This window comes from Orussus abietinus, unplaced genomic scaffold, assembly GCF_000612105.2.
Source record: "Orussus abietinus isolate OABI.00-Male unplaced genomic scaffold, Oabi_2.0 scaffold3, whole genome shotgun sequence".
Lineage (NCBI taxonomy): Eukaryota > Metazoa > Arthropoda > Insecta > Hymenoptera > Orussidae > Orussus > Orussus abietinus.
The window spans coordinates 1-67,819 of record NW_019395984.1 but is presented as its reverse complement, the minus strand read 5'-3'; the positions used below and the strand labels follow the sequence as shown (position 1 = coordinate 67,819).

The 67,819-nt window shown below is 39.8% G+C and overlaps 4 protein-coding genes and 2 long non-coding RNA genes across 10 annotated transcripts; 3 read left to right on the top strand and 3 right to left on the bottom strand.

The window, feature by feature from the left end:
* The first annotated feature begins 680 nt into the window (after positions 1–680).
* On the top strand, positions 681–2,819 carry LOC105699057. 2 transcript variants are annotated; one of them, XM_012423759.1, is made up of 6 exons: positions 681–703; positions 1,185–1,294; positions 1,407–1,519; positions 1,659–1,982; positions 2,079–2,349; positions 2,461–2,819. In XM_012423759.1, exons 2-6 carry the CDS (start codon positions 1,257–1,259, stop codon positions 2,540–2,542), a joined length of 828 nt encoding a protein of 275 aa, XP_012279182.1. In that variant the 5' UTR covers positions 681–703; positions 1,185–1,256; the 3' UTR covers positions 2,543–2,819. The 2 variants fall into 2 exon arrangements, with proteins under 2 accessions (XP_012279182.1, XP_012279181.1); XM_012423758.2 differs by having other exon boundaries at positions 687–950.
* Positions 2,820–3,556: 737 nt separating this feature from the next.
* On the top strand, positions 3,557–10,446 carry LOC105699133 (B-cell CLL/lymphoma 6 member B protein). Its single transcript, XM_012423892.2, has 7 exons — positions 3,557–3,631; positions 6,096–6,428; positions 6,734–6,874; positions 6,938–7,098; positions 7,795–8,082; positions 8,413–8,653; positions 9,210–10,446. Exons 1-7 carry the CDS (start codon positions 3,557–3,559, stop codon positions 9,450–9,452), a joined length of 1,482 nt encoding a protein of 493 aa, XP_012279315.2. The 3' UTR covers positions 9,453–10,446.
* Positions 10,447–21,798: 11,352 nt separating this feature from the next.
* Positions 21,799–37,797, top strand: LOC105699129. Its single transcript, XM_012423889.2, has 10 exons — positions 21,799–25,767; positions 27,459–27,648; positions 28,237–28,363; positions 30,389–30,628; positions 31,193–31,405; positions 33,779–34,200; positions 34,455–34,694; positions 36,095–36,297; positions 36,665–36,706; positions 37,035–37,797. The coding sequence occupies exons 1-10, from the start codon at positions 23,804–23,806 to the stop codon at positions 37,171–37,173; spliced, it is 3,780 nt and encodes a 1,259-aa protein (XP_012279312.1). The 5' UTR covers positions 21,799–23,803; the 3' UTR covers positions 37,174–37,797.
* On the bottom strand, positions 29,972–30,438 carry LOC105699132. The gene is made up of 2 exons (XR_001103993.1): positions 30,325–30,438; positions 29,972–30,258 (listed from the first exon to the last, which is right to left on the bottom strand). It is a non-coding gene; the product is annotated as an uncharacterized LOC105699132 (long non-coding RNA).
* Positions 30,635–35,551, bottom strand: LOC105699131. Of its 2 annotated transcripts, XR_001103992.1 has the most exons (3): positions 35,146–35,551; positions 31,135–31,369; positions 30,635–30,729 (listed from the first exon to the last, which is right to left on the bottom strand). It is a non-coding gene; the product is annotated as an uncharacterized LOC105699131 (long non-coding RNA). The 2 variants fall into 2 exon arrangements; XR_001103991.2 differs by lacking the exon at positions 30,635–30,729 and having other exon boundaries at positions 30,968–31,369.
* A 1,413-nt stretch (positions 37,798–39,210) lies between the features above and the next one.
* Positions 39,211–60,828, bottom strand: LOC105699130. Of its 3 annotated transcripts, none has more exons than XM_023433936.1 (7): positions 60,510–60,828; positions 53,790–54,010; positions 51,820–51,985; positions 50,220–50,426; positions 40,813–40,979; positions 40,309–40,404; positions 39,211–40,200 (listed from the first exon to the last, which is right to left on the bottom strand). In XM_023433936.1, the coding sequence occupies exons 2-7, from the start codon at positions 53,910–53,912 to the stop codon at positions 39,793–39,795; spliced, it is 1,167 nt and encodes a 388-aa protein (XP_023289704.1). In that variant the 5' UTR covers positions 53,913–54,010; positions 60,510–60,828; the 3' UTR covers positions 39,211–39,792. The 3 variants fall into 3 exon arrangements, with proteins under 3 accessions (XP_023289704.1, XP_023289706.1, XP_023289705.1); XM_023433938.1 differs by having other exon boundaries at positions 50,226–50,426; XM_023433937.1 differs by lacking the exon at positions 60,510–60,828 and adding an exon at positions 54,495–55,604.
* Positions 60,829–67,819: the final 6,991 nt, after the last annotated feature.

Sequence of the window (67,819 nt, the reverse complement as noted above, 5' to 3'; positions counted from 1 at the left end):
CGGGGTGTCTCACATTGTTCTTAATCGAAGGTCAGATTTGTAGAAGAAATATGAACGTGGTAAATTAATGTTTCATAATGTCAGACGTCCATGTGATTCCTTTCCTGAAATGCTAATTTTTTAAAATATTTAAAAATATTTTATGCATCATCGTGCATAAAATATTTTTTTCTTAATAGAGTAATATTATTAAAAGAATCGTAATAATAAAATATTCCTTTCAGGGTACATGTGAAACATTAGCTACCGCTGAAAATGATTAATAAAGAACAAGTCCTGGATGGTTCAGAACTGTCAAAGTCACCTGACCTAGGAGAGAAGGAAGAATCTATTCTAGCTCGACAATATTTTCAGACATTTTCATATATCCTCCTAATATTAATTAATATTCAATGCTGTCTGGGAACAAAGCAATATTATTAACAAAATTAAAATATTAAAATATTCCTTTAGGAACCTAGACGGGATATCTGCTATTGCTGGAAATGATTAATAAAGCAATCAATAAATATATAATAAATGTTATTACTCTCCCTGGTAAGGTAAGAATCTGTTTTACCACAAAATACTCTATAGATCTAATTCTCAGTTTCGCTTCTCAGACGGAGCCACTTTCAATATACTTTATAAATCAGAAAAAACCCTTGTGAGGAATCTCTAGAAAAATGTCTATTCATGGAATACTTTCTAACCTCTATCGGAGGTCTCTATTTATATTTATATTTGTTAAACCCGTGATTGGTTAATGAGTTAACAGCTGTTAATAAACTTCCCGCGAGAAATTTCCACGCGTGCGCAAAGTATTTGTTGGGTATTTGAATGTGTCATTCGACAAAAGGAATAAAGTAGATTTTCCGGTTATTAGAGAAGGAATATTAAGCAGATAATGATTTATGCGAATCAGTTAAATAATTTAAATATTTCGTTTAAGGAAAATTGCATATAAAAAGGTACTTTAGCAGTTTCTGTCGAATGCTAGTTTGATATCTTTTTTTTAAGGGTGAAACAGAATAACAATCTGTGTGTTATTTGAAACATTAAGTGGCTGTTCACATTTTTGTTGCATACATTGTTGAAGGAATATTCCGGCACATGAGTGGCATATTGCATGTGTTAGAAAAAATCATTATGATAATTACTGGAATTGGAATTTGTTTTCATACAATATATTCGTTTTTCTGCAGGGTCAGGATTGACAGTATTTGGTTCATGCCTGTTTTTTATATATTGTATTACTGAGAAGATCTGATGTTAACATGGAACAACCAAGGACGCCCAAACGAAAGACAAAACGGTTAAGATGAAAATATAAATATTATTATATTAGTATACCTCATGTTAGGTATTTAGCTCTTGAACAGTATTATTATTAAGTATAATTAATTAACGTTAACATTTATTTCTAGACTGGAAAGCAGTTCTACACCGGATCGAAAGGCAGATGTTACGCTGCCTAGCCGAAACATAGATATTCGAAAGAGAGCGACAATGGCACCATCTGATTTCATGCAAAACCAAAGTATTTTAATCTAATATATATCTACCTGTTTTCTATTCTATCTAGAATATCTATGACCAATACATTGGCAATATTAAGATTATTATTTATTAGTTTAATAGAAGCACATGGCATGTGATTTATGAATAAAAATGCAAAGCTTTCAGAAAACCAATTTCAAGTAAAAGTTCTCTGGCACCAGATTTCTTTGATAATGTGAAGAAAGTTGAGCTTGAGAAAGATACGGAGCTTGGATCAGTGTATGAAAAATATCTACAGGCATTAGCGACTGAGCTTATAATGAAAAGAAAAGTCGAAGAAGAGTCCAAATCTATGATAAGTCAGTTAGCGTCTATCACAAAGGAGCGAGATCTGGTTGAGGATAAGCTCTGTAAAATTAAATTAAGGCAAATGGATGTCAATTATCTGTCAAAAGCACAAAATGAACTTGACGCCCAGATCAGCGATTTATCTGAACTCACAGGTGAAACAAACTTCTTCAGAATTATTTCAATGTTTGTCTACTCTTGATAATGACAATAACATCAAATGAATACATAATCTTTCAACGTTGTTGTAGATGTTGTGAAGAATAAATATCCAGTCAAGAAGACCCTGCAAAAACTAAAAACTGTGCTGGAACCAATAGATGCATTGCGTTGCAAGAATATCGTTTTACCAGAATCACTTGAGAAATGGAAAGAAGCTAATGAAAAACTGAAAGAGACTCAAACTAAGTTAGAAACCATAAAGGAACTTATAGGAAAGAAAAATGAAAGTCTACAGGATGTGACGACGGGTGTTAACGAGCTTCTGGAAACCAGTTCGGAAATTGAAAAGACAAGGAAAACGTAAGTTACCGAATTTAATTTCTAGAAGATTTCACATATCACTTTAATTTTATAATCGTTATTAATGCGATAGTTTATTTTGTAATGATTTTATTTGTTCACATGATACAGGCTAGAAGATACCCTTACTGCTACACAAATCCTAGTTTTAAAGGATGCATCGAACGAACTACAAATGATAAATAATGACTGATCACAGATTAGATATCTATATACCATATTTCTTAAGTATTCAGAGATTAAGGTAATTCCCTTCCGGTGACTAGCTTATTATTTCCTTCTTCAATTTAATAAAATATATTTGAAACTCACTCTTTGTGAATTCCTAGCTGAACCTAATTTCTCTATTTGTATCATATTTAGGAAGTCATCGTGTTCTTCTAATAAACCTGATTATTTTGCACGGAACCTTTCCTTTATGTAAAAGTGAAACATTTTACATCTTACAAATAAAAGATATCTTAATAATCCACCAGTCATTTTTTAGTTACACCTCACTAAACTTCCTCGTAAATCTTAACGACCTGTACTCTATGAAATTCAGTGGAACAAAGACCCACGTTTTTTAATTCTTTTTATTTACAGTACCATTACAAGATAGAAAATGTGTTTGAAGCCTATTTCAGTTTCCTCTATATCCAAGTCATTGAAGATTTTTCCCTCAAAGGACAAATTTTCACGACCACCGGTACAGTAATTACAGGTATCCAGATTATTACAGACACCTTGTAGCTAAGCACGAATACAAAGAAACTATCCTTTACCAAAAATCCCGCCCCTTTACCCGCGACGACAAAAACTCGTCATAAATCTCAACCCCACATCCGCTCCCCGCTATCATGGATCGTCCTCGCATCTCTCCCGCCGCCATCTTGCCTGCGCAGCTGGCCGGCGCAGCGCCATCAGCGCCTCCTCCGGCGGCCGCCTCAATCCTCCGTCCCACGGCGCATGTCCGCGTCCTCGCCATATTTAATTTTTCGCAAATTTTCACGCTTTTCACCTAAGAAAAACCGACAAAATGCGGCCTCCGGCCATCCCGGCACAAGGGCCTCGTACCAGAAAAAAATCCCCGCATCCCTAACCCCCATACCCCGCGACCCCTCCCGCGATCCCCGGACACAGCTCCGATTTTTCCGGGCCGCGCGGAATTTTATTCTGCGCATGGAAAGCAATTTTGCCCAATCATAAATAGGGCTATTGTGGGGGGATGGTGTATGTTGGCGCATTTCATACATCCGTGTGTAATGGTAACCAGATAGAGGCGTCGCGAGGCTATCGGCCGGTTAGCACGTAAATACCCGTACTTCCCGCATCTCGAATCCGGCCTCGCCACCACCTCCCGTTATCTGTGCACCTCCCGCGTGTGTCAACGTGTGTTCACGCGCCGTGGCGAGTGATCTGTGACGTCAGTGGTCCAATCGGTTGTCACCTGTCAAGCCGACGGATCCCTCGGCTTTCTTGCCCCGCCCCCGCCCCCACCCCCGCGCGGCAACCCGGTTCCCCCCATCCCCCCGTTTCCCACCCTACCCCCTCCCCACCTCTCGCTGCCCTGGAACCCTGACCAGCACCCCTACCCCAACTCCCTCGGCGGCGCTGCCACCCCCGTACCCTTCGCCCACCCACTGGCGGCCTAAACTCGACGGCGAGCCCGCGATGCGCGCCTCCCCACCCCCCACCGCCCCCACGAGTCCGCCGAGACCGCAGACACAAAAACAATAACAAATCGATTCGCTAGGCTAACGGGAAGGACGGGGTGGGGGGGTCAGCGCGATGCAACCCACGGAAGGGCCGAGGTCCTGGGGGCGGGGTGGCTGGGCATAAAACGTTAAGGTTAAAAGTATGCACGGGTACGCGACCGCCGGGTCGCACGCCGCGGTTTGGGGAGACTAGCTCGGCCGGTAAGGTAGTGCGCCGAAGAGGGATCGGTAATAAGCGGGATGGGAGATCGGCGCAGTGGAGGGCAGCGGATCTTCCCGGGACGAGGGATGCAGGGATTGTTCTGGATGCGCGGAAAATGATCGCTTGTGGAACGTAGGTGGTGTGGATGGGATTGCGTGGTGGGATCATGCGTTCGGGGAGAGGGCTTTGCAGCATTGCGGATTTCTTCGCGGTTCAAGTGCCCTCGGGTTTTGAGTTTACGCGGGGCGAGGACGGGGCACGCTTTTTGGTTCGAGGGGTATCGTTGCGCTTACGCTCGGCTTGACCGCGCATGCGCGCCGCTACTCCGACGCCATGTTGGTACCGTGTTTCGGTACCTTCCGCGATCTCTGCTGATTATTTAGCTTTGCGTTGCTTTTTTTGCGACCGGGATGTGGCGAGTGGGGCTCGGAATAATTATTTTAAGGTTTGGGACGTTCTGCGGTAGAAGGTGGAGGGATTCGAGGTCGATTCTGGTTCTTAAACGGCAGTTTATGTGCCGCAACCTGATCGTTTGGTACCACTAGGCGTCCTTCACCGCCTCGGATGTTGTTGTTCGTTTGTTCTGTCCTTTCAATTGACAGATATCTTGAGTTAGTTAGAAATACTTTGAAATATTTCCGTGAATGGATTTAGGAGACATATTTTAAGGCGGGACGAAAGTGATATCTTGGGGTCAATCGTTTATCAGACTTTTCTTCTTGCCGGGTGTGCAAAATGTTTCAGATGTTATCACGTAAATGTGCAAGCTCTAAGGGAGGATTTGACACTCGTGAAGTTTAATTTTTTTTTTTTTTAATAAAACATAAATTGTAACAAATGTTTTTCTTTTAATGGAATTTCATTAGTGTCAGAACCTTTCTTAGGGCCTTAATACTCACGTGGGGACGGTTCAAACGATTCGGTGCACCCAGTTGGGAGAATGGTTTCATAAACCATAAATAGGACGCTTTTCGTATCATTTTAACCAGTTAGCTGAGTTTGACGAGTATACTGAAAACACACGTTTCAAATAGGTCGACGCAGTTAACTGGTCAAATGTCGGGGACAATAATCCTTGTCGAATCTATGAAACAGCGAGACCATCTTGGACAGGACGGTCTGCACCCCGCGCCGCCATTTTGGTTCCACCTGCTGCCCCCCTCGTATTCTCTCTTTTTGCGATTCTTTATTTCCCTGTACCGAACTGAGGCTTGAAATTGTATTCTCGAGTTCACATGAATAGATTAGCATGCAAAATTTTACGTTGTTCCACCCCGCGCCGCCATTTTGGTTCCACCTGCTGCCTCCCTCGTATTTTCCCTTTTTGCGATTCTTTATTTCCCTGTATCGAACTGAGGCCTGAGGTTGTATTCTCGAGTTCATACAATGTTTCTTCGCTTACAAGTAGATTCGCATTAAAAATGTTACATTGTTGAGAAGTCGCGTCACTAGCCAACATTTGAAAGTCTTATACGAAACTGTTAACCCTTTAACCACGGCGGAATTGAACGCGAAGAAGATACCACCTTTACGGAAAGCTCGGCCTCGTAGTGTTCAAATTTTACACTAATACGATATCCATTTGTCGCTTTGAATACATGGGAATGAAGGGAGCCACTATAGTGGTGCTTCGTAAAAAAAAAACGTCGGTCAAACAAAAGCCACTATAGTGGCGTTGTGTAATTAAAGGGTTAATTTCGCATGCGAAAGTTGATCGTATGAACTTCCCATCGGATGAAAATCGCACGAAGAAACGAGTCTCTAGAATGATGATGATGATAATGATGTAGGACTAGAGTTTATTAGACGTTGTTTAACTTTTATTTAACAAATGTGCTCGTTTTTAGATGGAATATGGGATCTGGAGTCTTCACGCCGCGGGTGGACTTTGGGGCGATCCGCGGCTCGCCCGAAGACACCCCATTCTGCCTCCTGGGGCACCTTCGATGCTGCCAAGGGCAGCTTTTGCCTTGAGTGCCCTTCAACGACCTCCGGAAATGGTACCTTTGCCTTTGGCTGCTACCGGCCCACCTTACGAGGCAATGGAGCTGGTAGCGAAGCCTTCGGCAACCCAGAAGGAGACCGACGACCTCGAGACGCCTCCTGACCAGAGATCCCAAAAATCAGACGACAACGAAATCAACATCGAAAAGGACAACGAGCATGACGATGATAACCAGGTACGTCCTCTTATTCCGAAGTTTTGCGAAACATCGAAGCCATTTCACATATTAAGGTGAAGCGAAACCCTCCTCAAATCAGTCGATTCGAATACAACACTTTCTTTTTAAGGGTATTGGACCAAACTGTCTAAAACTTTGACACATGACTCGTGAGCACCTAGGAATTGTCCTGACACTTTCAAAATTTGGATTTTTTAATGAAATTCTCTCACCTTAATTACTGGCTGTCATAACTGTTCTTTTTTTTTCTTTTTTTAATACGACCTGTTAGACGATAATTTTACGAAGTTATCATTTTGCAGACTTCCACCCCCAGTGCGAAGAACAACGAAGAAGCTCACGAGGAGAGTGATTCTGAAAGTACGAGCAGCTCGCATCGTTCGGCCAACAATAATTTGCCTACCAAGCCTCTCGACCCGATGTCCTGTTTAGTTTTGGACAAAGTGAGTCTTGATAAGTCAAGTCGAGTCTATGTCATGGTTTGACATTGGTTTCTATCTATTTAGGAAGAAACGGTTACCCCGGCTCTCAATGGTTGGGTTCTTGGAGCCTACACAGCTATGTTGGGAAGACTTTCTGCCGCAACAGCAGCTTTGGAAGCTACCGAAGTTTCCAACATGGCGTCCGACAGCGACTCCGATAGCGACCATTCTTCTTATACCGAAAAGTGCGCTTTCTCCAAATAGATATTACTAAGAAGACAGTGCACATTTAATGATATTTGGTTCCCGACTTAGAGCCAAACAGTGCTTGCCTAAATTTATCCGTAGGAGGCTAGATATTGTTTTTCTTTTTTCTTTTTTAACTAAAGGAAGCTCTTCCTCGCAGTTCTTGATGATTGATAGAAGGAACCGTTTTAATGTCTGACGTTCACAGTTTTAGATAATTCTTGGTACGGTTGAGAGTTTTATATAGTCAGGAATTAAAATGTCGAAAGGGTTTCTTTTAAGGAGACGTGAATGCCACATCTGAGAGTTCATTCATTTATGAAACTTATTGAATCGTTTAAAATTTGACCACATGAATATGCAGGCTCTAAGGAAAGTCCTGAGACCCGCAAAGTTCCAGTTTTTATGCAAATAACAATATCATTTATAGTGCAAGATTGAACAAAAAATGAAATTTCATGAGTGTCAAGACCTTTCTTACAGCCTGCATATTCACGAGGTAACATGTCAAATGATTCGATACACTCGATTCGGAGAAAAATTTCATAAACGAGACTTCTTTGACGTCCTTTTGGCATCAGCTTAAAAGTCAGTTTTGAGTTGACTTTAAAGCACAATATCGCATAGAACTCCCGTTGCGATTGAAATATGAGGCTTTGAAGCGACGTTATTAACGAAAATATTATCTTTTAAAGATCACGTGGCAGCAGTCCTAATGCCTCTTCCGTGCGTCGTGGATACTCTTGTGGTTCCTGCGACGCAATCGCTCCAACGAGACCAGCATTAAGGAAGCACATAGCGGACTGTCATCCCACTATTTTGGGAGCAGACACAGGAGAGGCGAGGAGATGTCCCTCTTCAGGGTGCGACTTCACCACGAAGAGTAGGTGCGAGCTGGAGAGCCACGTGGCTGCCCACGTGGCCCAGGGGATGACACCTACAGGGAAGAAGCGCACCCTGGCTCTTCAGCGCGTCAGGTATAGGTACTCGAAGACTTTAAACTGGACCCAGGTGACTCTTACGGGTTTCCGAGACCTTCAGGAACTTTTACACTGAGGGAAAAGTTTAGCTGGTAGGATATAATTACAAGAAACGTTTCATTGAGAAGAAAAATCCGAAGAATTCTGTTTCTTCAATCCGACTTTCCTTTGGACGTATCTCATCGCAGGACTTTGTCGTCGCTGTAAATATTTCTTTGAGACAGCTAACTTTTTTTCTTTCTTAATGTAAAAGGTCCAAGTTGTCCAGAGACTCGAAGAGTTTCGCGAAAAATTCTTGACGCGAGATGTGCTTAGTTTTTGGTACGTCTTTAGGTACGAAAGAGAAGAATATCGCTGTTCGTTGTGCTCTTATGCCTGCACGATCGAAAAGGCCTTCCAGAGACATCTGACGGATCATGCCAACGGGACCGCTCCTGAAACCAGGGTCAGCTGTGCCGTTTGCGGCGCCGATAGGTCCTCGGAGGTAGATCTCAATCGACATATGAGGAGGCATCGGGATGACAGATACTTCTGCTGCGATATCTGCATCTTCCGGACAGTTCAGTTGAAAAAGGTTCGACTTATTATCCTATCTATCGAATAGTTTTTTAACTCTTTCGCAACCACGGTTCTCCGCACTGAAAGTGCACACGTTGCAAACCTTCCCCTGGATTTAGTTGAATTTACCCGCCTAGAAGTGTTGCTTTAAGGTGAAGTGAAACACGTCGAGGAACTTGATCGACGTCGATAAAGAAAATTTGTCTAAATACCCACGTTGCCGACTTTCGTTTTTATATTGACAGCTGTGTCGAATTATATTGGGTGTTGTACCAAATGGCATCCTCCATCCGTCATTTTCGTACAATAATTATAAAGAAATCAATTCAATAATTGTACATTGCTCGACATATGAGAGCCCGACGCCATTTTGGTTCTGGTATGGGCTACGTTCAGAAATTTCTTCGAAAAATCCAAATTTTGAATGTGTCAGGACAATTCTTAGATGATCACGAGTCTTTTTTTGTTAAACAAATGGAGCAACTCGGCAGGAATGCAGTGATATATTAAGAAAAATGTAACTTTAAGAAAAATTACATTGTACTCTTTTGACACATTTTTTAAATTTGCAGTTGATACAACATCGACGAATGCATACCGGCGAGAAGCCTCATCTCTGTCCTCACTGTCCGTACAGAAGTGCGCGACGCGACAATCTTCGTAGCCACGTAAGGCGAGTTCACAAGAAAGAGAATCTTTACTGCGACACGTTTAGTCCTCGGGGTATGTTGATAGCCCCGACGATCAGGGACATGTCCTCGGTCGTCCCAAGTCCGGCCTCTTCACCGTCGTCGAACCCCGAGTCGGCTAACTAGCAAAGTAATTCCGATCTGTCAAAACAAAATGGCCCTAAGTAATAGGGAGACGAGACTAGAAAAAGAAAATTGAAGCGCCCCGACCTGGTTCCGAACTGTCAAAGCCGTGAAGACCTAGTGGGAAAGGTGGAAAAGAAGGAGAAAGATGGAAAGAACGAGTTGACAAACTCTGACTGATAGCAAACTGTCAAAACCATGTAGACTAGTAAAAGGGACGAATGAGACGAAGAAAGACGAAAGACAAGTTGCCAAACCCTAACTAGTTCCGAACTGTCAAAACCACGTGGCCTAGGTGAAAAGGAAAAGAAACGAAAGACGGAAAAGTCAACACACTTTGGATTGGTTCCGATCTATCAAAGTCACACGATTCGAAAGCATTTGCAAAGGGTAAAAAGAAGGAGGAACATAAGGGAGAAAAATTGATATACGTTATGTCGGTTCTTAACTCTCAAAGCCACGTGGTCAAGGTAGAGGAGTTAATAAGAATATTTAGCAAGAACGTGGAAGTGTTAATTCAAAATCGGAAGTCTCAAAAAGTTATTTGAGAGATGATAAATGTTTGATTAGGTCCTAAGAGTGGATTTGCCCGGAAACTTTCAAGATCAAGTGGTTTTGGTTGACTATCGGTTGAATAGAATGGATACCAATAAAAAGGTAGGGTAAGGACAATCCGGAAACCTTCAAGATTAAGCGGTTTTGATCGGCTGAATATAGGTACCAAGAAAAAGAGAGGGTAAAGACAATCTTTGGCAGGCGGAAACCATGAAAAACTGGGGTACGCAATTTTACGCACGTCCTAATCTGGTCAATAAGCTCGGTTCAGATGCTGGAACGTTTCGGGATGGTCAGAACTTCCATTTTGGTGCCGACTCGATTTTGAAAAACCGTCCTTGGGATCCGTTCTTGAGATCCCGAAAATTCAGAAGCCACATCCGGCGCAGCAGCTCAACGCGCCAGGAAGTTCTCCAGGCCTGAAGACGAAAGAAAAGACGTACTCAAGAGGGAAAAAAAAAATATGAAAGGAAAATGAACGGATCGATTCTTTGAATTCTTTCTAGTTATTTCTCGAAAACTATTATCCAAGCGATAAGTCGGACGACTGTCTCTAAACTCCAAATTGTTCTCCGAAAGTCTGAGTCCTGGAGGTCTGGTGATTTAAATCTACGGGGCTCCTTTTTCGCTTAAGTATTGCCGACGTGAGAAATGTCTGTCCAAAATCGACCTTATCGACTTTGCAATAAGTACATTACGTGTAATATTCTGCGGTCTTAATTAATAATTAATATATACTATGTACGACGTCCCGCGGAGGTGAAGGGGGAATCCGAGCTTAGGCTCGGGTTTGCAGTTAGCTGCAAAGTGGATGAACACTATTTTGACAGATTATTCTCATATGTCCGTAGGAATGATATGTAGTCGCCAATGATTTAATGGAAACGATAATTTTTGAAAATTAAACCCGGGTCCGTGGGGGACTCCTTGAGGATGTTAGTTGCGAATCGCGTTAACAAATCCGGCCATTGCTGAGGAGTATGGCGGAGGAATTATTTCGCGTAATGGTGCTAAGTTGGTAGACTTGAACGGAGAAAGACTGCGCGATGAAGGTCGACAACGAACTCGTCGTTTTGAGGTATTCATTTCGAGAGGGATTCCGAAACGAGTATTTCGTGGCGATCTTCACTAGCGGAAAGATTTAAAAGACTGCGTTTCTGAGCTGATGTGTCAGGGTCCTCTAAATTCGGTGTAAAAAATTAGTTAAGACGTCTTTATACTCGATGCGAATTGAAATGCTCGAAATTAAACAATTTGTAGCATTAAAAGAAAGGACAATTGAATTAGACAAATATTATTAAGGCACTGAATTGAATTAAATCATTATTTTAAGGCGCTGAATTTATGAAAATGCAACGAAAATTTCGACACACTGAGTCAACGAAACTGCTTAGAAAAGTTGACAAATTATGCCAAAAGAGTAAACTTCTATTAGTATAATTCGTAGAGTTAATTCAGTGGCATCTTAAAATATTTAAAACTCTCGGATTTATTATACACAGTAATAATTTTATATCCCTGGTCACTGAAATTCCGCCCATTGGCAAATTACTAATCAAATCGAATCGCCGTAATTAATTCAATAACAAAGCGCATCCTGCGCAAATGAAATAAATCCAAGAAAATTGAAGCGCGTCGAATAATTGATTTAGATTCGGTGAGAATTTCGGAATATTCGATTAGATCGGTGACATATTCGAGACTGGGATTGAAAGACTGAAAAAGTGAGACCTGACTAGTCGAATTCGAAAAAGGGCTTGTAAAAAAAAAAGAAAATAAGATATGAAAATTGGCAATAACGCGAAAATCGCCGGAGGACCCTGACAAGTAGGAACGGTGCTATTTTGCAAGAAAAAAGAAGCAGAACAAAAAAAAAATGCGAAAACGCGAGAAAAACCGAAAAGAGGGATTACGCTAGTCCTTAATCCGAAAACGTCCTGTATTATTACTCTCGCCTATGATTCATTACGATTGTTACTATATACTGATAATTGAATGTTACTATCGTTATCGCTACGTTGCCGTATCACCAACGGATATAATGTATCGCGTGTTAATAGACGCGTTAATTAGACCGTACTAGACTGCATCGATTGCACGAAACGAAAAGGAGAAACGGAAACCGAAGCACTGATAACGGAGCAGGAGATAAGAATCGTGCGATTAGCGACTCGGCAAAATTGCATTGACTTTCCATCGAATTTCTCGTCCTTCGGGGCCGTCCCCGGTTTATCGTCGCGGCGATAATAGCCTAACAACCAATATACATAAATGTGTGTCAATTTTTAATGTACCATACTTCATTCTAGTCTATAAAAAAAGAAAACACGTAACGTTATAAGAGGGAAGACACGAAATAAAAATAGGGAGTACGAGAAGGCGAAGCACGAGAAGAAGCGATACCAGGAGAGGTCGCCGATGTTTCGCGGAGAAATGTGCATTTTTATTCAATACAAACATTACAATGTCACTTAACGTTCGTTCTGTAAATTAATACTCAAAGGTTTCTTACCGCTGACCAGTATAAAGAGGGGATTAAAATGAAAGAAAACGGAGAAGAAGAGGAAAAGGAATCGCAACGCGTTCTCTGAATTCGCGAAAATCCCGCATGTATATTAATTATCAGTTGAAATGTTATTTGCGACACAAGGACGATAATGTTTGTATTCCTTAAATTTCTATTTTCTCTCTGTACTATACTTGGATATGTATACGCTCGTGCAGATTTTTAAAATTTAGTCGATATTTTCGGCAAATACGAGGGTTAAGAGCAGCTCCACGGGCAGGAGTGTTCGATATGGGATTAGATTATTTATTGTTAAATAATTAAATGTATAGTCTAGGTCCTTCTGACCTGTGCGTTTAGTTGAAATTATTGCATTAGCGAGGAGATGTAAGAAAATGAATCTCGCTAAGTGTCGAACAGTTTTTGCCATTTTGCTATTTGATTTTCTTCTTTTCTTTTCTTTTTTGTGTTTAATAATATCTGCTCGTGGTATGTATAATATAATGTTTGTATTTGCCGAAACTCGATGTTCTATGTATACGAGAAAGTATACGTTCGTGCAGGTTTTCGAAATTCCGTCACTCGAAACGCCTATTTATCTATATGTATATGTAAAGTATATACTTTCATGCTTTTTGATATATATTGTATTCGAATGATATTTTATATTTATACGCGTTTATTGTGAAGTAACTGCGGCGGGTTTAGTGATTTTTATACATGATTTACACGCGGGCTGCCAGCGGCCTGTTAGAGCACTATGTTGCAAAATGTAGAGCACACTCGGGGCGGATCTACATTTAACGAGCTCATTCCTATTTATAAATTAAGATTGAACAAAAATGAGAATATCCTTCCAAGATATAATTACGGTTGCAAAGTTTGAAATTGTTAAATTGTAACTTCCTCCCTTAGTTTCCAGGAAAGATAGAAAACAACGAAAGATTAGATACATCATTTTTAAAAAAGCATAAATGTACTCTAGCATCAAATGATATTTTTTTTAATTTAATCCTCAAAGTTTATGAAACAAATGATTTTGATATTTGTTACGTTACAATGTTTCCCGTCTTAATTATAAAAATTGGAGCGCAAGAATGTAGAGCCACGTCGATTTTGCCATGATTTGTTGATACGACGTAAAAGGTGCGACGTAAAAGGTGTTACACTTAAACGAAGAGAAAAGCGACTGTCTCTAGCGCGCAGTTAATTTTTATTATAGCAAGCTCATTATGAATGTTGTGCCACCTTAACGGGAAAAAAATGCGTGCCAAAGGGATGACTAGAATTTTTAAAGAGAAAAGTGTCCACTGCGGGGCGAAGTGCGGGACGAGTGACACGATTTTCTTCCTTTTCCGGCATTCTTGATCTTCGAGGAAGAGCAAGAGCAAAAAGAAAGATAAGAAATGTCGGAATCCCGAAAGCTCCGGAAAAGAAACGCGAAAACAATGTGGCGACTCGCGCGCTTCCTCCGCACAATTGCGAAACTATAGTTGTTACAGTCTTTTAACTGTTGAATTTTTGCTGTAGATCGTAAGTGTCCTACCAGTATACCTTACATAAACCTACACAATAATATATTCTATATTAATGTTTCCTAGATTTAAATCTAAAAACGGGTGCCTGCGGAAACTCGGAGACTCGAAGTTGAGCTCCGAGTTCGCTGGGCGCTCATCGAATCGGAGTTCTCTGAGGAATTTCGAGAGGAAAAGTCTCAAATAACGATAAAAACACGAAAAGTTAGAGTCACGGGTGGTCGGGCGCTCAAACAATATGGCGGCGCGCCTTTCTGGCAGTCTCGAAATCGTGCAATCGCTTCGTATCGTGATATTTCTAAATACCCAGATGTAGATATTTGCATTTGTGCCATCTCAAGGATTCCGAAAACCTAAGCGGCATTCTTGTCGGTGCACACAATTGTCCGTAATCGCGATTTGAACTTTTGAGGTGAGACGCTCCGCTCGCTTCTTCGAGCCCGCGCGGCCATTCTCCTTCCACATTAGCCCAGTGGATTTTGTTTCGACACAACGAAGAGTCTCCCTTTCCTCGTCTCGACAATTTTGACATTTTCCGACAATCCGGTCTTCCTCCTATGCCGTGAAAGAATCGTTTCCGAGTCGACCCTGTGCAGCTTCCTCAGAGACTCCAGAAACGTCTTAAAATTAATACAATCTAAATGTGATAATATGTTTGCTATTGAATTACACTGTAATGACTATTACATAATTATACGATTACGATTACGAAGAGGCCAAGATGGAGGAGATGGGAGAAGAAAACCGAGCAATTCTAGCAGTCCGTGTCTATACGATTAAGGATAAGCGAATTCGAAGGCAGGGCTTTGTAAACGTGGCGATCCGACGTTTTGGATCTGATGAAATCGGGGAATGATCGATCTGTTAAAAAAAAAAGGATTAATAGTATTAACAAGTAACCGGTGATCTTGAATAAAAAGTGATCTCGATTGAAAGACGATCAGTTAGTACAAAGGGGTTTCCGACGCGCCGCCCCCGCACGAAAGTACGCCCCACGTCGCTCAAATTTCCCAGAATTTTTCCAAATTTACAAGAAAATTATCAACAATTCCCTGAAACTGTCCACTTTTAAATGCGGAGGAACATCCGTTGCCATTCTGCCGGCGAGTTTCCCAGCGAATTTCGAAAACGCCGACGCGTGTTCTCCATTATGGACGCCATGTTTGTGCCACGTGGGATCCCTACACGACCAACGAGTTACCCGAAAGCATTTCCCGACACATTTCGAGGTCCCCGGGTGAAAATCCGTCGCAAAGCTCCTCGTCAGATCGCCCACGTGAAAACGTAGCTCGTCCTCGCTACCGCGTAGTAACTAAATCAATCTTTAATCGATCCGCTTGAAAAGAATGCACCGCCATCTTGTAGGCAGATGTGCGATCGCACCGAAGCGTGGTCTTTCGTGAAGATTATGCTGTCAATTCTTGTGAAAATTCGAGCTATCGGCCCTCTGTCTACCGTTCGAGGTAGTCGCAAATTGTGATATTAAAAAAATCAAATTAACGTAGCTCGCAGTCCGCCGAATTTTTCCTTCAAATTGACCACCCGGGTTGCGTCATGCGAAGAGGTCGCAACCGGTGCCTCCGCAACCTCAAGAAAACGCGAGATTCCACGCCACCGAAGCACGACCGAGATAAATGTCTCCTATAAAAGTTCCGCGGAATGATGTAACGAACAACTTTCGTTTGGGACGTTTTCCTCCATCGTGCGAGTTTCGCGAGGAAAGTCGCTTTAATTGCCAGGGTGCACTCTCGGTTGCGACGCCTTCGCGCGGGCTGGTCACGTGACGCGCGCGCTGCACAAGATGGCGGCGCACGTGTGTGTATGCGTGTGCCAAGTTTCTTTTTACCCTCTACCGTCGTCTTTTGCTTTCTCGCTCTCTGTGAGGCCGAAAGCGAGGGCGTACGTTCGTTAATTCGTTGTTCCAATCATCTCTGTGTCCCGGTTAGCTAGTTAATCGATTATTCGGCCGCTTTTCGGAGTCCGTGGTGATCTTTCGATCAATCGAACTCGCGAGCAAGCCGAAGATGCGGCCTATTGTTAAAGGTGGCTACACATGTAACGACATATCGTAGCACCTTATAATCTGTGTAGTTAAATCGAGTTCATCTATAGTGCATGTACGATACAGTATCTGGGTCGGTATTTATTTCGCGACAGAAATTCACGTGAGTAAAAATCATTGGCTTCGTAAATTCCTTCTTGTAGATTTTTAATTCTTTTATAAGTTTACGGATAAGGATGTTGATATTTATTTTTTGCAACTAAGATTAACATGAGCAAAATGTCGTCGGCTTTTTAAATATCTTCTCGTAGAGTTCTCCTTTTGGTGTTTTATAAGTTTGCGGATAAAGATTCTGATATTTATTTCTTGCAACAAAGGCTCATATGAGCAAAATGTTGATTTATGATAATATTTGACGTTCTCATATCTAACCAAATCGTTTGATTAACTGCATTCGGTTAATTTCAGCAAAAGTCTTGGTTAAGCGAACCAAATTTCAGTTCACTTGACCAAGCTCGTATGTTTCAAACAAAAGCGTTTAAGTTAAATTATTTTGTCAATTTCAGAAAATACTTTAACCAACGAAACAAATGTTTCGGTTAAATGTACCAAATTACTTGAAAATATTCCCCGTGATCTACGACATTACTTGACGTAATTAGCCAAAAGTTATTCAGATAATTTAGTCATGTCTGCCAAATATTTCGTAGTTCAATAACGACATTTTATCGTTCAACCAACAACAATTTCACTGATTCAAGCAAATATTTTTCTGAGTGTGTGTAGCCACATTTATGGCGCTATAAAAGAACTCCGATAACTGCGCAGATTGCAAATCGCTACGTCTTATCGGTACACGTGCCGCCACCTTTAAACGACGGCTTCGAGTCGAAAGGTGAGAAGCCCAGGCTCCGAGCGATCGTTTTGAAAATAATTAATAAAGGAAAGAAATTAACTTGTCGTCGCCATTGTGATTTAAGGTACCTAACCCGCGATGTCCGCGGAATGAGCGGCCGCGACCGAAGCTCCGCGATTTTCTTTTTTCTTTTTCTTTTTTTTTTCAAATCGAGGGAAGGGCTTTCTACACCGATCTATATATACAAACTGGATAGCTGATAACCTAGAAAATGTCGTGACTTTTTTGAAGCAACCAAAGCCCTCGGGCCATGGACACATACCCTAACATCATAGCATTTTCGCATACGTCAAAAGAACGCCTCATTTACCCGTAGATAGTATAAGAAGTGTGACATTAATCTACTGGAAAGAAATAATTGCCATTTTTATAAAAATACTTACGAGAGAAAAGATAGCCATTTTGTTTTAGTCGGAGCTTTCTTACTATATGCCCTACGCGCCATTTTTACCTGTAAATTATGTCTCTTCTGTCTTTTATACCTTAAAGTGATATGAAAGTGATATATATATACACACACACATAACAAAAAGTCAAAATATTTATAATATTTTTCTCCAAACTGGGTGCATCGAATTATCTAAAACCTTAACACGTGATTATGGAGACCCTAAGGAATAACGCGCTGCTCACGAAATTTCTTTTTTTTTTTCGAAAAAAATTGTACACATCTCGGACAAGAACCATGAAAAGAGATTTTTTTTCGAAAATTGAAATTTTACGGGCAGCGACTACTTCCTTAGAGCCTCCATAATCACGTGTTAAAGTTTAAGATAATTTTGTGCGCCCAGTTTGGCGAAAAGTTTTATAAATATATGGACTTTTTGATATGTATATATCACACTTTCATATCACCTTAAATGTTTATCTTCGCGAACTGACGGTTCAACATTTGTCATTTGGCCGCGATTGACGGTTCAAACCCTTTGCACATGCGCACACGTTACTTCTTTAGTATAGCTGCCCATGTGTAGTTGGCGCTGGGGTGTCTTGAATTCGTCCAAGTCCTCTCCGTATGGAACAAATGGATATCAGGTATCCAGTTAGTATATAGATCAGTGGCTTTCTGTGCCCGACTAGGCGGAATCTTTTTCTCAGGCGATATTTTTCGAAAGGCGAACGAAACTGATCCTTAACGGAATGAAGGACTTCGGGCTCGCACCTGCGGTTCGTCATCGCGGGGAATATTTACCTGTTTGTATAGCCAAAGCCACTATTTGACTTTGGCGCGATTAAGTCGTAATAAAGATTTCATTAAAACGACTGGCCTTCGATTTATTCACCCGAGTTTCCTGGGAATGCGGATGTTAAAATTAATAAATGTATTCGAATCTGAGAAAATTAAACCGAATGGCAATTAATGTTCCTTCAATTTGGAGTTATGAGTGAATGTCTGAAAATCAGTTTGGAAACATTGAGATTTTTAAAAGACTATATTGTTCACGTTATGAGTTTATGAGATGTGGAATGGGAGGGAGAAATCATCCCCTTAATGTTAAAAAAAAATATATATATCTGAGAGGTCAAATCGTTGGGGAAAGTATTCTTCTAATTGGGGGTACCGATTCGTTTCAAATTTTTCTATTTGGATATTGAGGTCCTAAAGTAGATCCTGAAACTCATGAAATTTCATTTTTCATCCAAAATTTATTTATTTATAATGGACTAGAACCAACATGGGGTCCGGGCAGGTTTTTGATATTTTACGCTTCTTGGAGGCTTAGAATCAAAAATCAAGAGTTTCAGGATTCATTCCAATAAATCATTTAACCCTAAACTTACCAACGATTTATCCCCCATTGCAAAACCATTTAAAATGGTAAATTTGACCCGCCGGTGGTAGGTTTAGTGTTAAACTAGGACACCCTATATACTTCAATCGAACATACAATATGCCCGCATCCGACTTTCGTCGGTTCATCGCATCGCAAACGGCCACGAGTCAAACCAATTAGGACAACGGCGACCCGTGCAATTGGCTGACTCAGCGACCGTCGCGCCACCGATTTGACTCGGACTTCTATGGAACTTCAATAACAACCATCCAGTGAAAAATACATTCCATCTTTGATTGTTTCGATCTCTCTACAATGCCAATCCTTTAGAGCCAGAGAAAACAGCTCCGCATTGTCTCTTATATGCCCTTTTACAACGCTTTCAAATGTATTCGGCGCGAAATTCAAGCAACCTTCTTTGTGGCCGCTTCGTTCCGGGTTTTTTGTTATTCCACTTTTTGTTATTCCATTCGATGATCGCCTCGAAAATATCTTTTACGAGCCGAAGGATGAACGGTTTATAGGTTATGTCGTGACTGAATCGACAAATGGCGATGTGTTGGTTTCAGACCTCGTCACCGCTAGGTTATGGTGCTAGGCACCCCTTAAGCGGCAATTCTCATAAATTCCCGATGTTCTTGGTAACTTACGGTATATTTCACAGTTACCTTTTCCAATTTTATGCTACTGGGAATTTTCCAACTCTATCGGCGCCCCTTGGATGAAGGCTTAAAGGCATTTAGTACACATTGTTTATCATTTTTTCAGATACCGTTAATACCGTTAAACACAAATGTATAACATATATTATAAATTGATTACACATACGTGCTACATTTGTAACGTGTTTTAAATTGCTTTTGAAAATACGTTATAAAATTCTAATATTTTGTTTAACAGTGCACGTACTCAAACAGAGGGAACAGAGCCTCTCCTTTGGATTATAAAAATATGAGAGATGTAGTTGAGAAATAGTAATTCAGGGAAAATAAGTAAGAGAGGTGAACGAAAGATACCTTCCGTGCGAAGACTATCCCAAAGGCTGGCATCATCATAACTACCGACCGCGTGCCGCTGAATCAGCAAAGCTGAGCAAATGGCAGGAGTAGAATTAGTCAGCGGCCAGTGATCGAGAATCCAGTGAGACCGATCTGCGCGATTCCCGGAAACTGCCGTAATTCGTCACGGAATGGAAGTGTCGCGTTTCATTCGTTACCGGCAATTCCTCCTCGGTCGACGAGTCATCGAGGGGTCAATTGGAAATGGTAAGAAAATTAATAACAAAATAATTGAATAAAGAGAAAGTTCAGGCGCGGCGCTTCGTGTAGTGTTACCTTCCGGCCAGTGATCGCCGGCAACGGTAGATCCGTCTCGTGTAACTTCGGCTCCCGATCGGGACCCGAAGGACGAAGTGGTCGCTCTTCGGGCATCTTCGGCTTAGAGTCTCGGCACGAGCAGAGCTTCGTAGTCGTGATCTCTGCAGTGTCACTTTTGGTTTGCTGCTTATGTGAAGAGCGTTTATTAGTGAATCTCAGCTATATCTTTAGCTGAGATTCACTACAGCTAAGCTAAAATTACTCGACATTTCAATTGAATGTGAGTCTCGAAAAAGATTTTATTATTATAAGCCTCTTTGAATGACTGAGGTGGACGTCACGTGACGGATCGCTAACGCCATCTTGTCTCTCTTCGGGTATTTATAAGAAAGTAGTTTATAGAAGTAGATTTAGTAGATTATGTAAGAAATAAAATTGGTTAGATTTCAAAATATACCCGGCTTTGAAGAGTTCGCGAAGAATAAGTAAAATATGGACTTTACTTATCAAGGGCGTCTACAGACACTGGCATTGTACATGTTAGGTAGAGGTAGGGTGCAATTCTTTAAAAATCTTTTTAACTCCTATTCCCTCTTTCCCTCCGTCTCGTCGATATAGACATTCGAGAAATATATATTGTGCGTACATGCCTGTGAGACATACATGTCAAAAGTTTGGGTAAGTAAAATTCTAAATAAAAGTCTCAAGAGATATTTTCGTGTCTCATTGTTTCTCTTTCCATTTCAGACGTGCAGTTTTGGATTTGAAATTCAAAAAGCCTGATCTTTAGGGATAGATCGCCTCCATACACAGATATGCATTCTCAGTGTGTAACATTTCAAATGTACCATGTAGAATATTCCGTGAAAAATAAAAAACAATCGTATCGTCTGTCATTGCCTCCTTTTCCATCTTAGACGGCGGTTCTGCAGTCCTCGGAGAGCCTAATCTTTATGGAAGCATTACCTTCGCATACATACACGCAATCTCAATGTGTAAAATATCGCATAAAATTAAATAAAAATGTATACATATATGTAACTTCAATGAGTAAAATGTCGCATAAAATTAAATAAAAATCGTATCGTTTATTACAGTCTCTTTTTTTGTTTCAGACGAATAGCTCTGCGTTTAGTAAGAAGATGAATAAAAATATCGTATTGCTTGTCCTTGCCGCTCTTTCCATCTCAGACGGCGATTCTGCAATCCTCGAAAATCCTGATCCTTACCGATGCATCGCCTCCGCATGCAGATACGCATTCTCAAAGTGTAAAATTTCGCATAAAATTAAATAAAAATCTCATTGTTTATCACCGTCTCTTTTTTTTAATATCAGACGAGTAGCTCAGCATTTAGTGACAAAATGAAGAAAAACATCGTATCGCTTGTTACTGCCGCTCTTTCCATCTCAGACGGCGATTCTGCACTTCTCGAAAAGCCTGTTCCTAGCCGATGCTTCGCCTAAGCATACATATGTATGACTTCAATATATAAAATTTCGCATAAAATTAAAAATCGCATCGTTTATCACCGTCTCTTATTTCGTTTCAGACGAATAGCTCTGCATATAGTAAGAAAATGAAGAGAAACGTCGTATCGCTTGTCACTGCCGCTCTTTCCATCTCAGACGGAGATTCTGCACTTCTCGAAAATCCCGATCCTTACCGATGCATCGCCTCTACGGAGACGTGCAGCGAGTACGGCGAGTAGAGGGAGAGTAGCTCGGCAAGAGTGGGCGCAGCGAAAGAAGCCGGAGCGCATGACGGACCGCAGAGCCGGGCTCAGTGTCGCGCCCGATGCCGGGATAACAAAGCCCCGGTTCGGCATATCTTATCGTCCCTGTGCCCGGGATAGGAGCGCAGGCCCAGGGCAGCGAGCACCCGGGGCCCGTCCCCGCCGACCTCAAAAGTCCCGTGGTATTCCTGCGCACCTGGGCCCGCCATAACGCACCTAATCTCCGTTACTCCTCCGGGAAAGTGAGCGGTGAAACATCGCCCCTCGTGACGTTGTCTCGAACTACCGAGGAGAAAAACAGGACAGCACGTCCCAGAATCCGCAGAAACCTCGACTGAGATTTAAGCCGACGGAATTCCACGGCGGAACTGAAGAATTTCTCGCATCGATAGCCCCGAAAGACCCGAAGATACCTACACCGAAGAAGATTCCAAGACTCTTCAAGATGAAATTCGGAGCCTGATTAGTATATCGATTAGCTCATTACCGCTGGAATAGTCTCTAATCTGCAATCCTGTACTTATGCAGTGTCCGGGGAGACGATCGAGTCCCGGAGATAGGGATGAACGCTTTATTGTCACGATTTGCACCGTCTCATGGTGTCTTGTATGCCTCTGTATGGCGTCCGTTTATTTGTAGGGCTAGATAGAGTCTCCGAAAGTGGGGGATATTTTCTATTCCGCCGATTTTCTCGACCCAGGGGAAATGGAACATTTGGAGAAGCGTTTTGGAGCATGGTGGCTCGCTGGAAATCGATGGGCGACCACTTGTTGCAGCGACCTCGTGCGCTGCAGCTGACCGTAATTGGGCACGGTCGGTGAACCACGTCCATGAGTGTCCACGTGGAAATCCTTTGTGTTTCTTCCTGTCGACTCCCCGGGGGAAAAAAAAGGAAAAACTGCGAAATCGCGTCCGGGGCTGTCAAAAAATCCTTCATAGAAGGTGGGAGCTCCAAATGGCTCCGCTTTGATAGCGCTCGAGTGATTCACTCGTGGACTCGCCAGGTGACAATTGCGATTGTTGTCTGTATTTCGATATTTTTACTTCCGTAAATTGTACACACGTACATTCAGAGATTGTACGAGGTGACTCACGTCCGTTCGCGAGAGTGGCCGTCGCGTCTACGCGAGAGAAATTAATTATAAACATATATTAAACGAATTTTTACCGATATAGGAGTGTTCATGCCGGCGAGGGTGATGGCGAAGCTAATGATGTAAATTAAAATGATTAAGTGCCTAAATCTGATTTTTAAATAATTACATGGAAAGGTTGTCCTACATTTGTGAGTAAGAGTGACAGCCACGTGCGCGACCGAGATCTGCTGAACATCTAGACGGATAAATCCGTAAATCTGCGTATGACTAAAGTAGAGCGGAATTGAAGCTGTAGATAAGTAGGAAACATAATCAATAGAGAAAACGACATGTTACCCGCAAGTGCGACGACTATCCAGGTCGTGGAACTGTATTTTAACGGCGAAGTGACTCATCCATCGTCTCGTCAGGTGTAATTACCTGTACCTGGCTTGTACGTTTGGAGTTCTACGATCGACCGCGGAGAGTACCAAAAAAAGCATTGCTTTCTCAACAAAGAGCCTCGCGCACTTCTTTATCGGAATAGCAGGGGTATCGTCGTCGGCGCGAGTTTCACGAGCTTCCTGAATTTTTTATCGGACAATTGCGATAACTAACCCGATGCCGAAGTGACTCATCCATCGGCAGAATTGCGCGTGAAATCAACGAACCGCGTTTCCCCAGTTGAAAGGAAATGCTTTCGAGAGGTCTTGACCCCCAAAACGCGGATAATAAGTTCGAGAAGGACCCGAAATCAAAAACTTGGATGCGGAGCGGAAATGCAGGTTCTGGAGATGACGCAAAATCCCTTCTCTGAAGTCTCCTGGAAGAGGAGGAACCATCAGGAAGGACGGCGTTGAGGTTCACATCTAGCCAAGATCCCGGCTTGAAAGTGGAGGCTGAGTTCTAAGGAGCAGCTAATTGGGGGAAACTTTGAAGATGGAGGTGAAGCCAGTCCCGAAACCGCGATCGCTGATTCCAGATCGACCAATTCCAGCTCCGCGAACCTTCCCCGTCGCATCGAGCCCATCCCCACCGATGTCCCCAAGCGAGCCCGACCCCCCAGGGGACCCAAAACCCCCACCGGAGGCAAAAGGTGAATTCTTCCGCAGTCTAGGGAACAGTTCCAGACAGCTGAAGGAAGAGATCTCGGAGAAGATGACCGTGAAGGGCAAAGCAGTGATTTCGAGCACCAGGAACGCCAGCATGAGGCTGGAAAAATCCGTGAAGAACCTGCTGACCCGGAGGCTGACCTCCCTTTCACAGGAGGAGAGTCAGGATTCCCCGGATGGAAAGTCCCCGAAATGTCCATCCCTGGAAGAGCGATGCGTCTCTCTCCCAGCTAACGACATCTTCAGCGGGATTTCCTTCTATAGTCCCCTGCAATCAAACCTGAGAAGTGTCAAGAACGAGGAGGACCTGACGGGTGCAAGGTACAGTCCACCTCCACCGATTTACCCTCCACCACCTCTGCCTGACGAGTCAATCTACGACGAGCTGCAGTCCGTGACCTCGGGCAACAGCAGCAGATACGACACCTTGAGTTCCACCATGTCCGAGCAGGACTTGTCGGAACTTAGCTTGCTCAGTTTCTCCAGGACCAGGACTAGTGACTCGGAACACAGCGTCAGTGCCTTGAACTCCAAGATGGAGAGCTTGGACGCGCCGTTCAGGAAGCTGTCCAGGTCCGATTCGTGGACCTTCTACGACGCCACTCCAAAAGCGGAAAGAAGGATGGAGGAGCTGAGCACGGTTGATCAAGAGAGGGAGCCTTCGCTGGAGGAGGAATTGGAGGCACCCATTGAAGAGAGAATCTCTGGAGTGTCCTGCATCAGCCACGTTTCTATCCAGAACTCCCTCTACGAAAACTGGACCCCCAGGAAGATCCCCCTGGAGGAGTCCAAAGAGGATCACCAAGAAACGATACCGAAGCAGGTGGAACCTAAAAAGGGATTGGAGAACAAGGAACTGGCTAGCAGGAAACTGTCCAGCAGGTCGGTGCTGGTGGAGTTTGATCCTCTGGCCAGGACGGACGAAGCGGTCTACGGCAACTACGAGAGCAACGACATGATGCTGCTGGAGACTCTTCTGGCGACCAGCGAGTCCCCCAGCAGTGGAGGAAGCATGGCGGACTTGAGGGAAGAGGAGGAAGAGGTCATCCTCGAGGAGGAAGCGGAACAGCTCAGCCAGGGTGTCCAGATTAAGCCTCCGGAGCCTCCCAGGAGGTACGACTCCTTGCCCAAGAACGAATATGACGAGGTGGAGCTGGTGGAGACCCCTGAAAAAAGCGTTGCTGGGAAGAACCCCGCGTTGCTGCCCAAGTTGGCACACCTAGCCAAGAGGAAGCAACCCGCAGTGCCGCCGAAGAAGCACTCCGTCAAAGCGCAAGACGTTCATGGGAACAAGGGCAAGGGAGATGGTCCTGGGAACGAGGTTCCCGATGTTCCTGGAATCAGGACTCAAGAAGCATCGGCAACTTCCGCACCTGCGAAGGAGAACTCACCGGCTCAGGCTCCGAAAGTTGAAGAGAAGAGGACCTCCATGATGCAGAAGCTGAAGAAGCTCAAGCAGGAGTCCGGGGTCCACGTGAAGCCGAATGTCATGAGCTTTGTTAGGAACAGCAAACTTTTGTCCAGGAACAGGGAGCCGCAGAATGTTGAAACTGGGTCTAAAGGGAACATTAAGTTGGAGAGGCCTGGGGTTGTTGGGCATTGTTCTACCACGCATAGGGGGATCGTTTACAAGAATGGGGCTGGTATTGAAAGGGCTAAGGATCTGGTGACCAGGGCTGCCGTTTTGAGCGATAACAAACTCTCGTTTTATACCGATAAGAGCATGGCGACCCTGAAGGAAGTTGTGCAGCTAGACCTCGTGCACAGCGTGCATCTTCTCCAGGATGTTAAGTAAGTACCCCTGTAGCAAAAAATATTGGTCATAAATCTGTCCGATATTATCTATTGGCACAATATTATCAATTACCAACCAATGTTGAGCTGATATATTATTTTATGGCCCTGTAAATATTACATCCACCTTTCTGATACAACATCCCTAGTAGCATAGAATAGTTTCTAAATATTTCTTTGTAATCTTTGCTGAATATCTCAAGCAACAGATTTTTTAAGATGTCCTGTAGATTTCATTCGAAGATATCTGAAATATTTGTTGAAAATTTCAATGACATATTTAGGTACAAGAATTTATAAACATACATATTGAAATTATATTTTTTATTTTATGAACATATAATAATAATACATTTTTTACTTCACGATTATTATCGGACACTTCATTTCGTATAAAAAAAGACGATACATTTTTGTAATATTTTCGTTCCGTTATTTCATTATGGTAGCAAACCGGGTGATTTAGAAATATTATTAAAACGTTTATAATGTATTCGGTAGCTAATATTATACAAATATTGTAATGATAATATTCTAAAGATAACGTTTTGCAAATATTTGAAATGTCTGCTAAGTATTTACAAAATGTACGATACTCCTTAAATATAGATCTTATCATCATAATATATTATAGAATAGAGCGCATGTGATAAGAGAAAGTGTCTTATCTCTATAACATGAGAAACAAAATTATGAGAATTTCCGTAAAATTATACGTGAAACACTAAATGTTTAATTAATTTCCTCGTGATTTACTCGCAATTTCGAAAAATGGTAGCTTAACGTCTAAGAAATATAAATTAGGTACGTTTGACGTACTGGAGAAATATAAAGCCGATATCAGGGTAGATCGATCACACTTTGCAAACCGATTGTCAATTTGTCAATTTCACAGTTTATCGATTTGATACTTAAAAAACGTCCCTACACGCTCGACTGGACGTGCAGGTTCGATCGATCAAAATCGCATTTAACTATCACAAAAACTTGCTTATAAATCCTATAATAAGAAGTAATGTTTACATTTCATGTAGATTGAGAGTGATGTAGAATTGACTTAAGTGCGGTCTAAAATGTAATCATTTTAATGAAACGATTGAAACATACATTATAAAGAATTGTCCCTAGTAGCACAAAATATTTATCGTACATTTTCTATATATATTTAACGAATATCGTACATTTTGTAAATATTTAACAGATATTTGAAATATTTCGTATCACTTTAATATAAGTATTTTTTAAATGTTATCTACCGAATACATTATAAACGTTTTGAAAATTTTTAAAATCAAAAGTTCCACGTTTTGCTACTATAATGAAATAGCGGAAGGAAAATACTGCAAAAATTTGTCATATTTTTTGACACCAAACGAAGTGTCGGATAATAATGGCAAAGTAAAAAATGTATTTTCGTTACATGTCTATGAATTAAAAAATATAATTTTTATATGTTTATAAATTCTTAAAACTGAATATGTCATTGAGATTTTCAACAAATATTTATCATTACATATCTTCAATTGAAATCTATACATTTTAAAAAATCTGTCGCTTGAGATATTTAGCAACGATTAGAAAAAGATATTTGGAAATTATTATGTTCTACTAGGGCTATATCGCAAGGTAGATATCTATAATTTCGAAGCGTTTTAAATTGTTTTATTAATTGAAAAATAAATTTAAAGGGTTATAGATGGTGAGACCGTCCATTGTATTGCTGTAAGTGGGGAAGGAAGACCCGGTATTCACGTTTTCTACGCAAAAGGAATTACCGAAAGGCGAATTTGGGCGCAGAGAATTTTGGAAGCACTTACCTCCGTATTTCCTGTAAAGTATACAGCTGAGTTGACCAAAGCTGGGTGGGCCTATATTAAGGTAATACATGATAACATTTAACACTCAATAACATAACAATCCGCGTCAATAAATATCGAAGTGAAACTTCTTACGTTCTTAATCCTTTGTACACGGAGCCACTTCAACATATGGGCGAAATTCGTCTGATCGTGCAGGCAATATTGAACCAAACGTCGGGCGCCTTTAGGCGCTCTTAGTACCCAAAGAATTAAGAAATGGAAACGTAACGAAAAATCAAACGCTTATATAGTTTATTTTTTATACAGTTAATTACTATTTATATTCACCTTTGCGGGTTAGTAATTAGACAACTCGCGTAAACATTTACATTACTGTTAATGTGGTATTAACTCAATTAATTATTGACATTTATTGTGAAATAAAATAAAAAAGAAGTATTACTATTCCTTCCGCAGCTATATAACACTGTTGTAAAACGAATTATATAACTGCAATGTTGTGGCAATGTTATAAACGGTAATAATTCGATGTTATATGATATTAATGTATCTTTTGAATAGCATTCGTTATATTCCATGTTATTCCAGTGTTATGTAACTGTAACTTACGTGGGAAAAAAAATGTTAAAATTTCTTTTTTTCTCAGGAAGGTGTAACCGGTGCTTGGTCTCCAGCTTGGGTACTTCTTCAGCAACGAATTCTAGTCTATACTCGATCTCTGGAACAGCCGATATCATTTGAGCACGTGGATCTACGAAAAGCCCGTTGTATAGGTAAACAAAATTCAGATTTTTCACATTTTCTTAAAATGAAGGTGATATGAAAGGATCGTTTTGTATACATAAAACGTGAAAATATTTACGAAACTTTTCTCCAAACTGGGTGCACCGAATCATCTGAAACTTCAACACGTGATTATGGAGATCCAAGGAAGAACGTGGTGGTCATGAAATTTCATCAAAAGAAAAATGTATTCTTGGTTCTAGTCTGAGTTAAATAAAAAATTTTTTATAAGAAATTTCATAAGCACTACGCTCTTCAGGCCTTCATAACCACGTGCTGAAATTTCAAATGATTCGGTGCACCCTGTTTGGAGAAAAGTTTTATAAATATTTTGACTTTTTGTTATGTGTGTATATATCGCACTTTCATATCACCTTAAACTTTCTTCGATATAACATTAACACTTCGCGACTTTCTGTCGTGGTCGAGTTTAGGAGAGAGAGAGAAAAGTGGAAAGCTACTCGAACCGGTAGCTGTTTTTATTCAGGTGGTGGTTTGGTTAAAAGAGAGATGCAGAGACTGAAAATGATTAATCTCGTTGCAATGATAACTACAAAAAAATTTCTACTATACATAATGTATATGATTTATGTTTTTATTACTTCACGATAATTGATAAGCGTGGGATGAAGATCCGTGAAGGCTTTTGAAGTGAGCCCCTTAATTCCATCGCCCTTGTCCGGGAAGTTCCTGTCAATGGTATCCGTCAGCGATGTCTGCCAATGACGGCAATTTTGCCGCCAATGGGTCGTTAAACATCGCAACTCTGTCCGAGCTGCAATTTCGAGACTATAAACAGATTAGGACTGTTAGGAATAAATTTTAAGCGGCTACACCCTTTGCGGGGCCGTCAATAAAAGCTCCCACTGAATCATTGCAAATGTCTGGGAACTTCACTTTCGATGAAAAACTAATTTGAATTTTGCGAACTATAATGAGAAACGTTTCTAAGGTGTTGTAAATGTGTTTCTGTTGAAACACATCCATTAGAAAGCATTATCGTTAAAGTCTTGCTAATTTGCATGCTACTTCGAGGTGATAAAAGTTCGAAACGAAAACGGAAATGTCGAATTTAGTTTTCTATTCAGTTTCAACTGTTCCCTTGTAATTATATAAATTAGTTGAAATTATTTTATTCATACTAATTTATAATACGTAATTTTACAAGCTGGTTTACAAGATGTCTAATAAAATGTCATAAAATTCCAAATTTGTTCAAAAACATTACGTACGAGTTTAAATCGTCATATCGAATGTTGTAATGTGGTGTTAGTTTTTCTTCGGAAAAAACGCATGAAATTTATGGACTTATGGACATCTTTAATTATGTAAAACGAGTTCATAAGTGCCGCCTCGAGATATTCCCATCCCATTATGTCAATGTCGATTGATACCGACCACGGACAGTTTAGTCTTTAACAGTGAGTTACATATCGAAGTTTACGCAAATATCGACTCGCGTCTTTGTGAGTCATCTTGCATCGACATAACTAACGAGTGATAATACAATCGACATCCGTAACATTTTTCAACAGCTCGTTGCTTCTCTCACAACAGCCATAAAGCATCAGTTCAATGCTATTATTAAAAGAGGAAAATTATGACGATTATCATTTATTAATCAAGAAGTTCAATAGTTAGAGTATCAAGAGCCAGATATAGTTTGTGGTATCAATTTTCTTAATCATGTTCCAAACGACGGCATGTCTTTGTATTTACCAAAGGTGTGTAAATAAACATTATTAAAAAAAAAGGAAATTCGGTGTGACAGAGAATGTGTTAATAATCACTCTGAATGTAAAAATGCATTGCTCGTGGATTGTTTGCAAAAGTTGGATTGTTTTGAATTTTCAGTCCTCAGGGAACAGGAGGGGCCAAACGGGACCTGCGGAAATGTTCCTATGATAAAATCCTCGACATTCGGTCTGATAGAGAATGTGTTAATAATTACCCTTAATGTAAAAATGCATTACTCGTGGATTGTTTGCAAAAGTTGGATTGTTTTGAATTTTCAGTCCTCAGGGAACAGGAGGGTCCAAATGGGACCTGCGGAAACGTTCCTGTGGTGGTGGTGGATGCAGGTGGGAAAGGTGCTCTTCATATAGCAGCTCCAGGATCGCGAGAATGCCATGCATGGACTCATGCATTGCACCAAGCTGCAACCAATTGCGGACCAGCCTTGAATCAACAACAGCTTACGCAGGACAATGTCCCCGTGATCCTCGATAAGTGCATAAACTTCATATACGCCCACGGTGAGGCGCCTTAGTAATTGATAATTATTTTTTGTTAAAACCAAAGGAAAATCAGATAAACTTATTAGGTCCTCCCAAAAGTTCTGTCGATTTCTTGTAATCTGGAAAATGTAAAACCACTACTATTAATAATTATTAATCGGTTATCAATTGTTAACTGTTGCCAACGGACACGCTATGATGGTATCAACATAGTGAACAGGTACTAAACTCATAAGGGACCACCTCAATTTTTTTGCTACAATGTGCAAACAATAGCTGACATGAACCTTAGTAAAACCTCTTAAGGAAGGTTAAGCATTGTGATAACAAATAAAATTCACAAAGAGTACGGAGAGATTGTATTAATTACTCTTTATTATTCTTGCCCTTCTGTGTTTGGTACTGGTTGATTTGTGCATTATTTTTATCTTTGTGCACCCAGTTTGGCAAAAAGTTTTATAAGTATTTGGACCTTTTGGTACGTTTATATTACACTTTCATACCATCTTAATTTAATTAGTTACTTGTATAAAGTGTCCGTTTTCCCTGCAATTTACGGAGACTCGATGTCTTGTGTTCCAGGGATCATGTCGGAAGGCATTTATCGTCGAAGTGGATCCAGCAGTGCCATTGCCAGATTGTTGGAAGCCTTTAGAAGAGATGCCTGGGCCACCCAAATCACCAGAAATTCGTACAGCGAACATGATGTCGCCACTGCTCTCAGGAGGTTCCTCAGAGATCTTCCAGATCCTCTGTTTCCTGCAAACATTCACGATTCGCTGTGTCGAATTATCGGTAAGAGGCAAAAAGCTCTCGAAAGTTTTCCCATTCCATCGTAAATTTCACGCTCCGATCTCTAGAAATTTCAATGCTTGCGAAAGCATCAGAAAATATATTTAGATAACTTAAGGTGTCATTAAGTCATATATAAAAGTCAAAATATTTATAAAACTTTTCCATTCATAATTATAAAATAGCCTCAGCATTGATATGCACATTCCCTTTTATTCACGATCTTATTTATTTACGGAACAGCATATTGCTCCTATCAAGACGGCCTATCATTGTAGAATTGATAAGAATTGATTCTGCGTATCGATAAAGTCGTTTCCTCCTTTAGTTGTTTTGCGCTCTCTAATGCTCTTAGTGCAAATCGATACGTATCGATTCTCAGAAATTTATCTAATATGTAGCTGCAAAAAAAGAGTGAATCTCCAAGAAGAAACTTAAAACAAAAATAGCTTCCACGAGCAGGTCAATTAATTTCATAAGATAAAGAAGAGGGATGGAAATAGCAGATTATTTATCAAATTCAAGTCGTGATTGTTTCGGTAAAGAAGTCACAATTCCGCGAGGAAATTATGAAAGATAACAGGCCGATTATCAAATTTGAGTTGTGCGAGGAGAAAGTTGTAGGTAACAGCTGCATTTGCATATTTAAGTGCATTAAAAAATCTCTACGAGTCCCTGTTAGCACGTTATTGTCTCGCCCTTGTCTCGGGAGACAATTTAAGAGGCAATTTAATTTAAGAGCACTGATAATATCAAAAGTGATGATAAGCTGTCTTGACAATAAGATTGCATCTCGTAGTTGTCCTTGCAGAGTTTTCACGGCCTGGAATTCATGCCAAGGTCTCCTATGTTAAGAATAGCGACGTTTATGCACTCGTATAATTATTTTTAAACTATTTATTATCTCTATTCCTCTGTAATTATTCTTTATGACGTCGATTTTCTTTCCTATCAGTCAGGTGTTACTTTTCCAGGTATCGTTAAATCATTTCTGTTGCACACCTTTCCTCCAAAATTTCAGCGAAACTCAATTCTGTTAAACAATTTTTGCCGCACACTTATTTACCACAAATTCACCGAATTTGAATTCCATTCAATTATTTTTGCTGCACGTTCTATATCTGAAACTTCGCGAAATTTAAATCCGAACATCTTATCCTTCGAAAATATCAAGGCATATAATTATTAATTTAATATTTATATACTTCGGGTGTTAGTAATATTATTTTCACATTTCACGTATCACTTAGATATTAATAAATTACATTTCGTCACTAGGAATATTTAAGAGATTTTACAGTAAAAATTTACTCTGTACTTCTATACATTTTGCGAACATTTAAAAAGGCATTGTTTTAAACCATTTCTTTTCTGAAGAAAATACAAATATGCATAATTAAAAAAACGAGTAATTTCTAATGCATTACGAGCCATTCTTAAATGACACTTCCTGTATAGTTTTCTTTAAATCCATCTCTATGGATACTTGGAATAAATTCCTAAGACTTTTTATAGAAATTTGAGAACATTTCTGGCCGTCTTCCTTCCTCTTTGCAAGTCCAGCGAAATTTGATTCTTATCCGTTTCTCGTCTCCATGGACAATGGATATTCAAATCGTGAAAAAATGCGCTTCCTCGACGAAAAGAGGCTACTATATTCTCGAATCGACATTCAAGACACGTGGACGAGATGATCTAAGTTTAGCGCTCGGTTTCTCGATGGATCGTGCGAGCATATTAACGCGTCCGTAAGGGACATTTAAAAGAGCACTTAAAGGAGCATTTAAAAGAGCCAGGGTGAAATTAAGAAGCCTGAATTATATCGGCTCGACTTCTCTCCCTTCCTGGGAGACTAATGGGTTTAATAACTTAACGAGAGCACATTGAACTCGACGATGAACCGCGGTTCAAACGGGCTAAGTCGAATTGCGCCTTGCTTGTTTACACTGAGTCGTAAGGTTCGAAATCCCGCGGCATAGGTACGCGAAAATCACCCATTCTGAATTCAGCAGTGATCCTTGATTCCCAGGGTCGGAAGAATTACTCAATGCAATGGAAAAGCCTGACGCTGTTTCAAGCTTGACGTTGACGCTTTTTTTGATCTGTAATGCCGTTAAATGAGTCGTACTAAAATAATTGCAAAATGTAACCAAGTGCTATTAGTCTTGCTAAAAATAAATGCTACCTTGGAAGAGGTGATTTGTAAAATGTATCGCCAATTAAAATTGCGAGGGTGTATTATAACATTATTTATGTTCAGACGTTTCCAAACGCTAAAGTGAGAGTTTAATTAAATTTCACTGAACTTCCGTTGTAATTGATTTCACTTCTGATGAATGATTTAATACTCCGTATTCATTTTATTTATCTTTCCAGAGCTTGCGAACGAGGACGATCGAGTTACAACCTACAGAAAACTTCTGAGGATTCTCGATCCTGTATCCTCGGCGACCCTGAGGAGGATCCTGGCACATCTTCATTGTCTAAGCCAACAATGTCCGAGAAATCTAATGACAGTGGAGAACCTTTCTGCAGTTTGGGGTCCGACCTTAATGCATGCCGGAGAAAATAGTGCCGAGGAATGGAACCGTTCCGAGACGAAAGTCGTCGGAGATCTCATCCATCTATATCCGAAGCTTTATCAGTTATCGGCAGCAGATTTGGCCAAGGAGGCGAAAATTCTCGAAGTCTTGGAGAGACACCACGTATCAAACAATGGCTTGAGAGGAGCTCCTTCCGGGGACCTGAAAATTTGGATTTACATTACCAGCAAGGATGGCGAGTGCGTCAACGTCACGGTAAACAATTACATAATATTGACCTAAACAAAGATTTGCCTACATTTTTCATTTCCGTAAAAATGAAGAACCGCGGCTACAAAAACAAAAATTCGCGAAGGGCAATATTTTTCATTAATTTTGCATATTTAGCCCACGGTTAAGTAATCAATGATTTAACCAAGGTTGATGAAACCGGGTATTAGAATAGAAAAACTAAGATTAAAGATGAAAAAAATACGGTTACGACACTTTATACGTCTTTCGTTCTTCAGATCGGTCCCCAAAAAACGGCCTACGACGTGTGTCGAGAACTCGGAGAGAAGGCAAAATTTCCACCCCATGAGCTCTGCCTTGAAGAGTTCGTCCTAAGCAGTGCTCTTCAGAGACCTCTTCATCATGGGGAACGCGTTCTGGAAGTGGTCGCAAGGTGGGGATATTTCGACCTGGAGGATCGCAAGGATAACATCCTGGTCCTTACGAAGAACAGGCTGTACAACGACATCGTACCTCTGGTAGGACCCGAATAATTAATTATACGAAGTGGAGGTTGATTGAAAAATGCTTTACTTAAATAGTAATTAACACTTTCACTGCCATGGGAGTCACCACTGTGACGCATAATCAAAAATTCATTTTGGCGCCATGAGCAACCCATTTCACGCTCCGATCTCGAGTAATTTCAATGCTTGCGAAAGCATCAGCAAATAAATGTAGATAACACGTTCGCGACCGCTGACGTGAATTCACGTTTTTTCAACTTCTATTCCTGATTGCCGCTGACGTGAATCACGTCCATAACGATACACGATACAAGTTTGCGGCAACCAGTTTAAGAATTTCATTATTTTCCCCGGTACTCAGTATTTGAAACGGAACAAATTTGCTGGTCGCGAATGTGTTAAGGTGATATGAAAGTGTCATATGTACATAAATTTAGTTCTACGTTAAAGATGAAGTGAATACCCTCAGTCGGATATCCGGATGTCCCACAGTTTCGTCCCACAGTCGGATATCAGGATGCCCCGTTGTTTGGTATATGTAGGTAGAGTGACACACTTTATGGGGCTGGTTTAGAGCATGAGTCAGAAAGGAGCGCTTTTGAACGCTGAAAACAGGATGTAGACTAATTGTACTTGACCGTATGCGGTGCACTGTGAGTGTTATCGTTATTTATATGCCACGGCGTGACCGTGTTTATCACTGCGAAAAATGATATCCCCCGTTCTGCAGGCCTGCAAGCTCCCAGAAGTGACTTGTCGTAACTGTAAACGCATCTTTATGCATCGGCGATCAGGTTTCATGTAACCGAGCCCTCGGCAGATTCTCCTCTGTTCATTAGAAACAGATCCGAATCCGTCTGGCACCGTTTATTATGGTAATATGAAAGGCGCTGAGAAACTCAATCGACGTAGAAATAAAATTCATCTATACCCTTCTTCGCGGTAACGCCATTTTGAATACTCAAGTGGTAACATCAGCTGGCGCGTCATGTTATCGATATTAATATTTATGCTGATGTCTCTTATACTCTACGTTGATAATTATACGAATTGAAACGTTCCATATATCATTTCGGTAGAGTAATGATGAAGAAATCGATTCAAAACTGTCGAAATCTCGTGAATTCATTATTCTAACGACTGTTTAGGACCAACGGCGCCATCTGTGACGTTTAGCTGCAACTAATTTTTTAATCTATAAACATGCGTTACCCAATTTTCTTGCAATCGTAGGTGAAGGTGCTCACGAGTCATGTGTCAAAGTTTCAGACAGTTTGATCCAGTACCCTTAAAAAAAAAATGTCTTATTCGAGTCGACTGATTTGAAGGGGGTTTCACTTCACCTTAAGGCATAAAGTAGATATTCGATATGTCGGAATAGGAAAAGCAACGCGATCCACTCATGTTTCCAGGTAAAACCGCCGATGACTATATCGGGTGAGCTGAAATTTGCGGACACGAAGACGAAGAACTTCAAGAGCTACCTCTTCGAGTTCAGTCAAGCGAAATTGTGCTGCTACAAGGACAAAGCCTGCTCGACGAAGCTGCACGAATGGAGAATCGAGGACATCGTTTGGTTCCTAGGACATGAGCCTAAACGCAATCCTCAGATGGGGTAATGTTGCTTGAAATGACATTCTATATATATAAAAAAAAATGTTAAACTACTTCTCAGTACCTTCCTTAAGGTGATATGAAAGTGGCGTCCGCGGGGTCAATCGTTAATGAAATTTTTCACCCAACTGAGTGTACCGAATTGTTCAGTGTTTCACCACATGAATATGAAGCCCCTAAAAAAGGTCCCGATATCCATGAATTTTCATTTAGGTTGAGACAAATGTTCATGATAGAAAAAGTATTCGGTACACCCGGTTCGGAGAAAAGTTTCATAAACGAGACGAGACGCCACTTTCATATCACCTTGATACTTACAATATATTATTTGTCAAATCTGTTAATGATTTATTTTCTGTCAATTTCAGGTGGTCGATTACTTTCATGGTTAAGAATAAAAAACCGACCAGGTGAGGCTTCACAGCTGATTGTTAATTAAAGTTGAATTCTTGGGCGGGCTTAAAAATCTTCCGGCGATTTGCTTTCATTTGCAATATTTTACAACACTTGCAGAGACGCTTTGAGAATCACCCCGATATATTGGCATCGATTGAAGTTGTAATTCAGTAAATGAACGTATTTTCAATATTGTGTTGTTAGTAATTCAAGACTTTTTAGTCTACTTAATGTTTTTTAATCTATACGTTATAGATTCGAACGATTACTTTCAATGCTCTCTTCTAATTTGCAATGCTTAAAAATAAGGACGGAGATTTAATGATTGAAAATTATTTACAGGTGCAAGGACTCGCCCTTCTTCGGATACACCTTAGCAGGTGCATCCAAGAACGAGCAATACAGGTGGTTGGCTGCAATGCTTTTCGGGGAATACCAACTGAACCTTCGACCTTCAGCCGTGAATCTCATGGATCCCTAATATTCGTTTAAAACAAAACCCAGAAACACATTTTTTAATAGAAAAAATAGTGTAATTCCAAAGGAGTGATTGTTGTCTCCGTCTTGGAACGCCTTGACTTGCCTCGTGGACAAAATGTGGCCTTCTTATAACACAACTCGTCCGAAAGAATATATACAATAAAAAAGTATTATGGAACTAGAAGGAGAAGAGCAGAAATTAATAAGAAATCATTGTATCATTTCCCGAAACGCACGATTTTTCTCGAATCAAATTTGCTTCGATACTATTAAATCCACGTTTTGGCGAAATTTTGTTATCAAGCACTATTTAGATTCATCGTCAATTGTGATTATTTATTAAAGATGCGAATAGTGTTTTGAAAATATATTGAAATCTTAGGACATCGATGGAGGATGAATCGAGCGGACGGAAATCAGAAAAGTATTACGGATACATGGATTTTCAATTTCCAAAATGCACAAAGGATACGTAGGTTTTATATATATACGTAGAATTAGATTGCGGAGAGTGCAACATGTTATTTTATATATTTGTAAATTATCGGAAAAGTTGAATATGTTCTTATACTCGGCATCGCGACCTGCCATTGCGGCGGAATAAATGTCGCTTCGCAAACATTAATATTGCATTTTATTGTTCCTCAGATCTGGTATTCCAGGGTTACTTTGGTAGTTGCAAAACGATGCAATTATGCGTTATTACGCTGAACGATGATAGAAACTACGCTTCTATTATTCCAAACTTACAAATAAGGAAGAATCCCATTAGCAGCCGCTTTTAATATCAGTAAGTATAATAAATTATTATCACTAGATAGAGATGTACTTGATTCTCGATATATTTAAAGATATTTACAAGATATGGAGGAGTGTCAGGAAGCTAGAAAAAAAAAGTGAAAACGCAGTAACTAAAAAATTCCACTCCTTAAAGTATGTAAGTCGTTGAAACCCTTAAATATTAATGAGCATTTTCCCCTTTAAACATTATTTAAGGAGAAATCAGATCGCCCTTTTGATCGATTTTAGGATGAACTTATGACCCCAAAATTGTCACATAATGAATGTACAAGGAGTTTGTTAGTTTATGTCGTGACAATTCTGTAGTTAAACGATGAACTATACATTAAGGAAAAGTGGTTCCTCGTATAGAAAAACCAATATTATAGTTATGTATAATAATTATTACCGTGAATAATAATCATCACGGAACCCGCATCAATATGTTCGATATCAATTAACTATTTTACCTTAAATATCCTTAATTAAGTTTTGGTCCACTTGTTAAAATAATACACCTGAAAATCGACGAGTACTTCCGGAAAGGATTTAAGACGTACTCTTCGCCCTGTACCATCCGTAAAATTAATTAATAATTAATTACGGGTAAGGAGGTATCCTTAATTCCTACGCATGAACCTGCAGCTCTCGGAATAATTTAAAATTATTAAAATCATTCATCAAATATCTCCTAACTCATATTACGATTTAATACAATTTAATACGTACGTGCAAAACGTTACATCTATGGAAAATACTGTAATTCGATCTCTATTTTCCTCTAATCTCTAATTGGCTTCGATAATCGAAGTCTGATATGATTTTACAATTGCAGCAATAGAAATGTCTCATTCCCCAAAAATCAAGAGAAGTAAGCAGAGCGAAACTTAATTCGTGGCAATCGACGTAGTTTGTTTTCTTCTTTTTCGCAGATGACAAATACGTAATAAATATTCGTCTTATTATTATGGAAAAATCATCCCTGATAATTAGCAACTGGCAGCGCCCATCATATTTCCCATTTATTCCTTCAATAAATATTAATTATATTAGCAAGTTGCTAGGTTAAGGTTGTAAATACTCAAGAGGATTGGCCCAAGGGGTACCATTTTCCTGTCATCGGCCATTTAAATTGGGATTGTAAATGGGCCTATTGACAAAATTGTTGGTGGAGGAAGGATTGGTCCTGACTTGGACGTACTTTGGCCTCTTGTTCCTGGTACTCCAATGGAAGATAATACCATCCAGCGACGATAGCTATAGCATCCAGCGACGATAGCTCCAACACCATTGAACGATGCCAGGAACCTCAGGAAAGTCAATCTGCTCCCAACTTCGGAATAGTTTCATAAAGTCGATGCCTTCAAGAATGTCCGCTGCGAACCAGTCCCTTCATTTTTAAAACTGCATCAACAAACCGCATTAAGCCTCCAAGCTGGAATTGCATCCCCTACTCAAGACGGTCGGCCCAAGGGGTACCACTTTCCTGTCATCGGCCATTTAAATTGGGGTTGTAAATGGGCCTATTGACGAAATTGTTGGTGGAGGAAGGATTGGTCCTGACTTGGACGTACTTTGGCCTCTTGTTCCTGGTACTCCAATGGAAGATAATACCATCCAGCGACGATAGCTCCAACACCATTGAACGGTGCCAGGAACCTCTGGAAAGTCAATCTGCTCCCAACTTCGGAATAGTTTCATAAAGTCGATGCCTTCAAAAATGTCCGCTGCGAACCAGTCCCTTCATTTTTAAAACTGCATCAACGAACCGCATTAAGCCTCCAAGCTGGAATTGCATCCCCTACTCAAGACGGTCGGCCCAAGGGGTACCATTTTCCTGTCATCGGCCATTTAAATTGGGGTTGTAAATGGGCCTATTGACGAAATTGTTGGTGGAGGAAGGATTGGTCCTGACTTGGACGTACTTTGGCCTCTTGTTCCTGGTACTCCAATGAAGATAACAATACCATCCAGCGACGATAGCTCCAAGACCATTCGACGAGGCCGAGAATATCAATAGAATAGTCAAGATGCTCTCGACTTCTGGACAATTGAGATCGACGTATCGGAGAACGGGTTCGCTGGTGGAATCCATCGTTTCGTTTTTCACCCTGCAGGCGCAAGTTGCATTCAAAACTCGAGCTGGGATGCACTCCAAGCCTGTTAATCTTGCGAGGTGCAGAGCGGACGCGATGCAAGCGACGAAGCAGGCTATACTCGCGAGGCTCGCCAGGAACACGCTGATTACCTGGAAATTAATCACCTGATATTATCGGGCATCTAGATCATCGATCTGGAAACAATCTTGTCTTGGAGTGAACGACGTGATGGTTTCACGTCGCAGAGGGTGGAGTACCTTGGTCGTCGTCAAACAGAAGCCTGGGCTCATCCCTGGGTACTCCTTCTTGAAACAGCACAATAGACAGATTCCGAAACTACCAGATAGAAGGAGCTGAAAAAAAATATCAATCGTGTTATATCTAATTCATTTAATGTATACATCTTGCTCTTTATGATTAACTTTCAAATTCCTTGCATTATTAATACTACATGAAATGGGAGCTGATAAAGATATCCAAGTTACTACACCCCTTCCTCAATTTACGCGCACACTTTTTAAAATGTCATTATCTTTCTTTAGTTAACCTATTTGAAATAAATATGTATTTCTAACACTTATATGTACTAGCATCTATTTCCAATATTTTTTGTTGAGCTGACAGACTTCATTTATGTGATTTTCGTTAGCGTAAAACGAATCCGCGTAAATTGAGTAGGTACACGAAAGGATTTTGAAAGTGTACAGTACTTAACATGAGACTGCGAATTGTTTAAAATCTTTCATTGTATTATCACTCACCGGCATTCCACTCCAGTAGGGGTTATCGGTCACGGGTAAATTCGGTGCCCACAGAAGTAACCACAATGATAATGAAGTAATGGCCACTCCGAGGATTGTCTGCAAAGCTGCCAAAGATCTGGCTAATCGTCGATGTCGGAGCAAAGGTGGCTGCGACTTCCGTGGAACTGAAAGCGTAAGAAAAATATTAAAATTAATATTAATACATTAATAGATATTAAAACTCTTATCAGCCAGGACTACCGATCACTCCTAATGATGTACGATTTCATTTTTCCAGGTCTGATGGGATATTACAGAGTCATATTACAAAAATTTAGTTGCAGCTGTTTAGCTGCGTCAGAGATGGCGTCGTTGGTCCTAAACAGTCGTTGGAATAATGAATTCACGGGATTTCGACAGATTAACATCGATCTCTTCATCATTACTTTACCGAAATGACACATGGAACGCTTCAGTTCGTATAATTCTCAACGTAGACTGTAAAAGACTTCAACATAAATATAAATGTCGTTAACGAGATGCGCCAGCTTATGTTACCACGTTGGTATTCAAAATGGCGTTATCACCTAAAAGGGTATAGATGAATTTTAATATATCGACCTTGATTAAATTTCACAGCGGCTTTCATATCATCTTAAAGAGGGGCTATTGGCCGCGAGACTGGATTCTCGTTTCTCGAGTTAATAAAGGCGTTTCAAGAGCGAATTTCTAATATCGCGACGCGCCTCCGAGAGTTAAGAGAGTAGAGAAATAAAGCCGAAAATGTTTCCGCTGGGAAACTATCGGATCGGCCTCGCTATCCCTCCGTACAAGGAATCCAAACCAACCGATCCAGTCGATCGACCTTGCCTTAATAGGGGAAAAAAAAAAAAATGTGCGGACCTTCCGAGAGACCTAGTAATTCCCTAGCGCATAATACAGGAAAGGAACTGGAGTAACGGAAATAATTAAAAGGAAGAAAAATTGTGAGAAAAAAAGCCAATGAATTATAATTGAGGAATATCCAGTGATAAAAGTTCTGAGAAGTACGGATAATTCTGTACGCCTCTCGAAGGCGTTATTAGTTTGTAGAATGAAAAGGAGCTCCATGGAAAAATGAAAGAGAATAAGGAAGAACGGGGCTGGGCCTGACATTTTTCATATTATTGCATTTTACTGAAACGTTTCACGCATATTTGATATTGTGCTCTCTCCACTTCTTTTGATTAAGTCGTTTTTGAACGACTTGTGCTGATTTGATTGAAGAGACCTAGGTAATTCACACAATGGAGGAAAGAAATTGAAGGAATGATGACAATTAAAAAGTAAAGGAAGAAAATAATGACAGTAATTATAATTGGAGAATATTCAGAGATTAAAGTCCTAAGCTGGGAATGATTTTGGCCATCTCTCGGAAGCATCTTTAATTCGTAAAATGAAATGGAGATCCATGTGTGGAAAACTGAAAGAGAATTCGCGTGAAAGAATTTTCCAGGGGGACCTAGCTTCGTGCTAAACAAAAATAAAAGGAATTGAAATGGAAATAACAAAAAGGATAAAATAAAAAGCTAACGACGGCAGTTATTATAATTGAGGATGTTTGGTGATTAAAATTGTAAGAATGGCTGGCAACGATTCTGAGAATTCTCAGAAGAAAATGAAAAGTAAATCAATGTGTGGAAAAGTGAAAGAGAATTCGTATGAATGAATTTTCCAGAGAGATCTAGCAGATCCTTTGCGTTAAATATAGGTGAAAGGAATTGAAATAGAAATAAGAAAAAGAATATAGAAAAATGCTAATGACGACGATTATCCTAATTGAGGATGTTTGGGGATTGAAATTGTAAGAATCGCTGGCAACGAATCTGGGCATCTCTCGGGGGCATCCTTAATTCGCGGCACGAAAAGGGGATCAATGGAAAAACGGATGAGAATATCTATAAAGGGACTTTTCAGCAAGTTTTCCGGGACGCCAGGCGGAGCCTCGATCCGCTGAAAGGAATCTGGGTTTCGGGCCAAAGTGGAATAAAAAATCATTCCTATTGTGCCTTCCCTCCTTTCTGCTTAAGCAGACAGTCCGAGAGGGAAAATCGCAGGATCGGAGAGGGCAGAGATTTCCACTCGTTAGGTCCGCTCAATGAATTCTGCTAAATCGGCGAAACATATCGCAGTTGAGCAAATTTCATTTAAATTCAAGTGCATTTCACTTGATCCGAGCAAACTTGGCTCGGCTGAATTAAACGTAACGAACAGTTTTCACGTGCGATCAAATCGCACTTAATGGCTTCGCCGATAAAATCTGATGTGAGAAATGAGTCGATTTAAATGTCATTGAAATAAATTGATACAAGCGACGATAGATATCACTTCAAATAGCGTTTCCTTATTTAATCCGACGTATATGAAACGATTTTCCGGATTAACTCGAACAGCAATAAGTTATCTCGATTTGGCCAATACACTTCTTCGTAAACTCTGGATATTTAAACGAGCTAAAATCAATTTTATTAGAAGAAACTTCAGCTCATTTAAATAAAAACGAAAGCCATTTAGTTCATCGTTTCTAAAAATCTTTCGCTCGTCTGAGGGGTCGATCGTTCATGAAACTTTTCACTGAAATGGGGGCAACGAATCGTTTCAAATTTTGCAACATGAATATGGAGTCTATAAAGAAAATCCTAACACTCATGAAATTTCATGTTTTGTAACAAATTAAAAAAATATCTATGAACAAATTATAAAAGAAATGAAATTTCATGGGTTTCAGGACCTTCCTTATACCCTCCGTATTTATATTGTAAAATTTGAACAGATTCGATACACTCAGTTTGGAGAAAAGTTTCATAAACGAGAACCCTTCGGAGGCACTTTCGCATCCCATAGAATCCCGAAAAAAAAGTGCTGAAGTAATCGTAGATTTTCCCTCGCTTCTCTTTCTTTCCTCGTCTACTCGGAAGGAAAACAAGAAAATCCGAGGCAGTGACAAGAAATATGTAAATTAGTCCAGATTCCTGGGAGTCAGCGACCCGGTCCACTCAGCAGTCTGAAATCCCGGTGCTCGAGCCAAACCCAGACGAGAAAGAAAGAGAGAGAGGCAAAGAGTGGCAAAGAGAGAGAAAGGGAGTATCCAATAAAAGTGGAATAAATAATAATCCCCATTGTGAGATCCCAGTGGCAGGGCCGGGGCGATCTCTTCGAAGCGTCCATTTAAATCGACGGGCCGGAGAGAAGGAGGCTCGCAAATCCCCGGTCCATCTTCCCAGCATCCATCGGGATGTTGCGAGAGGGTGTCGCGGAACCGGGAAGCGTAATCCCTCCACGAGATATTTCCCTCGGCGGGCTTTTTCTTTTTCTCCCTCCTCGGGGGCCTCGTAAAAGGCTCGAAAGAAAAGCCATCGGGCTCTAGGCTGCACCCAGGGCTCGAGGAGTTACGGGGCTGGCATCGCGAAACCGTGCCGGGTCGGCGACCGGTGCTACGCAAGATGTACGCAATCTACGATACCCACGTATGTACGTATGTGCGTACCGATGCGTTACCTGCATAGACTTAGGAATACGTCGACTCGGCACACCGATCTAACCGTGAAGGTGGCCAAATTGAGAGAGGGAGGACAACCGAGCCCTCCCTCTCTCTGATTTCATTTAAAACAGCTGATCAGCACGACTAGAGTTCTAAACGTGGTAACCCCAGGTACCAATCTACGATACCCATGTACGTAAGTGCGTGCCGATGCGTTACCTAGATGGACTTAGGAATACATCGACTTGGCACACTGATCTAAGCGTGAAGGTGGCCAAATTGAGAAAAGGAAGACAACCGAGCCCTCCCTCTCTCTGATTTCATGAAAAACAGCTGATCAGTACGACTAGAGTTCTAAACGCAATAATCCCAGGAAAACCAATCTACGATACCCATGTACGTAAGTACGTGCCGATGCGTTACCTAGATGGACTTAGGAATACGTCCACTCGGCACACCGATCTAACCATGAAGGTGGCCAAATTGAGAGAGGGACGAAAACGGGTCCTCCCTCTCTCTGATTTCATGAAAAACAGCTGATGAGTACGACTAAAGTTCTAAACGTGGTAACCCCATGTACGTAAGTGCGTGTCGATGCGTTACCCAGATGGACTTAGGAATACATCGACTTGGCACACTGATCTAAGCGTGAAGGTGGCCAAATTGAGAAAAGGAAGACAACCGAGCCCTCCCTCTCTCATGAAAAACAGCTGATCAGTACGACTAGAGTTCTAAACGCGTTAATCCCAGAAAAACCAATCTACGATACCCATGAACGAAAATGTTGCAAAAATTTGTCGCGTTTTTTCATACCAAATGAGGTGTGTCAAGTAAAAAATGTATTTTCATTATATGTTTATAAATGAAAAAATATAATCTTGATATATGTTTATAAATTATTAAAACTAAGTATGCCATTGAGATTTTCAACAAATATCTTAGATATCTTGAAATGAAATCTCCAAGACATCTTGAAAAATCTGTCGCTTGAGATATTTTAGCAATGATTATAAAAAAGAAATATTTAGAAATCATTATGTGCTACTAGGGCAGAGTCTCGTTTCATTGTACTAAACGATGCATGCGATTATCAGAAATGCACATTTTTGATTTTCACGTTTCGGAATGTTTTTCACGAGCAGGGTAGAAATAAATAAATAATAATTTAATACATTTATGCACGACGGTATCAGAGGGAAGAGAAAAATGCAGTAAGCGAAGTCGAGGTACACCGGATGCAAGGGCGGAAAAAGTTCAACTTCTCCAAGCGCGGGAGCTCTGTCTGCACTTTAAGATCCCTTTTTTTCTTCCTTCCCTTCTTTCCCTTCTCTCGCTTTTTTCCTTTCGAGTGCATTTCTGAGGTGTTCCGAGTGCAACGACCATGAGTGCAACTTCTCGCCCGAGCCCACTGACCCTAGATAATGTCGTTCCTGGACAAAACCGCCAGCAGCCCACGCTCATGGAAATGCATTTCTCGATCACAATGGCCCCGATGCATGCGTAATGCCGCGCAACTAGCTTGCGCAACTTAACCAACGACCTCCTCGCAAGTAATTGAGTAATTGCATTGTAAACCGGCCGCAAGCAGTTCCTCTTTCGACTTAGACAGGTTTTCAGCCTGATTCGGGCAGCGATTTATTCGAAGCTTTTCTTATTCTATTTCTTTTTTAAGGGGATGTGAAAGTGGGGTCGATCGTTCATGAAACTTTTCTCTTAATTAAATGAATCTATCTTTCTCTTAATTAAAATATTTTTCAAACTTGGTGTGCCAAATCGTTTCAAACTTCAAAACGTCAATGTGGAGGCTATAAGGAAGGTCCTGACATTCCTGAAATTTCACTTTTAAATACCATAAGAAATGCTTAAAATGCCTATAAACAAATTTTTAAACAATTCAATTTTTATAGGTCTCAGGACCTTCCTTATAGCTTCCATATTCACGTTGAAAACTTTAAAACGATTCGATACACCCAGTTCAGAGAAATGTTTCATGAACGAGACCTCTGCATAGTCACTTTCACATCACCTTAACATGAATGTCGCAAATTAGAAAAATATATTTCAAGCTAAATGGTAATAAAAAAAATTCTCGCAAGTTGTAAAAGACACTTATATAAACTTAGCACGAATGTCGCGAACTGTTGAATTTGCAAGGAAATGCGAAAAAAAATGCAGAAAGGATTCGAGAAAAATGGCAAGGTGTCGAAAAAAAAATGGAAATAAATTGGAAAAAGACTTTGAATGATCAAGGTATTCCGTAAATCTCGAGTTTGGACAAATCTGGGAAGAATGAGTAATCGATTCAACCCTTCCTGGTTCTGGACCACCCTTAGGTTCGACCATCTGCAAGTTCAAAGGGTCGCCGCGATTCTAAAGAGCTTTGACCATTGTCCGAAACGAAATTGCTCACGGTCCGTGATCGCCTTTAAAATTGCAGAGCCACCTTGTAATGGTAAATTGGAGAAAAAAAATAAAAAAGACTAAGTGAATAGATTGTTTCTCGGTACAAAAAGAAAAAAATAATGTCACGAGAACAGAAGAACCAGGGTCGAGGTTAAGGATGGAATTTCATAGCTGGGCGAGTCATGAAAAGATCGCGCAACCGGCACGATTCGTTTCCGGTTTCGACCGCTTCCGGTCTTTAGAGACCTTTATGCGCCGCCATCTTGAATTCTTCTCCTGCGTTTATTTCACCGTACCTCTTTTCGCAAAATCAATTAACTTAAACAAAAGCAAATTAAAATATAACGCGCCATTAAGCAAATCTCGTATCCTCGGGTATTTTATGTATTTTAATCCGTTTTTCGCTTGGAAAATAGGTTAAACATTAAACAAATCAAGTTGTCTAGAGCCTCGTTAAAACTGTTTGTATACGTTTAACAATTTCAACACAGAAGGTTTTATTAAAATTACAAGTTTGCCACGATGATTATCTAAATTAGTATGCAACGTTTTCGAAATGTAAGAACAATTGGCCAATTTCATGGCATTTTATCGGAATCTTGTTAAACTAGCTCCTAATTTTACATGTATATTAAATAATGTATAATATACTGTATCAAACTTATTATACGTATAGTATACCGTATATGAATGACGATTCAGATTACAGATTCATGAATGAATTAGTTTAATTTTTTTTTTAACAGTTGCGGAAAAGTAGCGTAACCTTTTTTCTGTTTTTATCTTTGGATTCTCATTGACAGGACTGTAATTCGTAAGGAATTAGACCTCTCGGGAAGACCTACATTCCGATGAGTGCCCGAAATATTTAGAAAGTGTTGGTAATGCAGAACAGTCGCCAAAAATATCTCGAGTTATAGCACACTGGTTCCGCCATTTTCGATAGTCGACGAGGAGACATTGCAACGTCGGCGAAACCATCCAGAAATAAATTCGCACGACAACTACGACGGAGGAGAGAGTCTATTTATACGTGTTTACCGCTTTCATAATATGCCCCTCGAAAGCAAACAAAAAATTTTCTCATATTCTCCAGATCTTCCGAACAATTTTTCTTTTCATATTAAAAATAATGACTTAGATCTCTCTCGTATTGTATACATGGGGAGGTCTATTTGAATTAGAAGCCGGAAGTTTAAAGTTAAGAATTAATTAGAGGCATTTATTTATTCGTATTCAGAGCAAGAGTGAGAAATAAATAGTAATTATAGATAATATAGATTTTTGGACTAGTCAACATTAGCAGAGAACTCATGAATAATAATGGTAAATGTGAGATTGCCTTAATGGATTTTTAATTTTCAGTAAATCTCTGCAAAATCTCGAAAGCAATATCTCATCGCTCTATTAAAATTCCTATCCTAGTTTCTATGATATTCTTGCAATATTTGCAGAATCCTGACAGTCGATATTAACAGCTTTTTCTACAATAATAACATTTTGAGAGTGAGAGACAATGGTCAAGTTTTAAATAAAATCAATTATGAAATTAACTTCTACGTAAGGTAAAATATCTTCTTCATATTCACTTTTAAAAACATAAATAATGATGAAATATGCTCTTGCGAGAAAATATTTATATAACCTGCATATTATTTTTAAACCCGAATTTTTACCAAAATTCCTCCAATTACTGCCGAATGCTGAATTTTTCGCCTTCACTCCGGATCTCGTGAAACTCGGTTAAGAATACATGCTTTTCACAATTCTTCGCAATGATAATAAAAAAACAAAAACATTCTTGTTGAGTTTACCGGTATTCCGAAGTACGTCCTTCAGTCGAAATTTCGATCTGAAAGAGCCCGATCTCCGCCAATCAGGGAGCCGCATTCCTCTCGGCGCAATTACTTGCATCAGTGTGCACTTGCACCTGCACCTGCACTTGCACTTGCACCTGTCGAGCCCGGAGTTCTGTTTACACGGGGGAAATACCGGGGCACGCAGAATCGATTATTCACCGAGCCGTTCCGGTAATCGATGCTATCACGTTTCTCGACTTTAACCATTAAGATGACTTTTTAAACATTTTTCACCGCGTCATCCGTACTGCGGAAAGTACTGATTAACTAATCATCAAGGATACCGTAAATATTTTGAAATTACCGGAAGAGAAAACAATTAACTTAACATTTAATGGCAATTTTCCGTTTAAACAGTCGAGATTAATCTAATAACAGTTGTACGTTTAAAGAAGAAAAATATACTGCAAAATTGTATTTTATTAACATAGCTTGCAGCGAAGCCTCGTACAGGATGGTACAACATTAATTTACCATTTCAAAAATTAAGTGACTTTTATTTATTTATGTAATTACTTCGGAGATACTTAAGGGACACTTGAAAAATTTATCATGGAGATGTACACGGTTGAGCAAAGAACAATAATTATTGGATTTCATATTCAGAGTAACCTTTACATTTTGATTACACCTAATTCATATCTCCGCCATTTTATTATAAGAAATATTCCTTTAAGACCAACCACCTGCAGTGTCATTTAGCGTTTTTTTTTTCTTTTCGACTTCATTCAGACCGCGGGGACGACTCAATTTCCACGATATTCAAATTGGCCACGATAAATAAACATGAAACATACTCAGGATCGAGAAATTGTCGAGGACAAAGCGCGACCCGAGGGACTCCCTCGTTCCTGGAAAGAACCTGGAAAGGGACTGCACCTTCGTGTGGACTATTGGGAAAATTTCGGGAAAACGTCTTTGAAAGAAAAGCTTTAGTCGTTTCGAGGGTTTATTGCCTTTGAACGAGCAACCTGAAATTCATTTTCGGCCCTTCGAGGTAAAGGACAGGTTCTGGTGGCACTGTACAGGGAAACATTGGAAACATTGGAAACACTGGAAACATTGCAACCATTGCAAATATTGCAAATATTGCAAACATTGCAAACATTGCAAACATTGCAAACATTGCAAACATTGCAAACATTGCAAACATTGCAAACATTGCAAACATTGCAAACATTGCTTGCAAACATTGCAAACATTGCAAACATTGCAAACATTGCAAACATTGCAAACATTGCAAACATTGCAAACATTGCAAACATTGCAAACATTGCATTACCGCATTAACCTAGATTATATGCAAAATAAACGAAAAAAATAAAGGCAAATGATGAAGTAATTGATAATAAAACACTAAGCCGGGAAATTAAATGTCAAGTTACGGTTGCTCATAAGAGTGCACAACAACACGTAAACTTGGCAATGATTTCACGAGTCGTTTATCAATTATTACACATTTTCGAAAATGCAATAACCTGTTGCGTACAAGCTTCAGAATGTTCCAGGACATTGGAACGGAAAAATGATTGATATCATTTTTCCCTCAAGGATAGGTTTGAAAGCTCGACATTCCTCGCACAGGGCGAGAGGCTAGGCTACGAGGTTATTGATTTTCATATTTCTAGGTAAGATTTACTCACGATTACCAGTTCTGTGCATGACGATCATTCTGCTGTGCCTGAGGGAATTTCTCGTCGGGGTGTGTCTCCCGGCGATTTGCGAAGCTGCCAAATTGACCGGGACCGTAGTTGACAGACAGTTTGCCATGGAGGGAGCTCTGCCCAGTTCTCGTTCTTTTTCCTTCTCAAGCCTGAAGGTTTTACCGATATTTCCGGTCGAGACAGCTCCTGTGGAAACAAAAGATCATCCTCGTTTAAGCTGAAGTGAAACACGTCGAGGAACTTGATCAAGGTAGGTAAAAAAGATTTTCCTAAATACCTACGTTGCCGACGTTCGTTTTTATATTTACAGCTGTGTCGAATTATACCGGGTATTGTATTAAATGACATGCTCCACCTATCGTTTTTTGTACGAAATTTCAAACATCAATCATCTAAAAGATAGTTCAGTAATCTCGTTGTTATAAAAAGTGAAGTGACTGATTGAAATGAAGTGTGATCGTTTTGTCGACAATTGACGTCATTAATCTCAGGGGACATTTATGTATCTCTATTATCTCGGATAATAGAGACCGCCCTGTGTCTATATGTATACCCGCGGGTACAGTAGAAACGGCTCTAATTAAAGCTCCTAATGGCAATAATGACTGTAAAAGGAATAACGGGATCGTCGAGAAATAAGGCGTGGAGTGAATCACGGTGGAAATCGAGGATCCGCATCGTTAGACTTTCCATCGGCAGTTAACGGCGTTCCAGGAGTTCACCGGACTTTCTTTTCCTCATCGGGATTGATTTACCGACATAGTTCAAGACAGATCTCAACATTCCACTAATCGGCGTAACGATTCGTTGGATAGTTTTCCGAAAAACGACCCGCAAAAAGCCCAGGTGAGGCAGGTGGACGCGCACCTAACCTCGCACCGAACTCGCCCGACAGGTGTGCTCAATCGTTTCCCTTTCCTCGAAGGGCCTCGAAGGCGACGCCTTAACATTTGCAGACATCGCAATTGCTCCCCACTTTTGAAAATAACGCGCAAAAAGGACAGAATCCAATAAACTATTAACAAACGTCATAAAACATCAGTTAAACTCACCGCAAAGAAGTCTCGTCTCGAAGAAAAAAAAAAGAAAAAAAAACAATTTGTTGCAAATTTCACTCGTATAAGTCATACTTGCTGCATTCAAACACTCGTGCTCAATACATCGATTAATACGAGATGTTTCGAAATTCACTTCTCCCCTGCCCACTTGTCACGTAACATGTATTAAAATTCTTTACCCTACCCTTTTATGAAATAAGTAGTAATCGTTTCACTTGGAAAGTAATCACTCTTCCGGAGAAATGCAGGGGTTAGATTTTTTTGACAATTGTTTGCGACGATTTTTAAAAATTCTGAAAAACCACGACGCCGCCGACGAATTGATTACCTTCCAACTATAATGAATTCTGATCGACGGGGATCCTATTATCGTATTTTGATACAAATGTTGGTGTTGTACTGGTTTATTAACCTTTTGTGACGGCATCGACGGCAAAGGGTTAAATGACACATCAAATATGTGTTAAGAGGATTGACTTGAAAATTGAAAAATATTGCTGGCTACTTTCAAGTCGACTTACCCGTCATTTTGGGACTGTGTATCTTCGCAACGTTTCCCGCACTGACTGCACTGCTGACTCTGTTGTTGTTCTGTGGTATTGTTGGAGTGGCCACACTGTCGCGCACCTGACTCAGGTTCCCCACGCTCATGGCCGAGGCCACACAGGGCGGCATTGCGGAGGTCACCTGAAAATTCCACAAATTTCACCCTCAACCTCTGTATCCGAAACTCCCTAGACTGCATCGCTACATTGTTAAAAAAGATATTATAATTTTATAACATTTTATAATCTGACTCAGGTTCCCCACGCTCGTGGCCGAGGCCACACAAGGCAGCATTGCGGAGGTCACGTAAAAATTCCACAAATTCCACCCTCAACCTCTGTATCCNTGTGTCGATCGGTACTTGATATTAAACGTTTTTTCTCCGAACAAAGAAATTTGACATATCTTCCGGGCACGTCCGAGGACGATTTTAAAGACAGCTCTACCTTAAACGCCGGAAAAAATCTTTTTGCAATTATAGTGGTATTGAACCCGGAACTCACGGAAAAGTAGCAGGAATAAAAAATGAAGAATGAAAATTCAAGAATTTATTTCACTGCGTTTTAACGGTAAAGATTAAAAATCGACTGCTATTGTTATACACTCGTAATCAACTAATAATGTCTGTTTATATTTTTTCATGTGTCAGATATTTTCGTTTTACCATAAGGTTGAAAATTTTCACCGAAAGTGAAGTTCATGGAAATTGAATGACGTTTCTCAGTCGAGTCATCGTTTCATTCGTATTTCGTGCGCACGTCTAACATTCGCGTCACGATCTGTTTATTCATTGTGGAAAAGAATTCCTCCATGTAATTATTCCGTCAAGATCTATCTAGTTCTTGCAATTACACGTCTCTCTGTCGCAAAAGATGCGAAGTCAAAACAGAAACGCGACATGAATGTCGACGTTTCATTGTTCCACACTCGCATTAGGAAATACTTTTTCATTTCATCGCAATGTAGTTCCTTTGATGCAACAAAAAAAAATACTAAATAAGTGCGTTTATTAACTTCTTGATTACGTTTGACACGCACTTCACCCAGCACTTTCCTTTAAAGAAGAAATCTTTCCATATACTCATCGCGTCCAATTTACGATACGATACTTCATGGAGAAGTTCTTAAGAAATATTCCATAGCTATAATTACACATTTTTGCGACAAACGACACGCGCTAAGTATTTAAAAATGATTCGATAAATGGCCCGCACGAAATAATCATACGTGACAACGAAACGAAACAATGAACGCGTCAGCAACATCATTGGAAATAAAGTTTACCCATCCAGATATTTCACCGCATCTTTTAATTCTTACGACAGATAGTAAAAAAATTATACAAAATCATGATTTTACAATACGAAATAATGAACACATTGCGTGATAAAATCATCGAGACGGAATAATAATTCAATAATTTCGCCAGATTTCTAAATTACCGTGACAAATGGCAAACTCAAAACACTTTAAAACGACACCTTAAAGAAACGAATAAACCCGAAGCGACAAAATTCTTAAAAACAAAAAAGAAAAAAAAAAAGAAATCTATGCACACCTCTCCCTCAATTTCCGCGGCAATTTTTTTATGGGAGTATGTTTTTTTTTTCCGCGGCAAATCATAACACAATTTACATGATCCTGAAACGTCATTATATTGTTTTGTCAAGTTATTTGAAATATATACGTGTTTCTAAATTTCTATGTACTAGCTTTCATATCCAATATTTCTTTTCTTTAGTATTGACAGACGTTATTTGCGCGATTTTCATTCGCGGAAATCGAATCCGCGATAAATGTGGGACGGCAGCATTTTTTTCACTGGGGGGAAGAATTTTTAGTAACACGGGGCGACAAAGAATTAAGTAAAAATAGAAAATTGGGGATTATTTTCGGGCGGCACACGTGCTCGAGCACGTGCCTTGACGCCGGCCGACCTGATTACCTTAAAGTTGTCGTAGAAACTGACAGGGCGGCTTCTTGGCACGCACTGGCCCTCCACTTCCGAGGGTGCAACTTCACCCTCGTAGGCCGTGGTTCTCGGCTGCGCGCGCCGAACGTCCGGCATCCTGTTCGCCTTTCTTCCCTTACCCTTGCTTCCTCTCTCTCTCCCACCAATTATTCGCTCTCCTTGCTGCCCACTTCCGGCATCACCTGATAACGCTCCTAAATGAAATTTCAAATCAATCCCTTTAAAAAAGTCCACAAGATCTTTGATAATCATTTGTTCGATACGAATGACATAATTTTTGTTCATGAAAATGACGTGATGAACATTGATAGATGATCTTTGAAGGAATAACGCGCAGCTCATGAAATTTCTTTTTTCGAAAGCGATGTACTTATCTCGGACAAAAACCAAGAAAAGATATTTCTTTCTCGAAAAATGAAATTTTACAGCCAGTGCGTTCTTCCTTAAAGCCTCCATAATCACGTGTTAAAATTTCAGATAATTCTGCGCACCCAGTTTGGAGAAAAGTTTTATAAACATTTTGCTTTTTTGGTACGTATGTATCACACTTTCATATCACCCTAACAGGTTAAATAAACTGTCTTCTCAGTGTAGGACACATTTATATGATAATTTACATTCCAGCGTTAATTAATCAAAAAAAGTTGCGAAGAAATTGCAAAGTGTCGGCAGACTCACGTGGCGCAGAAGTACTTTTAAGCTCTACGAATTCGCAAAGGTGGGATGCAACTGCAGGGCGCGGAGTGCATGCAGTGGACGTTGTGCAAAAGTCAGCTGCAAGTGTCTTAGGTAACTAGCGCAACTGCAACGAGAGCGTGCCGTTTCTAAAGAGCGTGCGTGCCATCGCGCGTTGTGTCACTACTCGCCGACTGTCGCACGCAAATAATTCTTAATAATTATTATGGACGTTCCGATAATTTTTTTTTTTTTCCGTCACTTATTGCATCGAACTTTGTCGAGTGCAACTTATTGGCATTTAAATGAACAAAAAAGGAAGGTTAAATTTCCACTCGTGAATGGTAGTTATAATGCTAAAATGGAATAATGGACCAACATGTATGACGTTATCACTAAGCATGACAGAGTTAATCTTTTCTCAAGTCATCGCGAGAATTTGCATGGAAATTTTCATTAGTGCAGAATGTAATGCGTGAGTAATTGAATTAAAGCGAAGCGTTAAGAAAAAAAAAAGAATCTGAGCTCGTGAACGGGTTTCACTCTTATTTATTCTTTACTTACTCTTTACTCTTACTTACTCTAAATACTTTAATACTTTAACGCAAGGATATAATTGTCCTATTCAAATGTAAGTATTGATGGCTAGTTATCGAAAACTTGACAAATCTCTCCTTTCAGAAATCGATTATTGATTCCTAACGATTTTCTTCTTATACTGTTATATCTATGAGCCACGTACGTTAAAAAGGAATTCCGATTAATAACAAAATGATCTCTCCACTATAAACATAATATACTTCGCGTGCGTCTATCAAATGTTTTCGGTTTCGGATTCACCCTAGCGATAAAAATAAATTTTTTAATAAAACGAATAATAAATATAAAATATACATAATGAAATAAAACATTTTAACCATGTAAGAAATGTAGTGTCAAATATATTGTAGGAAATTCTATCGTCATATCCAGCTTGTTATTGAAACAAGAAAACGTATTATTCAAAAATTCATCTATCCTTTGAAAATCTGCCCTTTAACCCCGGCGATAAATTTTCACGGATGAAAGGAACGGACAACAGGAAAGGATAGATGGGAAAATGATTTCCAGCACATTCCGCCGCGATCTTTATGCACTCTTAATGTCAGATTCTGAAAACCGGCCCTATATTATAGTACGTTAAAAAGTAATTCCGATTAATAACAAAATTATCTCTCCACTATAAACATAATATGCCTCGCGTGCGTCTAACAAATGTTTTCGATTTCGGATTCACCCTAGCGATAAACATAAAACGAATAATAAATATAAAATATACATAATGAAACAAAACATTTTGACCATGTAAAAAATGTAGTGTCAAATATATTGTAGGAAATTCTATCGTCATGTCGAGCTTGTTATTGAAACAAGAAAACGTATTATTCAAAAATTCATCTATCCTTTGAAAATCTGCCCTTTAACCCCGGCGATAAATTTTCACGGATGAAAGGAACGGACAAAAGGAAAGGATAGATAGGAAAATGATTTCCAGCACATTCCGCCGCGATCTTTATGCACTCTTAATGTCAGATTCTGAAAACCGGTCGAGCGTGCGCGGGTTCGCGAATTGTGGGAAACGCGTACGGCATGCTTGTTACAGGTGCATTAATGCAGCAAAAGTGCAACGAGCGTGCACGAGAGCGAGATCCTCGAGCGAAGAGAGGGAGAGAAAAAAGAAAAGAAATAAAAATAAAATCGCACGTTCTCTGTCAGCGAGCGAAATGCGTGCCCCGTCCTTTCGACACTTTCCACTTCGGGTTTCGAAAGGAAATGATTCATCCGGAAATTTCGCACCGTGAATTTGCACTGAAAAAGCATTTCCGCGTCATCGACCCGACCTCGCGAACCGATTGGTCCGTGTTTCCTGTACATTAACTACTTACTTCCTCTGATCACATTTTCTCATACATTATGAATTCGTCACGCATACTAAGAGTTTATCCACTAGACTGATACATAAGTAATGGCGTTTTTAACGCGTAACGTAACGTGTAAAAAAAAAAACGCCACTACTTATGCATCAACCTAATACAAATCTCGGTAAACTTGAAATATCACACGAGTGATGAAAAATGTAATATAAAAATTAGATTAGTCGCAGATGTATATTTAAACGGTTCAATCGCTAATTCTTCGGCTGGAAAATATTTATCCCGTTGTTTTTTAATATCATCACGTTTTTCCCAATGCTATGAATACTTGAGACTACATGCGACCCCCTACTACCGTAAAAAAGGAATTTATCACACATAAATCCGAGAAATATTGAAACAACGAACGAAGGGAAAAACTATATTTCAAAAATGAGAACACGATTTTTTAGTGTCAATGCAGTCATATTTTATTTTACAATTACTGTTCGCTAGGAAAACATTTCCTCCATTACTTTTTATAAATGATGGCGTTTTTGTGATTTCCTAAATTCTGTGATTAATGTGTGATGTGTCATGTACATAAGTACCAATATCGAAAATAGAAGGGGAGTTTGTAAGGCTTATCATTGTTGCATGGGACACGTGGTCGGCCACGTGCAGAGGCAATCCACCACCCAGTAAATGTCCCGAAAATTGAGAAAAATGACATTATCTGGAAGTATAAGGTTTATCCTCATCTCCCTGGAGTATCGAGAACGTCTTGTACATTGATTTCGATTCCACCGAAGAGCAGGCATTATTTAACGAACGTTACAATTTTTATGCCCTCCACTAGACGATGTAACGGTCTAACGATCATCTGATTAAATATCGTTAATACAAATCGATCACTTGAATTTTTCTCCGATTATTATTTTTCCCAATGTCACATAATGTCTATGAAAATAACTGCTGCATTGTACAAAGATTCAAATAATCAATAAAAAATATATATCAGTAACTATGGATATATCTTTGAATATTTTATAGCGTTTTGCAAATTGTTACCAGAATAGTGGCTCAATAAAATATATGTTCTAGAAATTATGCAAGCCTTATTGTTCTTTCAAGAGACACGTGCGTTGGCACCCCACCACCCAATAAATATCCCCAAAGTTAAGAGAAATAGCATTTTTCAGAAATACGAAGTGACTCCTATGCCACACGAAAGATAATGTATACAAATTTACGTTACCAGTGATCTCATACCAAAAATAAAAAGCAGAAAGCAAGTAAGGTAAGGCTTAATATTGTCCAAAGTACGCCAGTTAGATAGTTACATAGGCAATAAACCCGACAATAAATTAAGAAAAATTAGGAAGAATTACATTTAGCAAAAAAATGATGCCATTCTAGGGCACTACGCGTTAGTTATTCTCAGGATCGTTATCAGTCACCTTAACCCTTTGGCTACTAAGAGCGCCTAAAGGCGTCCGACGTTTAGTCCAATATTGCTTGCACGGTCAAACGAATTTAGCCCATATGTCAAAATGGCTCCGTATTCAAAGCGTTAATATGAAATGCATTTTTTAAAAATAAGTCTTGAAAAGAGCGTCCTACGCGTAATTTCACTCAAGATCGTTATTAATCGCCCTAAATTTAAATGCATTTTCACAAAATGAATCTAAAGAGCATCGAACGTCCTACGCGTTAATTTCATTCATGATCGTTATTAATCGTCCTAAATTTAAACGTATTTTTAAAAAATGAGTCTTCAAAGGGCATTGAACGTCCTACGCGTTAATTTCACTCAAGATTCTCATTAATCGTCCTTAATTAAATGCACTTTCGAAAAATAAGTCTAAAGGGCACTGAACGTCCCACGCGTTAATTTCACTCGAGGTCGTCGTTAATCGTCCTAAATTTAAATGCAGTTTCAAAAAATGAGTCTTCAGAGGGCATTGAACGTCCTACGTGTTAATTTCACTGAAGTTCCGACATTAGTCGCCCCAAGATAAAATTTTCACGTCCTCCATTAGACGCCTTAATGCTCTCTGCTTAACGCCGGGCAAAGTGTGTCCGTAAATTGTTTAATTTCCTGACTCGTTCCAACTATCCTTGCGCATTGTGAGCGCCGCTTAAACCCATAGCTTAATGGAGAAATTACTGATTTCCATCGGCGCGAATAGGTGTGCTGCGTTTCGCGACGCAATCGTTCCTGCCATTTCTGCAACGCTCGTATAACGTACATTGCGTATCGAATTGCACAACGCCCACGTGTAAGCCAAATCGATATACCCGCAAAACGACGGAGGAAACTGTCAAACCTCCTTGCAAGAAGCGCAATAAAGAACAATATACGAGACAATAGCAAGACCCGCAACAAGCGAGAATAAAAAACAAAACTCCGCCGGTCGTAAATTCCTTTTATTAAGCTTTCGGACTTGAAATATCTCTCTTGTGGGAACACCGTTAAAAATACAAACTCAAAGTGCAGTCCACGTGGGCCTCGTTTCTTTATTTATAGACATTACTTTTTACAGGGAAATTATTAGTAAGTTTCGTAGAATAAGTCCCTGAATTTCAAACGATATGCACACGAAGACTGAAATATTGTATATGGATAAAATATATTGTATTCAGCTCTAAATGACTATATGCTATCTACTCTGTTCGCAAAAATAACTGCACCACAAATTATATTCGTGCATGTCTAATACCACATATATTATTTAACATAATGAAAGAAGACTATATCTATATCTCCACGATTTCAAGTATTTTTCAACCACAATTGAATCATAGCATCTTCATGCTGTTATAAGCAATGTACATATATTGACTAATACATATATGTATTAGTCCATGATTTACACGATTTTTATTTCTAGGTGTGTCGATTTTTTTTTATGAACAATGTATACTTGAAAAAAATTGATATACACGACCCAACAAAGAAACGATGACTACAAATCAACGTTGATAAACTTGAAAGATGTAAACAATATAATACAGTATATAAAAAAACTGTCGATTAACTTTTTAGCTAAAAACAACTGTCGATTAACTTTTTAGCTAAAAAAACTGTCGATTAACATTTTATTTAAAAAAAACTGTCGATTAACTTTTTAGTTAAAAAAACTGTCGATTAACGTTTTAGCAAAAAAAATTTCCGATTAACTTTTTAACTAAAAAAAATGTCCGATTAACTTTTTAGCTTAGGAAAATTTCCAATTAACTTTTTAGCTAAGGAAAGTACATTTCCTAGTTCGTGCCAGACTCCTCGACTCTCTCGGAAACCGTTCGCCCTCCATCGCTAATTAGCATTAATTATTAGACGCTTTGCAGTCTGGCATGCATTTCAAGTATTCACCGCCAAAGTTCACAACATGCAGTCCACTGGGATGCAGTTAAAGTGTTTACCGCCGAAGTTCATAACACCGAGACAATTACGAGCGGCTCTATTTAAACTCTGCTCGGTACTGCTAAGCACGTGCCAAAATTGCAACTTCCCCAAACCTTAAGCGAGTGCAGGTCAATTCGATCTTTTAATTAAAGAAAAATGATGCAGCGTTTCGTAATGACAATCAAAATAGTCGGCTCCAATTGTGGAATATTTTCGGAAGTTCAGACGGAAAAGAAAACGAGTTATAACGGGACATTTACAGGGTTCGTCTTTAAATCGGATACTGGATAAACAGCCTCAAGTTTCTTGTACGAACTCGAGTACCTTTCGGGAAAACGAAAGAAAAACATTTCTTCCAGATATTTAGAGCCTGATTTACGGTTAACTATTTCCGGCCTAGGAAAGTGTCTTTTTTTGTGCATCTACTCCAAGATTTATATTATACCTCTTTCTAAGTATAAACATATTCCGTAAATTGCTTTTATATATATATATACCTTATATACCTTAAGAATAAGATTCGCCAATAGAAATGTCAAGCCCACCAATCGATTATATCGACATTACATCGAAGAAAAAATTCAAAAGGAAAATCTAATTGCAGAGGTGAAGAGTGAGACCACGTGTTCTAATATGTCACGACCTAACCTCAAACGCCCACGTGGGGACGCTCGCACCGCGAGGAAACATGGCGGCGAAATTTTGGCCGGTCCTCACCTTTCGCGAATTATTATCCCTGGCGGCCGTTCCGGTGCACTTCCCCCCCACCTGGTTATCATCCAGACGTTTTTCTTTCAAATCGGCCGAACAAACGAGTCACCCAACGAGAGGGTCACGCGAATACAAACGTTACAAAGATGTCAAGTCGTGTCGGGCGGTTCGGCGTTTCAAAGGAAGCGCGCGAACCTCGCGAGAGGGAACATCACTGAGGCGACTCGCCGTTTCGCAGGCTTTTAAAAGACGTTCCCGCGTTTCTCGTTCCCGAGGGAGAGATCCCTAGGACACGGAGGTGCGCGAATGTCTTTCGCTCGCGGAGTCGCGGTGACAACTGAACCCGCGGCCACCGCGACGCGTTCGGATGCGTCCTTCCCCGGGCACGAACGGAGCCCCACCAGAAGTGTTCACCAAAGCGCCGCGGCTGATCCGTGGTGCCCACCTTCGGGCCCACCGAGACAGGCAGGGGGCCTCAAACGGGGCCCGACCTTCGATGGAGTGGCCACCGTCACCTTCGAACAAGTGATAAGGTGGCGACAATTAGGCACTTGAATTAATTAGAATTTTCACGCAATTATGAAGTCTTAAAATTGAATAATGATGTATTAGGATCCACCTTGGTGCCGATGGAACTTTGTGCCATAAACAGTGCGTAACCCTTTATGGAGGAGCAAGCTACCTTCGAACAAGTGATAAGGTGGCGACAATTGGGCACTTGAATTAATTAGAATTTTCACGCAATTACGGAGTCTTAAAATTGAATAATGATGTACTAGGATCCGCCTTGGTGCTGATGGAACTTTGTGCCATAAACAGTGCGTAACCCTTTATGGAGGAGCAAGCTATTTTCGAACAAGTAATAAGGTGGCGACAATTGGGCACTTGAATTAATTAGAATTTTCACGCAATTATGGAGTCTTAAAATTGAATAATGATGTATTAGGATCCGCCTTGGTGCTGATGGAATTTTGTGCCATAAACAGTGCGTAACCTTTTATGGAGGACTAAGTTACCTTCGAACAAGTGATAAGGTGGCGACAATTGGGCACTTGAATTAATTAGAATTTTCACGCAATTATGGAGTCTTAAAATTGAATAATGATGTATTAGGATCCGCCTTGGTGCTGATGGAACTTTGTGCCATAAACAGTGCATTACCTTTTATGGAGGAGCAAGTTACCTTCGAACAAGTAAAAAGGTCGCGAAACTTACTAAAAGTTAAAAATCGAATAGAATATGCAATATAGAACATTAGAATTGATCAGCTCTATTGAAAATATCAATAAAGAATTTAAATTTAGAACAAACACATTGAGACCCTAGAACACCATTATCGTTTCAGAATCTCAATAATCGACGTGTTCATCATTCGATCAATGTATTGATCAACCCAGGGATTCTCAAATTACATTGCTAGATATCAACCATGCTACCATAGTTATTGCTGTTCACATAATTAAAATAAAAAAAATCAAAAACATCTCCCGTGAACTTACCTAAAAACCGAACCGCAACAAAACTTCTGAATTTCGTTTCATTAAAATAAATTGCAAGCAGTAAAATAACAAAATAATTACCCGATTTTTTCTATTTATCACCATTTACATTTGTTACGCTATCTTCTGTACAAAGTCTTATACAAAAATCACGTCAAAAAGGTTTTTAAAGAAAGGGAAAATAAATCTCCCTTTTTAACATCTCCAGGAAGTTACATCACTGATCATCATACAATCATTTCTATTATTGAACAAGGAGGACAGATTAGTATATACGTCCTCGCAGAGTTTCTTCCATCTATCTCGTCATCGCCTCCAGCAAGCTGTGCCATCACTACGACCTCTTTTATCCAATTACCTATTCTAAAAAAAAAAAGAGGAACCCCACAAATTAACGCGCGAATTTTTTTTCTGCGTTCCTTACGTTACATAATTATTTTCTACGCAGACTTTCAGTTATGAGGTAAGTAAAAATGTATGCAAGTTTCCATCGACTTATATTAGTGCGTCCACCATTTTTGTAATACCCTGTAATAATATTTACCCTAGCTAGTAATGTAATGGTACGTAGTTTGTAATGGTTATATTATTGTTACATAACCGTGTTCGGTGGGCTTATAATAATTTTCAGGGGGAGAGAAATATTGAGATGGAAGATGGTTCGCGGAGAACCACTGTTATGTATGTCACATAACATGTCACAAACGTTATGTAATGGTTATATTATTGCTACATAACCGTGTTTGGTGGGCCTATAATAATTTTCAGGGGGAGAGAAATATTGAGATGGAAGATGGCTCGCGGAGAACCACTGACGCGCGGTTACTTTCACATCGGGCAGCGATTCAGAACGAGACTGACGACGAAGGTGCGTGGGCTTTGGTGGGGCGGGGGTTCGGCTCTTGAGGGGAGGGGGCGGTCATGCCCACTGGTCGGTGTCTACCTTGAGTGTTTCTTTGCCGTTCCACGTCGAGTACCTTGCTACTCCTTTTTTCCCATCTCGGTTAGCTTCTTTTTCCTTGGGTGAACACCTCTACTCGCGTGGCCTTCCAGTCAGCCGTAAGCTCGGCTGTTCATTCATTTCATCGGCATCCCACCTCGGGGTATCCCGAGCCTTTAATCCGGGATCTTCCCGATCATCTCGTTCCCTCCCATAACTTCATTCCTCCGCGTTCCTTTTGCTCATTCGGGGCGTGAGCGGAAACGTCGGGAGAGTTAAAATTCCTTTTATTGCAGGATTTAGGAGATTTTCAGGAATTTTAATAAGTCCATCGGCAATCCGCCGTATCGAGTGAGAACCTTCGGCGAGAAGCCCTCTTGGTTTTCTGTCCGATGTGTTTTCAAATAAAATATAATTACTAACTATCATTTTCAAAATTGATGTATCAGTAGGGAACTAATTCCTACTTCATCTGTTAAGTTACCGAATATCATCACGAAACACATCAAAAATTAAATTTCATGAGCACCGCGCTCTTCCTTAGGGCGTCCATAATCACATGCTGAAGTTTCCATCGATCCGATGCATCTAGTTTGGAGAAAAGTTTTGTAAATATTTTGACGTTATATATATTATATATTATACATTATGCTATATATTACATATATCGCCTTAAACCAAATGTCATCACGAGATACGTGCCCTTGCATATAGGCTGCATAATGATGAAGGGGATGATTTCGCTCGCAAAATGGCGGCGATATTAATGCAGAGGTGACTTATCACTCTGGAATGCGAAAAGGGTCCTTATTGACTACGTTCGGTTCGTTCTCACGACATCCGCCTATCTCAGGGCACTTCGACTTGTCGGAGTAAAAGCACTCCGAGTACTCCGGAGTTCCAGCATCCCTGACCACCCACATTCTGTGAGTTTGAGAGTAGCCACAGGCTGGCGAATGAACCCGCAAACTGGGAAACATTCTGCCATTCTAACAATCTTGGAAACCTTTCAAATTAACCACCGGCACTCGTAATTCCCGCCTCTGAATCCAGACTGTTAGAAATTTGGGAACTAATGCAGAACAGCTGTAATCAAGCGAGATTTCTTCTCCTATTTTTAATTAAAACAATTTCACCCGAAAATTATTGCATTAGAATTTCTCCCGCTTAGATGTAATGTAATGTTATGAACCCAGGAATTCCTTGTTTTTAAGTGTGAAGTAAACGTATTGCATTAATTGCAATTGTTGTAAATATAAATTACATTCCATCCATTACATTACATCTATAAATTACATTACATCCATCTTCAAATATGTTCATAATTCCTTAGAAATTATGTCTACATTGACATGTGTTACATTTAGATTTGTCACGATAGTTTTATCGAGGATTTCTCGTATCTCTTCGCATCAATGCAAACTCGTTAATTATTTCCTCTTGTTGAATAAATCTTCTAAATTCCTTCCAATTTAATACAGCCGTTTCGACGACAATGGATTTCCACATAGCTGCATAATGTCGACATTATGGAGGATGTAATTCATCTGCGATCCGTCATTCGGGATTCGCACGTGGGCTTTATTCTGTCACGTGCAAGATTCATGTAAGTCCCTGTAGAATTTATAGTCTACTTGACTTTCGCATTTCATACACGTAGCTCTTTTCCAGATATAAGTCACATTTTAACTTCGTCCGAGGAACAGAAATATTTACTAAACACCTCGACGTGGAGCTACTTTAGATTCATCAACGTAAACGGTATAAATGTAACGAGAGCGTGACATTCACTTATGAATAAAAAAGGAAAAAGGATAACCTTGGATTTTAAATGATCTTAATTTCTTTTCCCTTTTATTCTTAAATCAAACTACTCATTTCATGGTATTGGCGATGGCGATGTTACGTATTAGGGTAAGTGCATTGATGCAAATACTTATGCACGGGTAATAAATAAAAAGAGAAGCACTATAAAACAGTGTAAATGTAACGAGAGCGTGACATTCACTTATGAATAAAAAAGGAAAAAAAATAACCTTGGATTTTAAATGATTTTAATTTTTTTTTTCCCTTTTTATTCTTACATTAAATTACTCATATCATGGTATTGACGATAGCGATGTTACGTATTAGGACAAGTGCATTGATGCAAATACTTATGCACGGGTAGTAAATAAAAAGAGAAGCACTGTGCCCCGATGAGTCGCAGACTGTGAGCAATCGATATTCTTTCTTCATCCATCCATCACTTTTAAAGCATCCACCTCATCTCGCACCGTTCGCGAGATTGGAATTGTATTGGAGAAGTTATTTACAATCTAGTCATCTAGTAATTATTTATGGTATAAATAAGTAAATGATTGCGATTCAAGACATTGCAGAGGGGACAATTCAACTAAATCTTCTTTCATAATGAAGTTCTTTCTATTCTTCATAACAAAGTTTATCAGAAATAATCAGGAAGCTAACAACAAATTAATTCTTAGGCTTCATTCAGTCTTTTTCATTTTTTTTTTAGATTTGATGGTACACTTTTCATGTCGCAACGTTGACAAAGTTGAGGTTGTTTCCTAGAACAAGTATATGGAAAGAAGTGATCAATTACTACGTATGAGTAAAGGTAAATAAACAAATAGAAAGTTTATGAACATGTGATTTTTATACCGCAAACAATCTTCTTTTTACATGTTCTTGGATTTTAAAGCACACTCCTCATCTAGCGGCGTTGACGAGGTCGGGGTTGTTTACTAGAGCGAGTGCGTGGGAGCAGAATCCATGCACCTCCCACGGAATGCGTGCACTCGAGTGGGTGCGCTCTAGTGCACGACAGGGGGAAGAGCTTCCGCCTCCGCGAACTCGTTAAAAGTTCGAAGGATGCGCAAGATCGCGGCCCTGAAGCATTCGTTGAACCGTGGTTACTAATTTCCTACGCTAATAAGCCACGTCGCGATCTCACGCTTGCCTTAACTCCGGGATCGGAACATAGAATTCCGCTTCATCGGAAATTGTTCGAGGCATGTTATCTCAATGCCGCGTGCATTTGCATGTCACGGTTCTCCGTAAATTCAATGAAATAGAGTTTATAATTTTTTTCTTTATTTCCTCAGATTTAGTTTTAAGTTTTATTTGGTTAGAGGAAAATAGAAAACTGTAGATTTTCATAGACACATGATTTTAAGTGATAATATCATTTTTAGAATAGATGTGCTTGTATTATGTGGAACAAAATGTACAATAATTTAACGATAATATCTGCTTGGAGTATTTGATATAATTAAAGTACTAACACATTTGGCAAAAAACGGTTGATTTCCAGTTGTTATTCGATAAACGACTTGAATTATTTTTGCCATTCAAAAAAGAAGCAAGATAAAGATTAAAGATGATGTGAAAGTGGCGTCAGAGATCTTATTTATGAAACTTTTCCACTGTAGCTATTCTCAACATTTTTTATAAAAAATGATATTTCATGAGCGTCAAGACCGTCCTTATAGCCTTCATATTCACGTTGTAAAGTTTGAAACAATTCGGTGTAAACCATTAGGAGAAAAGTTTCATGAACGATTGATCCCTGAGATGCCACTTTTACATCCCCTTAAAGGTGTACTACGAGAGAATTGGTAACACCATCTTGTTTTCTTTTTTCTTTTTTGCAAAATTAATGAAAACTTCTTTACGAAACATCAATTATTTAAACTGCATCTTACTTCTGGTTTAATTTTAAAAAGAGGGGATGATGCCAATAATACGATGTCTTAAATTATAATGGTCAGGTCCATTAAATATATATTTTTTACACATTAGTTCACGTGACTTTTATTCCGAGGAATAAAAATTGATAAAATAGTTATTAATAGGCTAAACCAGTGAAAAAGTACCGTAATCCAGCAATTCGTATGTTTGCTGATAAGTCACGCGATGGGAATTCAAAATGGCACTATCTAATAAATCATAGAGTAATTCCACGATCTATTTATTGCCAGTTATCACATCCCAATGCTGCGTTCACTTTTATGACCCATTTCTAACGCGTTATAAATTAGACTTAAACTTTAGACCTTAACGTTACGAGGCACACATTCTATGACGCATAACAAGAAATCCCCGTGATCTTCACAACAGGAAAGGTTCGTAAAATGTCAAAGCATAAAGACAAAAAAAAAGGGTAGAAAAACTGGCGCTACAAGCTGCGACTTTATCAATGATAAGTATAGTTAAATGAATGTCAACAAGTCTTCTCCAATTACCATTCAAATTAAAATCGTCAGTTCCATTTCGTTCCTAATTAAACTGACGTAGAATATGACTTTTTACAACGGTACGTATTTTACTTATTACAACGGTAAAAGGGACATTCTTAACAAAGAAAATTTAACTTCGTGTAATATTGTACAAAATAATTATTATTCTTCTAAATTCTATTTACGTCGGAAAAAAACAAGATGGCGTTACGCGCCACGTGGTATACATTTGCATCAGCGTAAAGTCATGCATTTCTATGTATGTCTTATTTCCCTTGTCAGCAATTAACAGAGTTGGACGGTGACGCGTCACTCGAGTCTTTTTACGTAAAATACTTAAGGGAAGTGATACCTACCTATACCTGACAATTAATGCCACTGATCCATACGTGGACGTATCTAAATTCTAAACATTTCCGTTCCCTAACCTGTAGAACAATAAGAACTAATTTCATCGATAATGCGGCATTTAGTAACTTACGAATTCCTTTAAATATATTTAGGAGCATCTAGGGATGTTTCGATTCATTCTAGGGATATGGTAACTCTGGTTGGAAGGACTGCACGTCACGCAGGATACGTTACCTAACAGAGACGAGTTGGGAGATTGCTCACGGGCAGGGTCGCGCGATCGCA

Bases quoted from the DNA above. Each gene is read 5' to 3' on its own strand.
- LOC105699057 (XM_012423759.1), top strand. From the start codon at position 1,257: ATGGAACAACCAAGGACGCCCAAACGAAAGACAAAACG. The intron at 1,295-1,406 runs GTTAAGATGAAA...ATTTATTTCTAG, and splicing joins CCCAAACGAAAGACAAAACG to ACTGGAAAGCAGTTCTACAC. The intron at 1,983-2,078 runs GTGAAACAAACT...ACGTTGTTGTAG, and splicing joins CGATTTATCTGAACTCACAG to ATGTTGTGAAGAATAAATAT.
- LOC105699133 (XM_012423892.2), top strand. From the start codon at position 3,557: ATGGTGTATGTTGGCGCATTTCATACATCCGTGTGTAATGGTAACCAG. The intron at 3,632-6,095 runs GTTAGCACGTAA...GCTCGTTTTTAG, and splicing joins CGTCGCGAGGCTATCGGCCG to ATGGAATATGGGATCTGGAG. The intron at 6,875-6,937 runs GTGAGTCTTGAT...CTATCTATTTAG, and splicing joins CCTGTTTAGTTTTGGACAAA to GAAGAAACGGTTACCCCGGC.
- LOC105699129 (XM_012423889.2), top strand. From the start codon at position 23,804: ATGGAGGTGAAGCCAGTCCCGAAACCGCGATCGCTGATTCCAGATCGA. The intron at 25,768-27,458 runs GTAAGTACCCCT...ATAAATTTAAAG, and splicing joins CATCTTCTCCAGGATGTTAA to GGTTATAGATGGTGAGACCG. The intron at 27,649-28,236 runs GTAATACATGAT...TTTTTTTCTCAG, and splicing joins CTGGGTGGGCCTATATTAAG to GAAGGTGTAACCGGTGCTTG.
- LOC105699130 (XM_023433936.1), bottom strand. From the start codon at position 53,912: ATGCCGGACGTTCGGCGCGCGCAGCCGAGAACCACGGCCTACGAGGGT. The intron at 51,986-53,789 runs GTAATCAGGTCG...TGGAATTTTCAG, and splicing joins GTTTCTACGACAACTTTAAG to GTGACCTCCGCAATGCCGCC. The intron at 50,427-51,819 runs GTAAGTCGACTT...TTGTTTCCACAG, and splicing joins ACACAGTCCCAAAATGACGG to GAGCTGTCTCGACCGGAAAT.